Source organism: Myotis nattereri (genome assembly GCF_964212035.1).
Source record: "Myotis nattereri genome assembly, chromosome: 11".
Lineage (NCBI taxonomy): Eukaryota > Metazoa > Chordata > Mammalia > Chiroptera > Vespertilionidae > Myotis > Myotis nattereri.
Window position 1 is genome coordinate 42,424,328 of NC_138086.1, and position 72,089 is coordinate 42,496,416.

Genomic DNA, 72,089 nt, shown 5'->3' on the forward strand with positions numbered 1-72,089 from the left:
GCAACCTGGGCATGTGTCTACCAGGAATCGAATCGGTGACTTATCAGTTCATGGGATGTTGCTCAACCAACTGAGCCACACCAGCCAGGGCAATCCAGATACTTTAAGTAAAATGTACATTGTTTTATTCAGTAGTTCTTTAAGGTTCTTATACACTATTCAGTTCCCCCCACCCTTTTTTTAAATCCTCACCCAAGGATATAGTTTTATTGATTTTAGAGAGAGAAGAAGGGAGAGAAAGAGAGACATCAATGTTGAGAGAGAGACATCGATAGGTTACCTCGCATGTACCCCCCACTACTGGGGAGCAAATAACCATCTTTTGATGTACTGGACAATGCTCCAATCAACTGAGCTACCTGGCCAGGATATTCACTCACCTTTTGAATTGTAGTAATTTTGTTATTATAGACAAGAATACAGAAGCAATTTCATTGCTAAATGAAGATATTTATAATATAATAGAATTGTTGTTTGCATAGTCCTTATGACCAGAAAAATAGTATAGTGTTCATTGCTAGGGAAAAAAACAAACTTAAAGGTGGAATTGTCGACATAAGAAACATCCAAACCTATAGAGAATTTTAATGAGTTTATTTGAGCCAAATTGATGACAATTGCCGGGAAGCAAAATCTCAACAGTCTGAAAAAAATGCTCCCGAGAATGGCAGTTTTGCATCTTATTTCATACATTAGAATCAAAGGAAGAGGCCTAAGGGAGTTACATGGAATTCACTGGTGATAGATTAGGGAGGTGGGCGAAAGCAAAGCTGGGGGAAGGTGGGGGGATCTCTGGGATTGAATAAAAACCAAAAGGAATAGACACATACTTCTTTTATTTTTATTTTTTTATCTTTATTGTTGAAAGTATTACGAATGTCCTTGGTGGGTATATGATAGTTAACAGTTAACAATTAACAGGATAACAATAACAATGTGGGGTTCTGTGGTCTCCTGCTCTGGTGCAATAATTGTGCCCTAAGGGGTCTGGAAAAGGATGTTACTCTAACATTTCAAAGATATCTTGTCATAGATGCAAAAGACAACAGACAGTCTCAGTTAAGCTAAAGACTGACCTTTGTCGAGGAAGATACTGGCCTAGGAGGTGACTACTGCCATGATTTGCTTTTAGTTAGGAAGTTTTACTTTCACACCATCCTATGTGGGTACTTTACGTCTCTGAGTTGGTCAGGCCCACCATACAGGCCTCCCCTGAGTTTGTCAGGTTTAGTAAGTGGCCCCTTTTTCGTCCGCAAAATTGAGATCATAGTAATTGAAAGTCTAAATTCAAAGATGAAAAGCTTCAAAACTAAGCTATGTTTCTCTGCAAAGGTGGGTGAATTCTATAGACTTATTGGGCTAAGCTGTTCATATAATTTAGATGTAAGAGCCAGAGATATTTGAGACTTAGCAATATCAAACATTAAAATAGATGGTGATAAGAGAAATTCAAAGGAAATTACTGTGATCGGGCTATGACTTGTTTATCTTTCCAGAATGCTGTTTGTCATTTTTCTTACCCATATTTCTTACCCATATTTATTCTTCTGTAAGATGATAACCTTTTAACCGTTTAAAAAGGACAAGGTTCCTTTACATCCTTCAGTAAACTTAGTTCTCAGGAAAGCAGAGCCTGATGGCCCTTTTTTTTTTTCTTTTTAAATAATGTGTGACTTTTGACAAGTTTCTTGGCCTCTCTGTAGCTCAGTTCTTTATTTATAAAGTGGGAATAATAGGGTTGTTGTGTGGATTAAAATAACTAGTACAAGTAAAAGTCCTAGAACAAGGTCCTGCTTCTCAAATGTTTCTTAGACTTTTACTACTGAATTTTAAGAAAAGAATCTTCTGTACTTTTAAAAACATACATACTACACACTGAAGTGGACATTTTAGCTAGAAGGAGAATGCAAAAATCTGGCTGAGAAAATTGGAAACTGAAGAAATCAATTTTACTGCTAGCTCAGATCCAGGCTTGAGATATTCCAATACCCATTACTTTATTTGTTGCAATGATTCAGTGATTATGAAGAAGGAAAGATGTGTGTGTTTGTGTGTTTATGTGTATTCAGATATATGTATATATAATACATATGATACACATAAGCGTATATATATGAGAGAGAGACAGACAAAGAGGAGAGAGAGAGAGAGAGAGAGAGAGAGAGAGAGAGAGAGATAGAGAGAGAGAGAGAGAGAGAGAAGGAGAGAGAGGAAGAGGGAGAGGGAGAGAGAATCACAGAACCTGGAGAAAATATCCTCTTATTGGGCTAAGCTGTTCTAGAAAATTTATTCTTATGGCTTCTTGGCCTTTGGGCTAAGGCTAAGTGTAGAAAAGTGTTTCTTCACATAGACATGTCTTTGAGACCAGAATAGGGCTCTTCTGCTTGTCAGTGTAGTCATGATTATTTCTCCTCCATGTTGCCAGTCAGCTAAATTTCCCTTTATTTGCAGATTATATCAGGAAATCAATATTGTTAGTGAATTGAGTCTGAGAGAGTCTTAGGCTCAGAATTATCTTTTCTCCAATGAGCACATCGTTGTCAGATTTCCCCCTGGCCGGTGCTCAGGGAAGACATGAATTACACAGTGGCACCGTTATTCTATGCCACTCTGCTGGTCTCATGCATTTAATCAGCTCTTTTGTTCATTACACAATTAGCAATTCTCTAATTGTGAAGTGCTGCCAAGACTTTAATGATATTTTCCAACAATACAAAACACATCAAGAAGTTGGATATTTTGTTTTGTTTTGATTGTCTTTTTTCTCTACATATCAGCAACTACTTAATCTTTAAGACACAGGCAAGGGTGTCCTTATCTGGGAAACCTTCTTTGGTGGCCTCTGCTGTTTTTTCATATCTCTAGTTCTTCCTTTTAATGTAGCAAATTCTTTATTATAATTATGCTTTTAATTTTCTATACCCCAACTAGATTTTTCAGTAGGTCAAAATTTATTAGCCCTTGTCTCTGAATATTCAGTATCTGGTATATAAGTAGGGACACATAAATATTTGCCAAATGAATAAATCACTGGGAAAATTTCTACAAATCTTCACTTCTCTGACTGCATTAGGTTTCATTGTAAGAATTCACCAGATACACAAAGAAGATGAGCTATTCCCCGCAAAGCTCACAGCAGGACAAAGAGACAATAGGCTGAAGAGTATGGTGTGTTTTGGAGGTAGCAAAGGGTTAATTAAGTAGGGACATAGCACCATGTACCCTAGTAGTGACTAGAGAACTGTGGTTCCTTCTTAGAGACAGTACTCAAATAGTATCTCTACGGAAAAGACTTATCAAACCTTTTCCTTTTCCTTCACTCCATGCAGGATTGACTGCTTTTCGCCATTTACATTGTACACATTTCTGTTATACTAATTTAATTATCATTTAAAAATATTTTTATTGATTTTTTTTAGAGAGAGGAAGGGATAAAGAGCATCTAACAGCTGTCCCCTGCATAACGCCCATTAGGGATCAAGCCCGCAACCCAGGCATGTGCCCTGAGTAGGAATGGAATCGGTGATCTCTTGGTTCCTGGGGCAATGCTCAACCGCTGGGCCACAACAGCTGGGCCTAATTTAATTATGTTATAACAGATGTTTACTTGTCCATCTTCCCTGCTAAACTATTGGCAGCAGAGTGGAGAGAACTTGAAATCTGCAGTATGACAGATCTTGTTGAAATACTGACTTTGGTACGTAACTGGGTAATTGACACATAAACAGTAAGTTTTGTTGAACCTCCATTTCTTTATCAGTCAGATAGGGAAAATACTATCAACTTCATAGCAGTGTTGTAATTATACACTTGAGGTGCAAGGCAGAGGTTCAATAAATTATATTTCCTCTTTTCTTTCACCTCCTCTGAGGATAAGAGTCATGTTGTATTAATTTATTCCTAGAAACTAGTACTTTCCCTGACACCTAGGAGATGTTTAAAGTCTCCGGTTGAATGAATAAAGTGTTTATTTAAATGTCTAATGTGTGTGTGTATGAGTGTGTGTGAATGTGTATATGTAACAGTAGATATTTAGGATATTCATTCTAAACCTGTCAGTATTCTAAATTTAGTATATCAGGGTGACCGCTACAGTCATTTCCATATGGTTTAATCTATTTTCCTATCCATGCCAAATTTCAAGCTACCCTGACTTCATATGTGGAAGGTGGGAAGAACATTCTAGGCCTTCCACTTGCTCAGGAAAATAATTATGCACACCTAACACAGACTTCCAAGGGAGTAAAAATAATTTATCAAACTACCAGAATTTATGTCTTCCCTTCCCTGAAGAGGTGCACAGACAGTTAAATAAACTGAATTGGTGCTATTTGTTACTGGTCCATTATAAATCATTGCGTGAGTGAATATTATTAGCTAGGCTGCCTTAACATGCCATCCTTTATACATTCCTGAGCACAGTTGCTGATTAAAGATTGCTCCCAGGGAGGCTCAGTTTTGCCTTTTGGCAACATGTACACATAGGTATCTTAAGCCATTTCTATAAATATTAATCATCAGTGAGGCTGCATAATGTGCAAGGATGACTCAGTCCTTTTCAACATTTCATTTCACTCTGGGTGTCTGGACTTCATTGGGCTTCCTTTTTCTTTCCTCTTCCTTCTGTTCCTCTCTTCCTATTCTCCTCCTGCTCTCCTCACCTCACTTCCCAGTCTCCTTCTTCATTTTGTTGTTGTTGCTGTTGTTAATGCTCACCTGAGGATATTTTTTCCTCATTGATTTTTGAAAAGAGAGAGAGAGAGAGAGAGAGAGAGAGAGAGAGAGAGAGAGAGAGAGAGAGAAACATCGATGCGAGAGAGACACAATTGGTTGCCTCCCACATGTGCCCATATGGGGGCTGGGGAACAAACCTACAACCCAGGTACATGCCCTTGATCAGGAGTGGAACTGTGACCCTTTGGTGTGTGGGCTGACACTCTAACCACTTAGAAACACCGGCCAGGGTGTCCTCCCTTTTTTTTTAAGCTGGGTCAATGAGACAAACTGCATGCCTACGTGAGGGATGTGATTGAAGCAGATAAACTTTTCACCCTGGAAATCCCATTTTGGCTGATTACTACCTGTCAGTAGAGGTGGCTTCTCTACTTCTCATTTGAAGAGTCCAATTACTTTGAAAATCTTCAGTGCTTTAGTGAAAGAAAGTGGGGAAATGAGGTAGTGTGGATAAGAGGGGATGAATCTTCTACTAAATAATTGATCTGTTTTGCCAATTATGCTCTCAATATTCAATGATTACTTGAGGGATGTGTGGCCTAGTTGAATTTCCTAACTCTGTACATTTAAATTAGTAGAGTAGATTTTATTGCAGGAAACTGTTAATTCCAAGCTGAGTTTTATCTTATGTCATTTGATGCTATTCTTAAATTTTTAAGAAAATAAATGTCAAATGATTTACTGACAACAGAGAACTGATAAAATTAAGACCTTTTTACTTTTTAATAGATTCTTGGTGGATTATTAAATTTTAAAAAAATCTACCATTTAAAACCACCATCTTTACATTCATTTTCTTAGTTCGGCTTTGTGCCAAATTCTCTTTCCACATTAATAAACAGCCATCATGAGTTACATAGTCTGTGATCTCTCCTTATCCTTTAGGATACCTCAGCATTTGTTTTTACACATTTATCAGTACCTGGTACTCAATAGACTCAAGGTATCATTTAAAGAAAACTGTGCCTTAAAATATTAATATTCAATAAGTAATAGAAGAATCTGAAGGTTGAATTAAAGATACTTCAAACTGATTTAATACCTAATGATCAATAAATACCAACCATAGTTATAAGATTCACAGGATCATATTCATCTATTAAAATACTTTCTCTAGCTTTGCTGCAAAGCAGATGCATATTAAGAAAAAGCCAAGTGCTAAAAGTGTTCATGTTTTTCCGGGATTCTGAGTTTTTCTGGGCTCCTTGCCTTTCCCATTTTGGAAGGCAGGCTTTCCTTCAGCTGAGCTTGTCAAAGCTGATAGCCTGGCACTTTGCCCCTGGCATTGAACTTGATTCAGCATTTTAAGAAAAGCCTCAACATTCTGTGTTTACATGCTGCCAATTGTTGTACATAATAAAATTCCTTTTTGCTGTTTTTCTAGTATATTTAAGCGATGTATTTACACTGGTTTTTCTTTGCACTGTTCAACACAGTATAATTGAAATGCAGCTATGCCGTGTACTTTAGGAATTCATCTCAAAATCTTTGATATAGTTCTAAATGTGTTAATGCCAATATATTTTTTTCCACGTAAATACTAGATTAAATTAAAACATTACAAAATGGTTCCTTCTTTGCAGTAGAGAAATTATGTTCAATCTTTTTATGTTTTCTTATATTAGAAACAATTAAATTAACCAAAGGGAAACAAATGATCTACCTAACAATATTCAGAATTATTTTTATGAAGTGGCATTCTTCCACCTAAGTTAGTCTAAGAAATATATAAGCTCAAAAAAAAAGGAAAATGTAATTTTTCCGTTATGGACTGAAGTGTGTCTGCCGACCAAATTCATATATTGAAGTCCTGACTCCCAGTATCTCAGAATGTGAGTACATTTAGAGGCAGCAAAGAAGAAGATAGAAGAAAACATGGTGGAATGGTTCATAGGAGCAAAAGGGAAAAAGTAACAGTAAATGGTGCCAGAGTTTAAAATGCACCAGGATCTGCCCTGGCTGGTTTGGCTCAGTGGATGGAGCGGTGTGGCCTGTGGACTGAAGGATTCCGGGTTCGATTCCGGTCAAGGGCACATGCCCGGGTCGCAGGCTCGATCCCCAGTAGGGAGTGTGCAGGAGGCAGCTGATCAATGATTCTCTCTCATCATTGATGTTTCTCTCTTTCCTCCCTTCCTCTCTGTAATCAATAAAAAATATTTTTAAAGAGTAGCAGAGAATCATGTGAGGTTTTTGAAACTGTTATGAGCCAATCATATCTGTAGACAAAAGATATCAATATTTGCCATGTGATTTTTTAAATCAGAATTAATGTCGTTTCTAAAAAAGGTATTCGGCCGAAACCGGTTTGGCTCAGTGGATAGAGCGTCGGCCTGCGGACTGAAGGGTCCCAGGTTCGATTCCGGTCAGGGGCATGTATCTGGGTTGCGGGCATGTCCCCAGTGGGAGATGTGCAGGAGGCAGCTGATCGATGTTTCTAACTCTCTGTCTCTCTCCCTTCCTCTCTGTGAAAAATCAATAAAATATATTTAAAAAATAAATAAATAAATAAATAAAAAATAAAAAAGGTATTCAAGTTACTGAATGAGTTCAGAGACAGCCTAACATATCTAGGAAATAAAATAATTGTTCAACGAAACAGCTAATGAAGGGCTAATGAAGATAATGATATTAATTCATTGCTTAAAATGCCAAGTCTCTAAAGAAATTTTAATTCTGGATCAATCAGTAGAGTTTCTGCACATAAATATGATATCAAAGATGGGGAATAATACTTTTTTAAAAATATATAATAGAACATGAAAATGTTTAACAAAGCAAGACTAAAACAGTGAATTATTCTATTGTCATCATTAACACCACAATCACCGCTGACCTAGTAAACTTCATTCTTCACTCTGTACCTTCAATGGACTTGTATTACGGCACTCACCATCAATTCTATTACTGCTAGATTGTTGCTTTAAGCAAAAGTGTCTTTCTTGTTCCCATTCAGATACATAAGGAATGTTTACTAGATTTAATTTGTGCCAGCTATAACAGACTTGAAAAGACCAGGTCAATGCCTAAGATAGAAAATGTGAGAACCGCAGTTCCACTTTTCTGAGGGCTTTATTTCACCGAGAGAGAATATAGTGTATACAGTGTTTAAGCTTACCAGCTATGGTGAAAGAAAGACCTGGGTTCAAATCCCACCTGCCTTTTTCCTATATGTGTGACCTTGAAGAAATTATTTAATTTCAATAAACCCCAATGTCCTTATCTATAAAATAAGGCTAATAGGGTTAATGATCATACCTTTTTAGAAGCACTTTTATAATAGATTATATGAGTTAATACATGTATAGTGTTCAGCACAGATCCTGATGCTTTTTTTTTTTTATTTTTATTAGAGGCCCGGAGCATGAAATTTGTGCACTGGGGGAGCTGTCCCTCAGCCCAGCCTGCACCCTCTCCAATCTGGGACCCCTTAGGGGATGTCCGACTGACGATCGGCCCTAAACCATCAGTCGGACATCCCTCTCACAATCCACTGGACTGCTGGCTCCCAACTGCTCGCCTGCCTGCCTACCTGCCTGATTGCCCCTAACTGCTTCTGCCTTCCAGGCATGTGCCCTGACCAGAATCAAACCATGACCTCCTGGTTCTTAGGTTGATGCTCCACCACTGAGCCATGCTGGCCAGGCTCTACTACTCTTGCTATACGTTATCATCTTACTCCTTCCCTTCTTTTTATCACCAAAGTGTCCAACATCATGGTCTCTCCATCCTTCTAAATTGGTTCTAATCTAATTTCTGTTCCTACAGCTTTGCTATACCAGCCCCACCAGAGATCACCAGTGACTCCTATCTACCAGTCACATCACCAATTTTATCATTCTTCTCTTCTTTGATTGGTCTCTGCTTAACACAAGACCTTTACTCCAGGATTTCCTGACAGTGCATTTCCTTGTTTTCCCTTGTTCTCTGAAAGGCTCACAGGATCTTTCATGAACTCCTCTGCCGTTTTCTCCTTAGTGACAAGTTCTTTTCCTTTGAGGATTTTACTCATGTCTGGGACTTGAATTCTCAGACTTCAATGTTCATCTATGTTAGCTGCTTTTCTAAGATTGACTTCCAATGTTTATCTCTGTTTTTTACTCTTCTAAGCTTAAAATCCCTCATACTTTACTCTTCCATTTCTTACTGCCTCCCTTTCTTCCTTGATATCACACTGGTATCTGAAACCAAACATATCTCAAATGTTCTCTTAAGGACATCCCTATTGTCATTAAAAAAAAAAAAAGACAATTTTTTTCAGTCACCCAAGATTGAACCTTTTATCACAATTTTAAATCTTCCCTTTTCAACCATAATATCAGGTACCTCGTTCTGCCTGTGAACTTTATCCCATGAGATTTCTCAAGCCCATTAGGTAGGAAATTAAATGTTAGAGCCAGAATGCCAGGCTTGGATTCTATGTTCTCCAATGAAATTCTGTCATTTAGGCAATCACTTTATTTCTCTGTGTATATATTCCCTCTTTAGTAAAACGGGCTAATAGTAGCATCTACCCCACAGGGTTGCAATGACTAAATGTATTATCCTATATAACACATTTTAAATAGTGACTAGTACAATATTCCCTGTGCACATACATTTGCTATCATCATCATCATCATTTTTAATCTCCTTTCTATTTTCATATTCATTCTGTTTCAGGTGCTCATAATGTCTTGCTTAGTCCCTGATCTCTCTAAGTAGTTTAAAGGAGATTGAAAATAATGATGATGATGATGATGATGATGATGATGATGATGATGATGATAGCAGACTTATTATCTAGGATTGAAATTCCACTTACTAACCCAAATTCTCTTGCTGTCCACATACTACTAGTTTACAGGGCAATTGCCAATTCCCTACTTAGTGGAGAAAGAGCCATAGTAAAAGAAACAAGTTGGCCAAGTTTTATAGCAAACTAAGAACAAAGGCAGAAATAGATGTGGTAACAATGATATAGTTTCCTTTTCTACCCTAAGACATCTCTTTAGACCAGGGGTCCTCAAACTACAGCCCACGGGCCAGATGCGGCCCGCCAAAAACACTTATCCAGCCTGCCGGGTTTTTTTGCCGCCGCTGCCTGTTGCTTAGCAGCTGACTAGGTGTTTTTTTTAAACTATAGTCCGGCCTTCCAACGGTCTGAGGGAAAATGAACTGGCCCCCTGTTTAAAAAGTTTGAGGACCCCTGCTTTAGACCATGAGTAACTTTATCCCTGCTATTGTATTTTTAAAAAAATAAAATAATACATAAAGGTTTTGGCCTATGAAAGTATCATCTCAGTCACGTTCAAAATTGTATTATGTCTTAATCTCATACCATGTTAGATTACTGCACTTAAATTATTAGATAATAATGTGGTGACTCTTCTCTCAGTTTAGTTAGTGCATGCATTTGGCGATATGGGTTTCCTAATGAAATGTGGGAAATATAGTTGCTACATAAACATGAACTGTTCTCAAAGCCAAAAGCATTAACATGTTGTGAAGGTTCAAAGTTCAGCTTGCTTCTAAAGATCTTTAGTTCAGTTTATTATGTAAGCAATACTTCTCACTACTTTGCATGTGTTATGTTGAGCTGTGACCAGAAAAAAAAAACAAAAAACTTTCATTAGACAACCTTTTCCTTGGAATGCTTCAAATCCTTCCTAGAGTAGAGAACCTCTCTATGTTAAATGTCTCAAACATATGAAACTATATGATTCATAAATATTTATTAACTATGTCTTTTCCTGTTGCTTTTCAAAAGAAATGTTAGATATTCTAGATAGTTGATTAGAGGAAATTTCTTTGGCCCTACCCATCCTCCAAAGGAAAAACTGCGTTTTAAGCTTTCGTTTGAAGAGTTTTGTATTTCAACACTAATCTTTAAATAAGTGACTTGAAATCTGGAATTTCCCCTATAAATCTGTTTTTCATTTTTGCCCCATGCACAGAACTAATTTTTAACTTAAATATATGGACCAATAATCTATTCCTAAAATTTCCTTTATAAACTGGTCCTCGACCAGTAAATTTGTGTTCAGCAGAGAAATACACCTATTTAATAGAAATACACAGCAAAAGAAAGGTGGCAGTCCAGATGGCAGCAACCCATAAATCATACAATGTCAGCAATGCCATGTTATCAAGTTAAGTGGATGCGTGTTTATTCCCAATAGCTTAACCTTCATTCAGTACCTGGTATATTCAGTACCTGCTGCACTAAGAGTGCAGTGTAAGTACGCTGGGTGTCTGGTCAGTTTGTCTGATCATGTCACACCATCTATAACAGCCCTCCTTTTAACCCTTTTATGCAGCCATCTCATTCTCATATGATCTTTTACTTTTTCATGGCTATATTGTCACTTTCAATGCTTCAGTTAAATGGTTTCTTCCTCCTGTTTGGCTTTTAATTTCCTCTTCAGACCTCTTCATATTTTCAAAATCCTACTGCAAGATCATTTTTGCCAGGAAACTATCCCCCAAGTCATCTTATAAAGTCAGAGCTCAGACTGAGTGATATTCTCCAGCAGGTTCAACTATTTGGAATTTTTTGAGAGACATATTCACTCACTAATCACTCATTAAATATACAAAATATTCTGTGAATGGCGCGTTTCTGTGAGGAATATAAATATTCAAAGGTCTCTGCTTTTTAAACACTGCCATAATGAGTTGTGATAAATATTAGGAAAGAAGATAAGAAATGTGTATTTAGCTAGAAGAGTGAAAAAGGGGAGTCTTAGTGTAATATTTTATTTGGAGCTTACTCTCAGAGGCCTAAATATGGATAATGACAACCAGAATTACAAGGAGCAACACAGAAAAAGGAGTTCATTTCCATTAAGTAAATACTGAAGTTACTATTCACAAAGGAATGGGGAATTCTTAAAATTTTTTTTGTGTATTTCAGAATTTAAATTTATAATGCACGTCACTCCCAAGCCAATAAATTAATGACATGGGGGAAGGACTTGATTAAAATAATTGGTAAGATAAAGACATTGTGACAAGCTTTCAAAGATGCAAATGATCATTGAAATAATAAGATAGTTGTTTCCAGCTTTTAGGATTCTAAAGACATAAGAAATTTAAATATCTGGAAGATGGTAATGGATGTTAATAAATTTAAATAAAGCATTCTTTTTAGAAGAGGGCAGCTGAGGTGAGTTTTAAAAAAAGGTTTTTATTTTCTACTTTATTTCTACAAATTTGAAAAAGGTAAGAAAAATAACTTAAACAAGAATTTATATTTGGTTTTCTTTCCTAAACTTGGAACACTGAAGACTTTCCATTGGAAAGGTTGCGATTACTCGTTAGTGTTTTCATTATATTAGGGTTTACACTGCAGCGGCTTCCTTGCCAGTTTAGTAATCTTGCTGACTGGCCTCTGAAGTGAAAAGAAAATGAGCCAGAGTGCTTATTCAGAACTGTTAAAATTTCAAAATTTTAGTATTTTTACTTAATTTTCAGCCTGCCCAATTTAACTGCAGAAAAGCTAATAATCAGACAGCGCCATCATTTGGTGTGGTCTTTGAACAGGATTGTATCATATCTGAGAAACTGTTCTGTTGGAACCCCAATATTGCCAGCTTCTATTCAGAGAATGGAAGTGTTTTCATGAATATGAAATTATTTTGTTAAAGATATCAAGGTGAGTTCATGTTTCACCCTGAAAAGATTAAATGAAGCAAATAGGATTTTTTTCAGATAGTGTGTTGAACTATAATAAATTGCTCATGTTTGGCCATTTTGAGCTTACAAATGACAAATTTATGTGGTTCAACCTATTCGTAGCCAGGTTTTACTGAGGGCTTACTACTGCCGGACTCCGTTCTAAGCCTGTTCCATGTTTCAGTCACCTTTGTAACATCCCTTTAAGGTGGGTACTGTTACTGTTGTCCATTTCATAGATGAGGAGACTGAGGCACAGAGACGTTAAGCAACTCGACCAGTGTTCACAGTGATTAGGAGGGCAGACATGAAATCTGTGAAGAAAACGTTTGCACAAAATAAATAGACTGTTGATGGGATTTTAGAAAAGCCACTCTTGTTTTACATCCTAGCATCTGACAGCTGGGCCTCTCTACTCCTCAGCTTTCTTATTGATAATCGGAATCATATTAATCCCATCTCCTATGTGTTGTTGGGGAGCAAGTATTTATCAGCCCTGCTACTCCTTTCTAGGGCATATCCTTACACATCAGCACTATCAGCAATGAAGGTAGTACATATTTGGATCTCCCATCTACCTTAGTTTTGTATTTCAGTTGGCTCATAGTTTAGGCATGGGCAAAGATTTTTGTCTCCCTTCAAATCTTTGATAAATTAAGTAGCTAAGAGGGCTAAATAAGAAAAATGCAGATAGAAAGGTGATAACATAGACTTTGGTAAATATTAAACACTTATTATATTTACTGTTATTACTTAAATATAATCCCTCTAGCAGAGATATACTTTAAAATTTCTCTAAGTCTTTATGTTATAAACTGCCATTAAGAATAGTCAAAATGAATAAAGTAGTATTTTAAAAAAATGCTCTCCAATTAAGATCTTTTGCTTTTACTAATTTGAAATGGTGTTTATTATACTAAGAAATAGTGAGATTTAACTATATCATGTTTCATCTATTCCAAAATGCCAACAATTGTGGCATACACATTTATTTTATATGCCACTAAGAAAGAAAAAATTACTTCTAAGTAATTCTAAGATGCTATAGATTAAAGATACTGCTCAATTTCAGGGGTTAACTATGCAAAATGTCTAAAAAATTTTGAAATATAGTAATAAAATGATGAGTCTGATTTTTACTTTCACCATGAGTTGAAATAATTGAAGATTAAAACCAGAGAGGTAGCAGGAAAGACCATCCATATTTCTGAGCTGTATTGATTTCCCAGACCCTCTTGGCAGCACCAATAGGCTTTTGCTCCAAGTGGGCAAAACTTGGGAAATTAGAATAGATGGTACATTCCACAAACATGTCCCTTGATTATGGACATGAACTATATCCTAGAACTAAACAGGCATTAAGTTGCTGAAATTCAACCCACACCCAAATTCTGATGCATTTTTAAGGTACTAGGAAGTACAAACTTTTTTTGTTGGTTTAATATTCAAAACATGCACTCATGATTGTTTATGCATGATAGTTTACTGAATGCGCTTGAAACAGAACACACAGTTGACAAAAATTAATGCGATTAATGAATGCAAAGCTAAAACAGTAAAATAAGCTCTGCAAAGCACCTCAAATGTGTCACTACTTCTTTTGATTTGAGTCAGCATTTATAAGAATGAGAGGTTTAAACCAAAAGGAATATACACAATTATGTAAAATATCAAAAGGAATACTTACTATTTTAGTAATTTATTATATCTTCTGCTTCCAATTTTCAAAGCTATTACAGAAGGGAGGACTGCATATAAATTCCCCTAAACAGAGTGATTTTTTTTCAACAACTGTTTCCTTTTTTTTCAACCGTACTCTACTGCCACATGGGCTTGTTTATTCATGGGTCTCATTGATTCATGTGCTTCCCATAGTTGTTTATATAGGTTGCACAGTTGGTATTGTAAAATATGGATTTGTGGAGTGCGACTCTTGATTTGAAATAGCTGCCCCATAAAACTAAGCTATTCGATTAACAAGTCAGTGCATTAAAGCGAGGAATCAACATGAGGTTGATTTTCAGTCTGTTTATCACTTTCACACCAGATGAGAGAGAAGAGTGACTTGGCGTTTGCATAGTTCTTTAGCTTGTCTGGAAAGATCTGTGTACTTTACTAAGGTTGTGCTGGTAACAATTCAATCTTATAGTCTTCTGCCAGGTCCGTCCCATGTCCTTTAAATATTTAGTGGTCTGCTATCTGATGAGGCTCACCCAGAATGGCCGTAAACAAATATATATTTGCAGCAATCCACTGGTACCTTAGTTTCTTGGTAATTTCCCTCTTTCAAGGTCAATGACCAAGGTCCAGGATGTTTTCTGCTTCTGTATGCAAAATGTATTCTATACATGGTTTGGGTGAGGGTTATAGTTTTCTTGAACAATACAGATGACACAATATTTCAGGATACTTAGGACAATACAATACTAAGCCATTTTCAAAGAGTGTGGCTAATTTTTAAAGTATCTTTATTGTTGAAAGTATTACAGATGTTCTCTTTTTTTCCCTATTGACCCCTTCTACCCTGCACCTGACCCCCCATCCCAGGCCTTCACCATACTATTATTTGTGTTCATGGGTTATGCATATATGCATACAAGTTCTTTGATTAATCTCTTTCTACCCACTCACCCCCCCCCCCCAAGTGTGACTGATTTTTTAAAAGACATCTTTTGGTGGACTCTGTTGAATCTGGGATTTTTAAAAAATGTTACTGTTGAGTGCTAATGTGGAGAGCTTGGACTGGCTCAGTATTACCCCACCTCTTGGCAGTAACATGAACCAAGTACATATTTGTAACTTAACTCATTCTGTTATCTTTTAAGCTTTTAGAAGCCTTGATCCTTGGCGTAGCTTGTCTATTGGCAGAAAGGTATCAATGGCATTGATTTTTACTTTGTTTTTTGTTTTACACCCAATGTTAAAGAAACTCACTCCCCTGGTTATGAGATGTCCGTGAATCATTTGGAATGGGTTGAAACTCAAATTGTAAGTGGGAATTGCAGGCGTAGGCCCAGACACTCGTGGGTTCTGTTTGTGACAGACAGGACTTATTAGCAACCTTGCTATTTCTAAGGCATGTTTCTCAACTCCCCTCTGTGCCAACGATCGCAGAGTGTGTATGGTGTTAAAGTGGATGATAACCTCTCTGAGCACAGCTTAAGATCAGGCTATACTACTGTTCTTCCACTGCTCCTCCTCATTCAGGGACATTAGTTTTCACTTTTTAATGCATCACTTACTTACGTGCAACTGGCCTGCACAGAGCCAGCACTGAAGTTGCTGCTAACATATTTCTTTTAACTAAGCACTACTTCAGATGGAAGAAAAATGAATTTGAAACAAATGTTTTACCCTAATTCCCTTGTTAGGGAAACAAATATCTGGGTCAAATGCATAAATTCTTTGTATCCATTTCCTCAGCAAAAACAAAAGCAAACCAAAACAAAATCAACATAGAAAAAAATCACTAAGTCATAGAAAGACTCAATTTAAGTCCAAATAAGTGCTTTTTTTTGAAGTAATATTAAAGTACTCTCAACCATGCTATAAGGCGTTTAGCTCACTTGAATTATTCCATGTCTTTTTAAAAGATAGTACCTATTAGGCACATGTAAATTGCTCCCCAGATGGATTGCTTCTTGACTATTGGCTTTGGAATCATTCAAATGTGGATTTGAATCCCAGCTCTGTCATTTGTTAGATATGTGAACTTGGGTAAATTCCTTCCTACCTCTGAGCTTCAGGTCCCTCTTTTATAAAACTGGCATCATAATATCTCCTTGGAGAGCTGTTGTGAGGGAAGAGTAAGATTCTATTAAATACTTAGAGTTTGTTCCTGCATCATCACAGGTACACAGCTAAATCTCCTGCCCTGACTCCGTTAGGATGTATTCAAGGTCCTGGGACTTGCCTTGCTGAGGCTGTGTTTACATGGGACAGGTAGTTCTTAACTGTAATGTATAGTTAGACTCCCAAACATGTTTTTCGCATTATGTGTCATCCTGCTCTTTTTGTTCCCTGCCCTTTGTTAAGCAGCCATATTTAGCTTCACAGCCTTAATGGTCACATCTGTGTAGAAGACCCTGGATGGTCTGTCTTCAGCTCTGATCTTTCTCTAGAGCTCTAGGCCTTCACTTCTAATTGCCCAGGGACATCTCACTTTCAATACACTCAGCACTTCTATATTGGAGCACCAAATTGAATTGGAACCCTTTTCTTCCAGGCCTGGTCCACTTTCTCCTTGGTTTTATGTCATTTTAATCAACTACCCTGGGAAGTTTGGGATTATATTCAATTTTTCTGCCTACTCCTGTCCTTGATAATCCCTCACAAAGTCACATGACACCTACTGCCGGAAATGTCTCACCTTCACTCTATTCTCTCAGTTCCCTCTGTCCTCACCATGCCTCAGATCTTGTCTCCTTCTACCATAATTATAGGGGTGGCCTTTTTACTTTTTCCCTAACCTTCATTTCTCTTCCTTTTTCATTCCATTCTTCACTCAACTGTGAGAGTTTTCACAGTCTCGAGACGGTCTTTCTTTCTTAGCAAACCTTCACTGAGGGACTGTTATTTTAGACCCTGTCTAAAGCATTAGTGTGGTGTTCACGTCCATGTCCCAATTTGACCAGGACCTACTTTTTATTTTAAATAAATATTTTTAAAATTTAATATAAAACATTTCAAGCATGTAGGCAAAATGTGAAGATTATATAACAGAAACCAATGTACACACTGCTTAGAATTAGCATTTGTTAATATTTTCCACATACGTTTTATATTTTTGTTTATTTGCATATCTTCTGTCCTATCTAATAAAAGACAAAAAAGGTAATTAACCATACCTCCACTACGCTTCCCATTGGCTAATCAGGGTGATATGCAAATTAACTGCCAACAGAGATGGAGGCCAGCAGCCATGCAGCTGAAGCGAACATGAGGCTTGCTTGCTCCAGTGATGGAGGAAGCCAAGGTTCCCCGCCTGCCACGGCCTGCTCTAAGATCCGAAAGCAACAAAGTTTCAATTTTAGAAGCTAAACAAACCCCAGATACCTGCTTTCAGCCAGCCTCAGTCTCAGAGCTGGGAGCACCAGTGACAGCAACAGAGTTTCAATTATAGAAGGTAAATAAATCCCAGAATAAAAAAAAAGAAAACAAGGAGAGGCTGGGAGCTTCAGTCACAGGCCAGCCTGAAAACGGCCCTCAGCCCCTCATCCAGGCTGGCCAGGCACCCCAGTGGGGACCCCCACCCTGAAGGGGGCATGACCAGCTGCAAACAGCCATCAGCCCCTCACCCAGTCTGGCCAGGCACACAAGCGGGACACCCACCCTGATCCGGGACACCCTTCAGGGCAAACCAGCCGGCCCCCACCCGTGCACCAGGCCTCTATCCTATATAGTAAAAGGGTAATATGAAAACTGACCTTAACAGCAGAAAGACTGGGGATGACTGGTCACTATGACATACACTGACCACCAGGGGGCAGACGCTCAATGCAGGAGCTGCCCTCTGGTGGTCAGTGTGCTCCCACATGGGGGAGCTCTTCTCAGCCACAAGCCAGGCTGATGGCTGCCAGTACAGCGGTGGTGGTGGGAGCCTCTTCTGCCTCCTCAGCAGCCCTAAGGATGTCCGACTGCAGCTTAGGTCTGCTCCCCGCTGGCAAATGGACATCCCCCGAGGGCTGCCGGGCTGCCAGAGGGATGTCTGATTGCCAGCTTAGGCCCAATCCCCCAGGGAGCAGGCCTAAGCCAGCAGGTGGTCATCCCCCGAGGGGTCCCAGACTGCAAGAGGGCACAGACCAGGCTGAGGGGCTCCTCCTCACCCCCGAGTGCACAAATTTTTGTGCACCGGGCCTCTAGTATATATATAAAAGCCTAAGCTACCGTTCGACTGCTCAACTGGTAGCTATGACACACACTGACCATGAGGGGGCAGATGCTCCAACTGGTAGGTTAACTTGCTGCTGGGGTCTGGCTGATTGGGATTGGGCGAGATGGGCCAGACATGCCCTAGAGCCTTCCCACAGTCCCTCCCTGGCCCTGCTTATGCACCAGTGGGGTCCCTTGGCCTGGCCTGTGCCCTCTTGCAATCCGGGACCCCTCGGGGGATGTCTGTAGGCCGGGCTGAGGAACCTCACCAGTGCACAAATCTGTGTACTGGGCCTCTAGTTTTAAAATAAAACCTAAAGTCCCAGTTCCTCATCTCCTTCTCCTCTGTCCTTGGTTGCTATCAACCTTATTCCCCTGTCTTTCCTCAGATCCTGTGTTCTCAGTGGTTGTGAGATAAAAGGGGCGTGGCATTCGGGGATGACAGATCTCTCAGAGGAAAGTTTCTAAGGAGGTGATCTGAGTAGATGTAGGTCACCTCTCAGGACAAGACCTCCATGCTTCGACTGATGTGTGAGGAGTAGGCAATATAACAAAGTGCTTTCTTTTTCTTTTTAAAAATGTTCTGATATGTTTTGTATTCAATTTATACATCAATTAGGGGTGATATTTCCAATATTAAGTCCTAGCCAAGAAAATGCTTTCTATCTATTCTCTGATGTCCCTTGTATTTTTAATGAGCTATAAGTGACATGTAACATTATACTAGTTTTAAGTATTGAGCATGATTTAATATTTGTATATATTGTGAAATGATCCCCACAATAAGTCTAGTTATCATTCATTACCATACATAGTTTTAAAATTTTTTTTTCTTGTGATGGGACTTTTAAGATTTACTCTTTTGCAACTTTGAAATATGCAATACAGTATTATTAACTATAGTGGCCATTACATCCTCATGACATTATTTTATAACTAGAAGTTTGTACCTTTTAATTCCCTTCACCCATTTCATTCCCCTACCATCCCCCCTCTCCTCTGGCAGCCACCAATCTGTTCTCTGTAACTACGAGCTTGGTTTATTTGTTTGTTTTGTTTTGATTTGTTTGTTTTCTTAGATTCTACATGTAACTGAGATCATATGGTATTTGTCTTTCTCTGTCACACTTATTTCACTAGCATAATGATGAGAGAAGCCTGTTGTTTCTCTGGTGGCGGAGATGGCCTGCAGTTTTTGTATCTGAATATAGTGAGGAACTGAAGCCTGTGTCGTACTGTGGCAGTTGGAAATGAGACATTTTTCATATGCAGGAGGTCAGGTTCCTCTCAGCCGCTAACCATTTCAATACTTCCCCCCTCCCCCCCAGTCTAGTCCTAAGCTATTATCTCTGCTTTTAACTGGTGCAGTTAGGGGTACCTGTACATGTCTACCAGCAAAGTGTTGTATGAGGGCAGCTGATGGGTAAAGTGGGAATGCTATACAGAGTAAAATGTTCATACATGGCCTATGTCCCATCAAAAACATAGAGTGCAGGAAGCCACGGATCTTTTGCTGTCAGAACAGCTTAGCTGCTATAAGCTGGGTAACAAAAACCACAATAACCTTGCTTCGTCATGAGGCCAGAATCTCACTGTTATGGGGTTAATTGTGGCCCCCCTATTTCCTGTGCTGACATCCTAACTCCCAGTTCCTTAGTGAATTTGTTTGGAAATAGGATCGTTGCCAGTAGCTAAGGTGCTTCCTCACATAGGATCCCAGCGAGATAAATTGATCCAGTAGAAAGAAGACTTCACTATGCATCATACCTTTGGTTAACTATGGCAGAATTCTAAAGATGGAATCTTAGGAAGCAGGGTCTGTGAAAATTTTCTGTTATCCTGTCTTATTTTCCAAAACTTTGTTGGAATATAAGAAAGATAGAGACAGGAGCATAGCAAAGCCCCCAAGAGCTCATCTTACAAAATTAGACCCTAAAACAGGTGGGCAGCTGATTTTTGAATGCTCAGCATCTATTGCCTCTTATTTTGCTAACAACATGCCAATTGGCCCCTAGAAAAGCAGTCTTTACTCTTGGGGGGACAGGGAACAGTCAATGGAAGAGCCACAGCCCTTCTCTGGCCAGGGTTTGTGCATGTGAATGACGCTAAAAGAATCAGATTCTTTCTTGTGGACCTTGTCATAAGAACAGAAAATATTTGGAGTCAGTTCTTTCTGGTGGTGGCCTGAAGAAACACTCCTTTTGTTACAGGCTGGGTGAATCCCCCCTTCCCCTCCAAACTAGCCTTTCTTGTTTTCAGGAATTTAACTTTTCCTTAGGTTTCTGTGAGGTGCTCAGTATCCTTTCAGTGGATTTAATTGTCTTAAAGTTAATAGGGTTCTTTTCTGTTGCTTTCAATCAGAGATCCTTTACAGAGATTCAGCCTATTGTCTTTTTGTAGTGTTTTCCTTTTCTGAAACTGGTATTTCTGGGGATGACAACGCAGAAAATTTAAATCACTTATTAGATAATTATTGTTTTGGAGATAATATTTTTCTCTGAGGCATCTGAATAGTTACTTTAGCAAATGATCCCAAATCATTAAGTAGTCAAATTTTGCATCAGAATACAATAATCTTGAAAACCACCCAGGCTTTCAACTTTTGTGTATGTGGCTATTTTTGAATTTAAATGGCTTCTCAACAATGTATATTGTTCCCCAGTTCTTTTGTATACTGTCCTTGAAGAATAAGATCAAAACTAGAGGGGATGCTTTAAGTTCTCTGAAAATAGAAATGTTGGTGAGAAAAGGGAGGACATTCATGGTAGCCTACACAGCACAAGATAAATGATACTCAGTTAACACTTTTGAAAATATTTGTTATGACTCAAGAGAAAGATGAGTTTGTTTACATCTTATTCATCACAGTGAATGAGAGTAAGGAAAAGCATTCTGAATTTCAGCAACAAAAATGCAAGTTCTGAGATTATATAACAGAAGCACAAAAGCCCATTTTCATTTAAAATTCCCATATAACTCAGTTTAACCATCATAAACATAGAAAATATTTCTCAGTATTTTTTGTAATAATTCTAAAAATACATTTGACTTTGACAAGAATATATAATTATAAGATGTCTAATTACTGGAAAGTACCTGTGTTGCCAGTGGATGTGGGGTTCTTGCAGTGTCATGAGGAAAAACATTTCCAAGGACCCATAAAGGAGGAGGATTTATTTGAGAAGCAATATTACAGGAGTTCCCCAATGTCCCATCTCTGTCGGTATCACCATAGAAAATCAGAGCAAGAAACAGAGTCAATAACCAGGGGTTCTGTGCCATATTAAAGCTTAGTCCCAATCCAGCATCTGGCTAGCTTAGCTTGTGTTCCTGCTGCAATCCTTGCTTGGCTGCTGTACCCAGGCTTCTGCCTGGAGTCTGCGTGTGGGGTTGGTATGGCCATTAGCCATGCAGCTTCTAGGGCCACTTGTCTATGGAGAGAATGTCAGAACCCATGGGTGAGTGCAGGTTATGACAGGAGAGAGAGAGAGAGAGAGAGAGAGAGAGAGAGAGAGAGAGAGAGAGAGATTCTTTCTTTACCTGGAATTATATATATTATGTATTCTCAGGTTTGTCCAGAAGCTTTTTCAAAATAACCAATTAACTTCCCCAGATTTTGCAGGCTTCTGATGGGTCCACCCCTGATGAACGTTCCCTTTCCCGGGTTAGACTGACAGTCCTCTGTGGTCTGCACCTCCCCCTGTGCCATTTTGACTTTATTGCTCATGTCCTTATCTCACCCCTGCTATCTGCTCCCCACATACAGCCCAGAAGAAAGGGGTGTTAATCCCCTTGGAGGGACAATGCCCTGATTTATTAGGCTGTGAGGCTGTAACTTCCTGGTGAGGCAAACAGGCCTCTACTTCCCAGCTGAATATATTCAACAATTTCTGAGTCTTCTTTTGCTTTTTTTTTTCTTTTTTTTCTCTCATTAATATCCAGCTTACTTGGAAATCCATTTCATTTTCTAAGTTGTGTACCAAAAATTGGCCACATACTCAACCTGCCAAGCTCAGGGGAATCCTGCCTGGCAGGCTTTATAAACTCAGAGACCTAAAGTGACCATACAGGATGTTCTGAACATAACAATTCCTAATTAAAAACGAGTCATAGCAGGTAGTCACATCCAGGACCTCTAGCTTCCTTGACAAAGGTCAATCTTTGCCTTAAGTGAGCTTGTCTACTGTCTTTTTGCACCTAATATACCATACTTGTTAGATGTCAGAGTCATCTTTTCCAGACCCCTTAAGGCACCAGGGTAGCACCAGAGCATAAACCCACAATACCCCTCATTGTTTTCTTGTTCCTAGCACACCACCTCTTTGTGCCGTAAATGTTAATATTAACTATCCTGTACCCACTGATATAAAAGAAGTGTTTCCCTCTTTTGCCTTTTTATCTAATTCCAGAGATTTTCTGCTATGCTTCTCCTACCTGCGCCCCCCTCCACCCAATCTACCACAAATGGATTTCATGTAACCCTCATTATGTCTCCTCCTTTTATTTGAATGTATAAAAATAAGCTGTGTAACTGCCATTCTCCAGAGCATTTTGGCTCAAATAAACTCATAAAAATTTTCTATAGGTTGCACGTATCTTTTTTTCTAATTAAAGAGATAATTTAAAAAACTCAAAATAGTTGGTAAATGTAAACAATTCTAAAATTCTAGAAATTAGAACTATAAACAATTTTAGCTTTTAAAATAAATTTAAAACTTTTCACTAACAGCCGAAACCGGTCTGGCTCAGTGGATAGAGCGTCGGCTTGCGGACTGAAAGGTCCCAGGTTCGATTCCGGTCAAGGGCATGTACATGGGTTGCGGGCACATCCCCAGTAGGAGATGTGCAGGAGGCAGCTGATCGATGTTTCTCTCTCATCGATGTTTCTAACTCTCTATCTCTTTCCCTTCCTCTCTGTAAAAAATCAATAAAAAAATATAAAAAAAAATTAAAACAAACAAAAAAACAACAAAAAACAAAAAACTTTTCACTAACGAAGACTAAAACTGAACAATATAGTAGTATAATACTGGAATTTATTATTTTGATTACTTCAATTTTCTCCTACATTTTCTCTAAAATTATGTATACTGTGTATATATATACACACATATACATACATGTTCAATTAAGTTAATGTATTTAAAAATATTTTCCATTTCAAATTGATGTACAAATGCCCAACATCTACAGTCAGAAAATGTAGTGGTGAATTCCATTTCTGCTACTAGCTATTAACTAAGACAATCTCAAAAATGTCCATTAGTTTCTCTGCATCTGGGTTTTGCTATCTATCAAAGGTGTAGACCAAATTATTGTTTTGCCTACCTGTATCAATCAGATAGAATTAATTATTTTGTGCTAACAAATGATGGACAAAACTCAGTGGCTTTAATGAACCTTTTAAAAATTTTGCTAACTTAAGCAACATGTCCAAGAAAGATTGGCAGGAGGGGGTGGGATTGTTTTTGTCACTCAGGGACCAAGCTGACAGAGCATATTGAGTGATGCCTGTATCTATGCCAGAAGAAAAAGAGAGGCCTAACCAATCTCCCATTGCCAATTAAGTGCTCTAGTCTAGAGATGACGATATCACTTGCATATTCAACTCACTGGCTGCTCACATGGTTCTACTCAAACACTAGAGGGGAGAACAGGAAATTCAATCTACTAATATATATATATATATATATATATATATATATATATATATATATATATCTCCAAAAGACCATTACAACCGAATGACCAGAATAACTGGAACAACCAGTCGACCAGTTGCTATAATGCGCACTGGCCACCTGGCGGCAGATGCTCAATGCAGTAGCTGCTCCCTGGTGGTCAGTGTGCTCTCACAGCCAACCTCCCCTAGTCCCTTCCTCAGGCCAGCTGGCCCTCATCAGCCCCTGGTTCTAAAGCATTCATAGAGGCCTGCTTCTTGGTCGGGGTTTCATACATAAAAGGGCAGCTCCCTCGCTGTGATCTATTGAAAGTCAGCCCCTCTACACAGGACTTGTCTCGCTCCCATTCTTCCCCTTCCCCGGGGACCACCCACCCACTGAGGTGGTGGCACAGTGGTGAGGGAAGGAGGAGGAGTGGAGGCGGGGAACCACACAGTGGCTGGGAGCCAACAGTGGCATTGGCATCCGGTGTCTGTTCCTTCCATGCTCAGCCCGGTGACTGTCACCCCCTCTCTCAACCCCACCAGGCCCTTTGGGCCTGGGCTGGGAAGAGAACCAGCGGTGGGTGGTGGCAGATGCAGAGCCTTTCCCAGGGGAGCCGAGGGCCAGTTTCCTCCTGGGGGCCCACGGCCAACCTCCCATGGTCCCTGTGCTGGTCAACTTCCCATGAATTCATGCACCAGTCCCCCCCACCCATGTGCATAAATTTGTGCACCAGGCTTCTAGTTCTATTATAAGTATAGAGGAGAGATAGAAATGTTTTGCCAAAAGTGCTAATGGCTACCATATTACTTCATAGGATTCCTGGGCTATGTGCATAAAAATGCTTTCTAAAATGTGAAGAAAGATTTATATTCAATTTTATGACTCCAAACTCCTCTTCTTTTTATCATACCAGGTTGCTGTTAAACCTTATAATCATCCTTTTGTTATTTTATTTAATTAGCACATGTTTACTGAGTTTTTATAAAATGCTAATCACTGTGCTAAGGGTACAAATGTAACTGACAATCTTTGTTCTTAAGGCATCCAATATTCAGTACATAAAAGGACACAGAACTCTAAGACGATGAGATTAGTTCTATGCTTGCCAATAGGAGAGAGTGATTAATTCTGCTGGAGTAGACTGAAAATAGCATGTATGAAATAGGCTGTAGATCATAAGGCTTTTGGAATTCTAAAATCACTGAGTTTTTCTATTTCATCATCTTTGCCCAAATCCATGCAAAAGGATGACACCTGCAGCATACATTTAAAAACAAAACAAAAACAAACAAAAAAACTGAATTATTAGTTATCATTGAAACCAAGTTTGGATAATTTATTCTTAAGGTGATTTTTCCTACAAACAGATCTTTGCTTGAAATAAAGAAATCACTGTTCTTAGACATTCATTTAACAGTATTTGACTAAAAAATGTACACTTTTTATTCTGTTTCATCTCTGTATATTTTAAAAATTAGTCCTGATTTTTTTTTTTTTTTTTTTTACAAAAGAACCTGTTACTTTTTCTAAGTCATTTCAGCTGAAACAAGAGGGACCAGTAGGTAATAAAACTGAGAATAGTGTATTATAGGAAGATTAAGAGTGTGGAGGAAACTGCTTTGGTCAGTAGCATTTAATTCAGTTCAACAGATAGCTGATGATGGTCTATTATAGGTAAGCTCTCAAGAGATTTACTAACTGTGAGGGGATACAGACAAACAAAAGTGATTTATTATAGGTTAGAATGGAAATAAGTGCTATAAATAAGTGCAGTAAAAAAAAAATTAGCAGAGCCCTAACTGGTTTGGCTCAGTGGATAGAGCGTCAGCCTGCGGACTGAAGGGTCCTGGGTTCAATTCCAGTCAAGGGCACATGCCTGGGTTGTGGGCTCAATCCCCATTAGGGGGTGTGCAGGAGGCAACCAATCAATGATTCTCTCTCACCATTGATGTTTCTATCTCTCCCTCTTCGTTCCTCTCTGAAATCAATAAAAATATATTTTAAAAAAATTACCAGAGGCCCTGCACAGTTTTGCTCAGTGGATAGAGCGTCGGCCTGTGGACTGCAGGGTCCCAGGTTCGATTCCGGTCAAGGGCACATGCCTGGGTTGTGGGCTTGATCCCCGGTAGGGAGTGTGCAGGAGGCAGCCAATCAATGATTCTCTCTCATCATTAATGTTTCTATCTCTCCCTCTTCCTTCCTCTCTGAAATCAATAAAAAGTATATTTTAAAAAAACCAGCAGAGGAAGGAGTGGTAATTCTGACTGGGAGGCAAGATAATGCTTCACAGAACTCTAATAGAAGCTGGACCTAGAACAATGAGTAGAGTTTCAAAAGCAGGAGGGAGGAGGAAAGTGGAAGGGAGGGTTGGGGAAAGAGTATTTGAGATTGAAGTCAAAATATGAGAAATAGCATAATGAGAAGAAAATGCATTATCTACTTAAGCAATGGTAGTCCAGAATAATAGGACTGTGTGTGTGTGTGTGTGTGTGTGTGTAGCCAAATAATATATATATATATATATATATATATATATATATATATATATTCACTTCTTCTTTATCCAACCATCTATCAATGGATGCTTAGGTTGCTTCCATTTCTTGCCATTTGCAACAACATAGATGAACGTAGAAGGTATTATGTTAAGTGAAATAAGTCATACAAATACAAATACCATATGATTTCACTTATATGTAGAATCTAAAAAAACAAATTAATGAGCCAACGAAACAGAAACAAACTCATAGGTACAGAGAACATTTGGATGTTTGCCTGGTGGGAGGGGGTTAGGGGGCTGCGTGAAAAGGTGAAGGGATTAAGAAGTACAAATTAGCAGTTACAAAATAGACACAGGGAATATATTGTAAATATTATTGTAATGGTTATATATGATGTCATGTAGGTACTGGATTTATTGGGGGGGGGGGATCACTACGTGAGCTATATAAGTATCTAACCACTATGCTGTACACCTGAAACTAACATAATATTGAATGTCAGCTGCAATTGAAAAATACAATTATAGGGGGTAAGAGATCAACCGAAGGACTTGTATGCATGCATATAAGCATAACCAATGGACATAAGACACTGGGGGGTAGGGGAGGCCAGGGGACTGTCAAGGGCGGGGGGGAAAAAAGGACACATATGTAATACCCTTTGTAATACTTTAAGCAATAAAAAAAGAAAAAAAAGAAAAATACAATTATAAACGTAAAATTAAAAAGAATATAGCTCTTTTATTTTCTAACTAAAAATTGAATATATTTAAGGTGTACAACATGATGGTTGGATATGCATATACATAGCGAACTAATTACTACAGTCAAGCTAACTAAAATATTCATCTCACATAATTATATTTTTGTGTGTGATGACAGCATCTGAAATCTATTTTCTTAGCAAATTCACAGTACACAATACAATAACTTGAGCACTGGGGATGGAGAGAAGCAGCTGAAAAATACTGTGGACGTAGACTAGTTGAGGCTGGGTGGCTGCATACAGAGTGAGGGAGAGACAGGAGCTAGAGACACTGGGTGTTCTAACTTGGGTGAGGTCCGAATCTTCTTAGTGTTTTACACTCCCCTGCTCTAGGAGTTGCTCAATGACTCCCATAAGTACATGGCATTCCCCTGTTCTCTTCTTTATTTTTCCCCTATTGAGTTCATTCATATTGTTGGGTGGACTGGTGCCAGACCCTTCAATTTAAGTCTAGGTTTGCCCACACCTTTGGAGTCAATGTACATACAAGCACTGTAACTGTAATAAAAGGAAACCCATTAAAAGGACCGTGTCCCAGTGATCTTTCAATACTGCTCAGTAGGGACAGTATTCTCCCTACCTCTGGATACAAACTCAGGCCGACTTCACGTTTCCGTTCATCCTTAGGTTAGAGGAAGAAGTAGAGTTGCTTTAAATAACGTGTCTCAATTCAACAATGATAATGTACAGTCAAATAATAACATAACTCAGAATATAATTTAAAACCTTCTCCTACCACCCCTTGCCAAGCTGGGGCCTTCTTTGCAAAGGCTGCTGGCAGATTCACTCCTAACGCTTTTTTCCTTCCTTTAATATGTTAAACCAGTGGTGAGGGAAGAGAGAAAAGGGAGATAAAGTAGTTCTTACTTCTTTGCTGCCAGTATTACATGACTCTGCTCTCTTGCCACCTGACATGATTAAAGCTGATTCTCTTGTTGGCACTTTTGTGGGGTCCTTAGAGACCTTACATATCCAGGAGTTTCTCTCCAATAGTTTCCTCACTGCAGATGTTTCCCTATTTCAGCTGGCCACTTACTTCCTCTGACACTGTGAGCAATTCCTGGGCCCACCTTGAGAATTTGTCAGCTGAGGGCTCATCACAGGTAGCTGTGATAGTCTCTTAATACCACCAACCTGTTGACTGACCCTCATCTGGTCCACTGGCAGCACAAACACATTTCTAGGCCCAGTAGGGCTCTAGGAGAGCACATTTATCCTAACTCAGCAGCATATGCTGCTTCCAAAGCTCTTAGGAAGCCCACCTCAACCCTGTTTGAGTAAAGTCAAACAAGATGTCAGCCCAGCCGGCATGGCTCAGTGGTTGAGCATTGACCTATGAACCAGGCGGCCAGGGTTCGATTCCCAGTTAGGGCACATGCTTGGATTGTGGGCTCGATCCCCAGTGGGGGATATGCAGGAGGCATCCGATCAATGATTGTCTCTCATCACTGATGTTTCTGTCTCTCCCTTTCCCTTAATCTCTGAAATCAATAAAAATGTTAAAAAAATAAAGTATTTCAGGTGCTCTCATTATACACAAAAATGATAACTATGTGAGGAGCTGAATATGTTAGCTTGACTGTAGCAATCATTTCACTATGTATATGTATATCAAACCATCACATTGTACATCTTAAATATCTATAATTTTTATTAAAAATAAAAGAACCACATATTTTTAATTTTTACTTTTCAATTACAGTTGAAATGTAATATTGTGTTAGTTTCAGGTGTACAGGGGACACATCATTCTGATGATCCCTGGGAATTCCCTCTCACCAGTTTGAGACAAGGAGCAGGCATCTGCCGCCCTCCCATCTGCTCTTCCAAAGATGGGGCTGAGGTATAAATGCAGCAATCTGCTAAGATGCCTTTCACACCAAAATGCTATTTCTGCTCTCATGCCTTTTTTTAAAAAAATCCTCACCCAAGGATATGCTTTTATTGATTTTAGTGATGGGAATAAAGCAGTGTCTCAATTCAGCACTATTAACATTTGGGGCAGACAATTCCCTGTTGTGGGTGCTGCCCTGTGCCTTGTAGGATACTTCACAGCATCAGTGGCCCTACCCGCTAGATGCCAGTAGCAACTCCTTCCCTAGTTGTGACAACCAAAAATGTCTCTGGACATTGGCAAATGTCCCCTAGGGAGCAAAGTCTCCTGTAGTGGAGAACCCGTGGAATAGGAGAGGAACAACTTTGCACTGTGTTGTTTGTGGGAAAAGTAACAAGCTTGGTGCCGTATGCTATGAGGGGAGCTAGCAATATCTGCATTTGGAGTTACTTAGCCTTCTATTGGAAACTGAGGGTCCTGCGCTCATGAGCAAAGCGAAGGTTGGACTTGTGATGTGAGAGTGGTGTGTACATAGCTGATACCTGTGCCCTTGGGTGTGGAAGTTCTCATCCTGTGGGATGAATCGTAGAAGGGTGGAGGATAAATCACTGAAAAACCTTTGTTTAAGGAATGGCCAGTTGTAATTAAAGACAGAGGAGAACCAGAAGGGTGCAGTGGGACAATCAAAAGGGGAGAGGATGTCTCAAAAAGAAGAGGCTGGCAGCTGCTGCAAGGTGAAGGAATACCCGTGTGCTGAGCCACCGATGCCAGACTCCAGGAAGGGCACATGGATGTTCTGGGCCCATCTTTAGTTCCAACTGGACCTGTGGAAAGCCCACTATGGGGTCTAAGATGCTGAGAGTCTAACTAGTTTAAAGATAATTCATCATCCTGCATAACAGCAACATGGAAACTCTCAGACATACAGAAGTTCTTTCTTTCACAACAAAGCTCCCAGACGTCCATGATGGCACGGTGTGTTACAGATAAAGCATTGTTGTTCAGAACAGATCCCATGAATCTGTCTGTGAATAACACCATCTGATGTACCATTCGCTAAGATAGAATGATAGACAGAAACGAATTTGTCTGTTCAAAAGTAAGAATCAAAAGACTTTTTACTGTCTTAGATTTTTCAAGGTAAACAGATATCAAAAATGATAAGGGCCAATAAACTAAATACAAAGAATATTAAGAGTAAGAATAGAGTAGATTATACATGTTGTACATCTGTGGTTCCCCCCCTTTTTTTTTCTCAAAGCCCCTATTTACTCTAAAAAATTATTGAGGACTCCAAAGAACTTTAGTTTATGTGTAAGACATCCATCTATATTAGCTGTATTGGTGATTAAAACTGAGAAAATTAAATATTTATGTGTAATTTTAAGATAATACACCCATCACTGTTAACTTAAATAACTTATTTTTTAAATTAAAAAGTACTATAGTTTTCAAGACAAAAAATGGTGAGAATGGATGCAATTAAAGGAAAAACTCATTTGCATAGTGCCAGGAACAGAAGTTTTCTTTACCTGTTAATTTTGAAGCTGTAGTTATGAATTGTATAATGTTAGCTGATGGATCTAGGACTTAAAAATGATGTGTTTAGGCACATGTAAAATAATATATATAATATATTCTCTGCCCCTGGTTCTTGACACAGAGCTCCTAAAACCCGTGTAATTCCTCAGTGACAAGAGCACTAGGAACAACTTTTCTTCTAATATTTGATCTTTGAGCCCGACTTCTGACATTGATCTCCTAACTCCCTTGGAATTTCCTGAGTGATAGCAGTGGCTTTGTTGGAATAAGACCATTTAGGTGGGCTTCTGCCCAAGAAAAACCAAGCCATGATTAGAAGCTTGGGACTTTTAGCTTCCCATCCTCAAGAGAAGGGAGAGGGGTTGGAAGTGGAGTTAATGACTCATCAAGCCTACAATGAAGCTTCTATAAAATTCCCCAAAGTATGAAGTTTGGAAAACTTGTGAACACTTCTACATGTCAGGAGGTTGGTGTACCCCAACTCCATGGAGACAAAACTCCTGTGTAGGAATCCTTCTGGACCACACCCTATGTATCTCTTCATCTGGCTATTCATCTGTATCCTTTATCATGTCAGAAAAAAACCACTGAGCCATGCTGGCTGGGCTGATCCTAATGTTTTAACCACAAGGGCATTTTGACTACACTGGTTTCTATTGAGATGACATTCAGTCAACATCAAAGAAAATAAGAACTTGACATAAAGTAATTGCAAGTACATGAAAATATTGGTTTAGAAATTCCAATCACATAGTATGCATTCAGTGAATGTGCAGTCATTAAGTGCGTAATGTATTGGGTAACAAGTCAAATATACCTAAAAATTATCTAGTGACTGTTGAGGCACATTTTTAAAGGCTATGGCATTTTTATTAATTCCTTTGGATCAATAATGGTAAACAGATTATTTTAGCAAAGTATATTGCCTCTATAGAATGAAATGGCTACTCCTGAGGCAGAGGTGAAGTTATATATAAACAACTATTATTTCACAAGCCTTGATTAGATCCACTGTGTCTGGTGGCTGATTTCTTTTTCTCTTTATACTGCAGAGTTTGCATAATGCATTAACTTTTTATTCACACACGATATAGTTAACTTTCTCCTATGAATAAAAGAATTATTGCTAATTTCCTTTGCATTTTATATTTTAAGGAAAATTACTTCACTATATGTTTATAAATAAAATTTATTGTTTTATTGGTCAATTCACAGAATGTATTTTATGCTTAGTTCATAATTAGTGTTCTCTTGGCACATTGATATAATTGTCCATTATTGGAAATTGACAATTCTATGTACAATTCCCATTTGCAAATATAAATACTTCCTTAGCTTTCTCTTGGCATCACAAGGTAAATATATTCATGCTGGAGTGTTAAGGTTCAAGACAGGAAGTGTAGATGTACAGACAATATTATGAACTAGAGGCCTTGTGCATGAATTTGTTGCCTGGGGTGGAGGGGGGAGGGACTGCGGGAGGTTGGCCAGCTCGGGGGAGGGATGGGGGAGGGACCACGGGAGATTGGCTGCCAGCCCCGAGGAGGGAGCCCGCCCTCAGCTCCCCTGGGAAAGGGTCTGTGTCTGCCACCACCCACCCTGGTTCCCTATCCCAGCCCTGGCCTGAGGGCTTTGGCGGGGTTGGGAGAGGAAGTGATGGTTGCCAGGCCAGGTGTGGAAGTAACAGACCCTGGACGCCCATGCCCTGTCAGTGCCCTGCCACAGTGCAATTCCCTGCCTCCCCTCCCCCTCCTTCCCTCATCACCACACCACCACTGTTGAGGGCTGACTTTCAATAGATCTCAGGGAGGGAGCTGCTCTGCCCAGAAGCAGGTCTCTATAAATGGTTTAGCACCAGGGCCGATGGGGGCTGGCCGGCTTGGGGGAGGGGCCGTGGGAGGTTGGCTGTGGGAGCACACTGACCACCAGGGGGCAGCTCCTGCCTTGAGCGTCTGCCCCCTGGTGGTCAGTGTGTGTCATAGTGACTGGTTGACCAGTCATTCTGGTTGTTCGGTCGTAATGGTCACTTAGGCTTTTATATACAAGTGTGTAGATGATTTAAATAGGGTAGACAGATTGAGGTGCTATATGTAATTTTAGAGGATTTATATCTAGTAAGAATCAATCAACCCCCAGTGGTTCTCAACCTTCCTAATGCCGTGACCCTTTAATACAGTTCCTCATGTTGTGGTGACCACCAACCATAAAATTATTTTCGTTGCTACTTCATAACTGTAATTTTGCTACTGTTATGAATCGTCATGTAAACATCTGATATGCTATATGTGTTTTCTGATGGTTGTGACCCACAGATTGAGAACCGCTGCAAGGTGGTAAAGATAGGTTTCCGTGGCTTCGATTACTCCACCTCCAAACCTCAAAGTATTCAAAATTATGACAGAAGCCAAATGCAAATATTCCATTTATTAGAACCTTAGCTATTCTTCTGGTGAAATAATGGTGAACAAATTGGGACCAGATGGAGAGGATTGGGGTTTGTGAATTTGTTTTTAATGGGGAAAAGAGCCAGGTGTGTTTACAGGCTGTGTGGAAGAAGCAGGGAAAAAGGGGGCATTTTAATCTACAGAAGAGAGAGAACAAGAAATGGAACAAAGTCCTTGTTCCAGATGCAATGGGGCGGGCAGATGGGCTGAGGTCACTGTGGAGGCTCCGAAACAAGACAAAGGGACCCTTCAGCTTCTGAGACTTGAAAGGAGCGTGAATTGAGATCCTGATGTTTGTCACTCAGAGGGTCGGAAGTTGAAGGCTATCCTTTCTGACAGCTTCAATTTCTCTGTGAAACCAACAAGGTCATCCACAGGGAAGAAAGCCTGAGAGAGGGAGGGGGTGGGTTAGCCCTTGAGAAGGGTGAAGAACTCTGTGGCTCTTTCATAAAGATAGGGAGCAGGATCTGGCCAAGGAAGGACGAAAGGTTTTGCATCTGTCTCACTGGCGCAGTTGTGCCGTTTTCTCTGGCACCACTCAGCATTCTGAGCTGGAGCAGGAATTATTTTGAAAGGAGGAAAAAAAAACAAATCTGGTTAGACCTTCAGTCTTTTGGTGTGGATGGATGGTAAACAGAAATGCAGATCTGTTTTCTCTCTTCTTATGTACATTTTAACTATTTAGATACATTTTAATGACTGAGCATGAAGCATCTGCATCAGCTTATGTAGAAAAAAAACTTACTCTTTTTTAAAGAATTATTTAATTGCCATCTTATTTTATTATTTTTTAAATATATTTTATTGATTTTTTACAGAGAGGAAAGGAGAGGGATAGAGAGCTAGAAATATCGATCAGCTGCCTCCTGCACACCCCCTACTGGGGATATGCCCACAACCAAGGTACATGCCCTTGACTGGAATCGAATTTGAGACCTTTCAGTCCACAGGGTGATGCTCTATCCACTGAGCCAAACCAGTTAGGGCTTAATTGCCATTTTAGCTGAAGGAGAGAGCTGTAGCTAAGGCCTTGAATGACTGGTGCTATCTTTCTGACCTAATCTGCTTCTGTACGTTTCTGGTGCTTAAATGTAAGTGTCCTCTTGTTGCTCTCATTGCCTTATGAATGACATATTCCAACTAGTCAATTGGATAACAGAATATGTCCTCTTATTTTTACTACTTCCCTGCTCTTTACCTTGTTCATTTGTCACAACACCATGGCTTAAATGGCTCTACTTTCTCTATGTGATTTTATAAAAATACAAACAACACAGCACATTTGGGTGAATCTCACTCATTTTGGAATTCCATCTCCATTCTCTTTCAAATTCTCACTATTTGGAAGAAGACTTGCTAGAATGCTTTAGAGCAAGGGCCAGCAAACTATGGCCGGGATGCCAGTTCTGAGCTACTCCCTTGCTTCTGGATATATGGTTTGAGAGCTGAAGATTAATTCTGCATTGTTTAGGATAATATTTTATGATCTGTGAAAATTACATAAAATTCAAATTTTAGTGTTCATAAATAAAAATTAACTGTTACTTATCATATTAATTAATTTATGTATTATCTATGACTGCCTTCTTCTTACAATATCAGAATTGAGTGGTTGCTACAGAGATCTGTATTGTCTGAAAAGCCTAAAATATTTATTATTTGGCCTTTTACAGAAAAAGTTTCTGACTCCTGGCTTAGAGGTGGCTGCCGGATATATCATGTTACTATACGTTTAATCTTTTTCTTCTTGCTCATTAGTGGACCTAAGTTATTTAAAGAAGCAAAGTTTTGACACTATATAGTTAAGTTTTTTGAGAAACTAACATGTTTGCTTAAAGTATTTTATGGTTTAGATATTGCCTCCGTCATTGATGTATTCAGTTGATCTTTATTTAATTTTGTACTAGACTCTGTGCCAAATACTGTGAATATAATTCTGGGTAAGATGAATAAATATAGTATACTCTCATATAGTGTATTACTTGGCTCTGGAGTCAGACAGCCTCAGTTCAAATTTCCCCTCTTGCTGTGTAAAAATAGTCAGCTCTTTATCTGTAAAATGGAATATTATGCATCTCAGATCTCTCTTGTGTTAAAATGAAAAAAAAAAAGAAGACAATTTAGGTGATGAGAAGAAACTTTATTTAACACTTCATGAGGTGGGAAGTCTCTCTTCTGAAGGGTCCAGAGAACTGGGAAATGGGGCAGAAGGCAGGCAGCTCTGGTTGTTGTTGTTAATCTTTACCCAAGGATATTTTCCCATTGATTTTTAGAGAGAGTGGAAGGGATGGGGAGAGACACACAGAGAGAAATATTGATTGGTTTCCTCCTGCATGTGCCCCTTCCAGGGCCAGGAATCAAACCTGCAAGTAACTGAGTTACCTGGTCTTGGCTGAAATTGAACCCGGTGCTCTTCAGTCCACAGGCCAATGCTCTATCCACTGTGCAAAACAGGCTAGGACAAGGCAGGAAACTGATAGGAGAGAGAATAAGGAAGAGGGAAGAGAATAATAGGAAATGAATAAGGAGCAAGAAATTATATATAAGAACCCTAAATTGGCTTGGTGTTTGGGGATTGGCTGACTGGATATACTGCATTTCTGATCAAGTGGAGCAATTACAGGGACACAAAAATTATCTAAGTTTGAGTTTTCTTATGTGGCACCCCAGCAGGAGTGGCTCCACCTTGGGCCTAGAAATTTATTTCTGTACCTGTGACCTTCTAATGAGATAGTTCACGTAATGAAGAATCTGACGCATAGTAAGTAAGTACTCAATATTGTTATTGTTAGACTGTTTAATTTTTATAATGTGAGAAGTACCTGATTATGCTCAGTGAAATAAGTCAGAGAAAGACAAATACCATATGATTTAAGTTATATGTGGAATCTTAAGAACAAAATAAACAAACAAAATTAAAACAGTCTCGTAGATACAGTGGACTGGTGGTTGCCAGAGGGGAGTGACAGTTGGGGAACAAGAGAAAGAGGTAAAGGGATTAAAAAGTGAAAATTGGAAGTTACAAAATAATCAGGGGATACATACAAAGTACAGCAGAGGGAAATATAGTCAATACTATTCTAATAACTGTTTAGAGTGTCAGGTGGGTACTGGAAATATCATGGGGACCACTTCGTAAAGTATATGATTGTTTAACCACTATGCTGTACAGCTGAAACCAATGCAAAATAATATTGAAAGTAAACTGTAATTGAAAAACTAAAATTAAAAGCAAATGTGGGAAGAACCTGGTTCTATGGAAAACATGAGGGAAGTCCAGCTAAAACTTCTTGGGGCACTTCGACTTGCACTCATACATCTGGTTGGACACTCTATACTTCTTTGAACACTATCATAACACTGACTTCTGGCCACGGTCAGGGGTCCAGCCTTTTGGGCAGGTCACAGTTCTTCCTGCTTTGAACCTGGCTTTCCCCATTTGAGGCTTTCTCCATTCTTCCTGAGAAAGCCTTTGGAACTCAATGACAGTCATGTACCAATCTCTGTGGTAGATACACATGCTTTAGAAGAAGCACCTTTTTGCGGGTATAAATCGTTACTCTTGCTGATTAGTATCATCGGTAGGAACGGTGCCTTTAATTGATGGGCAAACAGATGAGATATGTCATACCAAACAAAATGCCCAATAGCCATATTCTATTACTCTTAATCGATAACCACACAGTGGGAAACAATTAGTCCCACTTCAAAAGTGCTTTATGAACTCAAATTCTTTGTTGCTGCTGCAAATGACTCTGCCTTCATAAATGTTAACTTTGGGAAGAAATAGGAGTGGGAAGTACAAAGGAAGGTGGCATGCAAATCAGAATTTACTTTCGACTCTGCCAAAGGAATTGTTTTACATGATACAGCTGACATGTCTTTTTAACAGTTTGACAAAGTATTAAGTGTCTTATAATAAACTATGTAGTATCCAGACAAACTTAGAAAAGTTATCTAGATTTTGCAGGGAATTAAATGAGATTTTTTACAGCCCATTTCATCTTTAAAACCTTGTGACTATATTTATTTCACCACTTTTAGTCCCTACTTTGTAAGTGGGGACTAAAATTTAAGAACCAGAGGTGATGATTTTCCATTCTTTCAACAGATTTCATTTTATATTTGAAAGCATAAATGAAAATTCATTCTAAATGTGAAATAGACATTCATATAATAATGTATGATTAATGGAGGAAGATTACCTTGGAAACTGGGCAATATGCCTAGACTAAAGAGTCCACTGTTTGACAGGAAAATAACAAAATTTTAACGAGCTCAAAGCTTTTTCATAAAACAGTCATCCCAACTGGAGTGATTCTCTAGGAAGTAATAAGCCAGTGAGTCAACAGCACGGTTACCAAAATGGTAGCTGCACAAAATACTTTTGGCTACCATTTAATTACAATTACTCAACTTAAAAAGGCTTTTTTTCATGAGATGCGTTTTTTTCTAATGGATTATTTTTCAATATACATCTTTCCTTTCTAAATAGGGTGACCATAAACTTTATAACACACAGGAACAACAGGAATAAACCAGGTTGTCCTGGGCAAACCACAGTGTCTGATGATCCTATCTCTCTTATGAAATAAGCAGTGAGAATAATACTACTCAGGGTTAACACACTAGGAAATGGGTGAAGTTTATTTCTGATGCCTTCCTTGTGTCCTTTCTATGGACTCTTCACCTTTTCCGCTGCTTCCTCTTTCATTGTGCTCTAGGCTCTATTGGTCCTCCATCCAGTCTGACATCTCTAGGTAAAGCTTTGCATGCTGACACTGTTCTCTTTTCAGGTGAAAACTGCATTGTCTTCTGTGCTCAGTTTTCAGCTACATATCCAGCAACTGATCCAAAAAAACCAAACAATTCACACTATGTATAAATCATAACTTAATGCAGAAGGAAAGTAAATTTCAAAAAACCCCACAGTTCTGTGTTTGATCTTTGGTCCACTACTCTGTAGCTATGTGGCTCTGGACAAGTTCATAAGCTCTATAAACTGTTTATTTCTCTATAAATTTCTGGATGATACCTATTTATGGGTTTACAGTAGTACATGCAGTTAGAATGGGTGAACTCTGTTGGGTACCCAAATGGAAGGGCTATGGATTTGAGAATCTACCCTCTCTCCCAGGTTTATGAGCTTAAGCCAAGAATACAACCCTTTATGCCTCTTCCTCCCCCCCACCTTTTTTTCATGGAATAACACTCTTCCCGTTTCTTTTGCTCATTTGCTTGGAGTCAAATGCAGTTCTGCAAGATCTGAGGTATATATAGCGGAGAGACAAATTGTGCAGATTGTGTGATTGTAAATCTTACATTTTTAAAGATTGATATTTGCCTTGATTACTTTCAAGTACCAAGATATTGAGGTCAATGTTGTAGACTGCTGTCTCACTGGAAGACAGAAAAGGATCTTCCTATATAAGATGAGAGAATGGATTATGATGGAAAGGTGAGAATGCTGTTTTCTTCTTTCTTAAATGAGTCTTAAGAATGTTTATTAGAGATACATTTTTTCTTTTTTTCTCTCCCATTTCCCCAAAGGCATCAATACATTAATGAAATCTATGGTGCTGTGTGAAATACTAATTTTTTTTTCTTTTAACTTACTATAGAACCTAAGGGGCCCCTGTTATTAAAAAATGATTTTGGCACCCAAAGCAATACCTAATCTAAAAAGTTCTCTCAAGAATTAAATTAGATAATGCCAGTACCAGGTGTATAAATAGCTTCTTAATCATAGTTCTTCTTCTTCTAGCAACTCACTGTTTTTTACTTCCTGTCTTTGTTAGCATTTCAAAAGAAAGATACTGAAAAAGAATCTATGACAGGGTTTTGGGGAGATACTTTTGGGTTCAGGAAGAAAAAAAATTGCCTTTTTTCTACCAAACTTTTTATTATGGAAAACTTTCAAACATACAGAAAAATTGAATGGATTGTACAGTGAAAACCCATAGTCACCACTTAGTTTCTATAATTAATATTTTGCTATATTTGCTTAATCACATATTTATCTGTCTTTTCTTATCTGTATACCCATTAATCTAAAATTATCTTGGTTTTTGAATGAATTTCAAAATGAGTTGCAGAGATCTGTACACTTTATGCTAGACACTTCAGTATGCATATAGTTAACTGTTTCTAGACTTGCTTAAGTTCCTGTTTTTAAGGTACTTAAGTATACCATTTGGTGAGTTTGAGAAATATATTCACATGTTTAATCCAAACTTCTATCAATATACTGAATATTACCATGAATCCAGAAAGTTCCCTTCAAAGTTAATACTAGCTTCTATTTCTCAGGATGTAAATATTATGGTGATGTCTTTTGCCATTGATTAGTTTTGTTTTTTGGTAAACTACATATAAGTGAATTCATATTATATATACTCCTTTGTATCTGGCTTCTTTCAACCAGTATAATGTGTCTGAATTCATTCATGCTGTTGTGAACATGAGCAGCTCTGTGTTTACTGCCAGGAGTAAAGAATTACCTTTTAGGAGCTCCTTTACACCTCATGACAATTTCTCTTTCTGCTCAAGGGCAAAGCCAACTTACAGCATTTTTTAAACAAAATGAGAAAAATGTTACAGCAGTTTTTAACTGAGTTTCCATGTATTAGGATCTGCTATTTCAGGGTGTATTTTTTTCTTAGTTGTCCCTTAGAAACCTAGCTCTGTTTCTTTTTACTACAGTAGGAATTTGCTCCTAAGGTAAAGAACTTGATTATTTCATGGCTTTGAAAATGAACAGCCTTCTCAACTTCTTGTTTTTCTTTGCTCCCTGAACATGCTTATTATTACAAAGAGCTATGGCAATACACAGGGTGGAGAAGAGAAGAAAACTAAACACACATTTGTTTCCTTCTGTTGTAAAGTGGATGTGATAGTGATGGAAGTATATTCTTTTGATTGCAATATTTTTTTGATGAGTTCTAATTCTAAACCACTGAAAGGCTATGAAAGGGAAGCTGGACCAAATCCATGTTTTGTAACTGACTCTCAATGAGTATAGATATATTTATGGCAGGAGTGAAAAAGAGAGATAAGCAATGAATTACCTACTGTAATACCAAGGTTATGAAATCTGCTCCAGTTAGGCATAAAGCTATTATTAAAAATATGTGCATATGTAAAAAATTAAAGGAAAGTCATTGGGATGACTAATAAATGAAATAAAGTGAATAAATCTGATTTGTTGAAGGCCACGGAAGCAATATATTTGACCCAATCAAATCAATGCTAAAGCAAACTGCATACACTTGAAAGTAAAATGGGAAGTTGGGGGAGGAAATTTAATCCTCCAAGGAGTTGACTGAATCTCTGTAGTAGAATTTTTATCAGGACTTTCCACTTATAAATACAAAAAAAAAAACAAACCTCTCTTTCCCCACAGCTACTCCTTCTGTTTGCTTGTTTTAGTTTTTTTGTTTTCTATCTTTAGTGAAGGAGTGTTTTGTTTATAATTTTCTACATGTCTCAAAGAGATACCTTTGTAAAATTAAACAATAATAAATTACTAGAAAAAATGAAATATAAAAATAAAAATCTAAGCACAAAGTTTTTATTAGATTAAAGAGTTATAACATTACTCTATCAAATAGTTACAAAAGTTTAGAAATACATCTCATGGGCAATAGTGTGAGAAGTGCTGACTTACATAAAGACAAGTGTTTTGAAGGTTAATAGAACAGGAGAAGGAGAGAAGTCTGAACACACCCATTCTTTTTTTTTTTTAATTTTTTTATTGATTAAGATATTACATATGTGTACCCTCTACCCCCCCCCCCCATCCCCTCACCCCCCCGTTGTCCGTGTCCATTGGTTAGGCCTATATGCTTGCATATAAGTCCTTTGGTTGATCCTTCCCCCTTGCCCCCACCCTCCCCTACCTTCCCTCCAAGGCCCGACAGTCCAATCAAAGCCTCTCCGTCTCTGGATCAGTCCTTGTTCATCAGTTTATGTTGTTCATTATATTCCACAAATAAGTGAGATCTTGTGGTATTTATCCGCTCTCCAGTTCCATCGATGCTGTGGCAAATGGTAAGAGTTCCTTTTTCTTCTTCCTCTTCTTAAAGAATACCTTTCAGCATTTCATATAATGCTGGTTTGGTGGTGATGAACTCCTTTAGCTTTTTCTTATCCGTGAAGCTCTTTATCTGACCTTCCATTCTGAATGATAGCTTTGCTGGATAAAGTAATCTTGGTTGCAGGTTCTTGCTATTCATCTCTTTGAATATTTCTTGCCACTCTCTTCTGGCCTGCATGGTTTCTGTTGAGAAATCAGCTGACAGTCGGATGGGTACTCCCTTGTAGGTAACTGACTGTCTTTCTCTTGCTGCTTTTAAGATTCTCTCTTTATCTTTTGCTCTTGGCATTTTAATTATGATGTGTCTTGGTGTGGTCCTCTTTGGATTCCTTTTGTTTGGGGTTCTCTGTGCTTCCTGGACTTGTAAGTCCATTTCTTTCACCAGGTGGGGGAAGTTTTCTGTCATTATTTCTTCAAAAAGGTTTTCAATATCTTGCCCTCTCTCTCCTTCTGGTACCCCTATAATTCTGATGTTGGTACGCTTGAAGTTGTCCCAGAGGTTCCTTACACTATCTTCATATTTTTTGAATCTCTTTTCTTTTTTCTTTTTCGGTTGGGTATTTTTTGTTTCTTTGTATTTCAAATCTTTGACTTGATTCTTGGGATCCTCTTGTCTGCTGTTGGATCTCTGTAGATTATTCTTTATTTCAGTCAGTGTATGCTTAATTTCTAGTTGGTCCTTTTTCATGTCCTCCATGGTCTCACTATACTCCTTGAGGGATTCATTAAATTTATTGGCGGTTTCCATAAAATTCTTGACAAACCTTATAAACGTGGCCTTGAACTCTATATCCAGTCGTCTGCCCTCCTCCGTTTCTGCCAATTGTGACCTGTTTCTTTGTCTCCGCATTTTGGCTGCTTCCCTGTGTTGATAGAGTGGCCCTGCGCGCCAGGTGTCCTGTAGGGCCCAGTGGCTCAGCCTCCCCAGTTACCTGGGGTGGACACTCTTGGTGCACTCTTGGTGCCTTGGTTGTTGTAGAATCACTGGGAGGAATTGACCTCCAGGCCAATTGGCTGTGGGAAGCAGCTGTGTCTGAAGTGGGAGAATGGTCCCCCTCTGACCACTGGGTACAGTGGCTCCTGGATCTAAGGAGGTGCTAATTTAGCCCCTGCCTGAGGCCACACAGCCGGAGCCAGAAGAGGCTCAGCTGTGAAGCAATGCAAGCCTCTGCGGGGCCTTGGGCCTTCTCTTGGAAGTTCTGGGTCTGCTTGGCTTTGCTGTAGTTAGGTACATTCACATGCAAAAGCCTCTGCTGCAGCCTGGGTGGGGCGGGGTCTCAGGGAGTCAAAAGGGCGGAGAAAGAAGCTATGGCTGATTCTCCGCGCCGGGAGTTGCGTGTCTCAGTGTCCCGGTAACGGCTGCAAGCACCTCTGAGGGAAATCCGCCCTCAAGTTCGTCCGCTGCCACCTGACAGAGCAGCCTCTCCCCATATGAGTCCTGGGTCCCCAGAGACTTCCCAGAACCAGAGTTCAGAGCAGTCGGGAGCTTGTGATTCAAAAAGACAGCCGCGTCCTCAGGTGCCACCCCCTTTCCGCGTGCGCACGAGCCGCCGTACCTGTGCACTTCACCTCCGCAGCTCCTCTGGCTCTCAGCGTGCTTTTCTTTCCTTCTAGTTGTAGAATTTACACTCAGCCAGCCTTCCTGTTGTTCTGGACGATGTTTGCTCCGTCCTTTGGGATATTTTTCAATTGTTGTGGGAGGCGACTATTTCCCGGTGTTTATCTATGCCGCCATCTTAGTTTCTCCTCCACATCCATTCTTTAGAATGACATTTACCTTTCCATTTCCAACTCTTAAGTAGTTTGCTGGTCATTAGTACTTCTCTATTAAAATTCAATAAAGTGTTTAATTTCAGAGTCAGGGTAAATTTACGTTTAACATTTAATAACAAGTCAATATTTTTAATGAAGGAGAGTTATTAATGCAGAGTTATAATCTGAAAATGTACTACCCTTCACAATAGAACTATAAAAAGTACCATAATCAGTGAATTTGTTAGACATTCTCTTCTAGATATGTTAGTTGGATTTTTCTAAATCTGTAGTCCAATTGGGAAAAGACGAAAAGATGGAGTATTATGTGGCCCTTCTGCCTACCACCTGCTCTACTCTCTGTTGCTCTATGAACTCTGTCCAGCTCTCCCTCTTTTCAGCTTCAAGTGCCAGGTATACATCATGACTTTGATAAAATACTAAAGCAGTTGAAGGCCCTCATCACATTTTTACTATAAGAGAGAAATAAATCCCTTTATTGTTCTTAAAAGACACTTATCAAAAAGATAATGTTAAAACACAATGTTAACTTATCTCTAAATTGGCAAAGAGTTATCTTCACACTAGAAGTATTAACACAGACAGAAACTCCATCACTTCAAAAAGACCCAATTTAGAAATTTAGCTTTTTAGTTCAAAGCTTAGACCAGTCATACCCACCAATATCACAGTGCCCAGTAAAATTTCAAAACTTTCTGTTCTAATAAAGATGTTTCTAAATTGTTACTTTTTTTTAACATCTTGAGTGTTTGATTTATTGTATTTAAGTAGCTATGAAATGAGATTTTTGCATGAAGATTGATTCATTTATCACTAGGTCAAACTGCCTAATAAAGAGAGAAAATACTAAGACTTGAATTACCAGTTATAGTTGAACAGTGAAATAACGGAGGAAACAGCTCCTGTGTTTATTATAGTGTTGTCAGTCTGTGTTTATGGTTATATTGGATGACATCATAAATATTTCATAAATAATGTATATTCCCAGCTTATTTCTTCTTGAAATATAGTAAACAATGGTCCTTATTCAATCACTACACCTCTGCATGGTTAATGGACCTTGCTGAGGTAGTAGTGTTTTTAGCAGAAACTCATTAAATTGCAGGCATTCCTGGAATTAAACGTAGAAGCAAAGAAAAACCCTGTAGCAGAGATACCAAGCAAGAAGGAATAGTAGCAGAGAAAATTACTAGAAATAAGATCCTAACTAATCGGAAGTCAGTGGACACCATCATCTTTGAGGCCTCAAGGAACATATATGGCTGGAGTAGCCTGTTGCAGAGCCAGAATGGCTTATCTATTTAGTTTGTTTATTGTGTCTTTTCCCATCAGAGTTTAAATGCCATGAGGACATATATTTTTGTCTTTTTATTTACCACCAAATACCCAGTGTTTGGTACCTAGAACTTGTTCAGTAAATATTTGTTGATTGAATGGATGAATGAATAAATGCCTTGTCACTCTAATGGGTGGGTGGGAGGGACATCTCTTCTGTATCAGAGACCATGAAATACTGAACATGAAGTGGACATGGCTATGGTAGCTTGTTATATCTTCTCTTCAAATTTAGGAGCTTAAACATTCTTAGTTAACGTAAGAAATATCTTTCAATCAAGAGAGATTATTAGTAAGGGCTTAAGTAACCAGTGGATCTATTTGACTCTATATCTTGAGGGGGAAACTTTTAGTTGAATAACACTCTAGTCTTTTTGTTGTTTATTTGATTTTTTAAAAATATATTTTATTGATTTTTTACAGAGAGGAAGGGAGAGAGATAGAGAGTCAGAAACATCGATGAGAGAGAAACATCGACCAGCCGCCTCTTGCACATCCCCCACCGGGGATGTGCCCGCAACCCAGGTACATGCCCTTGACCGGAATCGAACCTGGGACCTCTCAGTCCGCAGGCCGACGCTCCATCCACTGAGCCAAACCGGTTTCGGCTGTTTATTTGATTTTTTAAAGAATCCACTCCTCACTTCACTATGATAAAATGAATGATGAGAGCACATTGGTGTGTTCTTGAGAGAACATGGGGACTGAGCACGGTGGGGTAGAGCACAGGGTTATTTAGATTCCCTAAATGGTTCTAGACAAGCAGTCAATGTGTGAGGATTTAGAGCAGTGGTTCTCAACCTGTGGGTCGCCACCCCTTTGGGGGTCGAACGAACACTTTCACACCTAAGACCATCGGAAAACACATACAGTGGGCCCTTGACTTACGAGTTTAATTCGTTCCGAGACCAAGCTCGTTAAGGAGCTCGTTAACTCAAATTACTCTATCAACTCAATGCAAAAAATCGGCGGAGAGACAGCTGGTATCTCAAAAAACTCGTTAGTCGGGACACTCATAAGTCAAGGCCCCACTGTATATAATTACATATTGTTTTTGTGATTAATCACTATGCTTTAATTATGTTCAATTTGTAATAATAAAAACACATCCTGCATATCAGGTATTTACATTATAATTCATAACAGTAGCAAAATTACAGTTATGAAGTAGCAATGAAAATAATTTTATGGTTGGGGGTCACCACAACATGAGGAACTGTATTAAAGGGTCACAGCATTAGGAAGGTTGAGAACCACTGATTTAGAGAGTAGGAAAAGCCCTGAGGATAGTCACAGTGATATCAGGCTGGACTCCAGGTATTCATATGGTTACACAGGGATTTTACATTCTGATATTTTCCAATCACAGCAGTTGCTAAAAGGGAGCTGCTAGGAGCAGGAGAGTAAATGAAAATCTTGTTTGGACATCCTCCGTATTTACCAGCAATTTGATAATTATTCCCTAATTGTTTTCAATTTTATTTTTGCTTTAATTCTTCATCCTCATTAAATCTCCACCAGTAATAGCATTGTGTCTAGGGTATGAGCTGATAATTAGATTTGAGGTTCTTCAATGTTGAAATTTAACAATCTTGGGCTCTATTTTATCATCTGGCCAAACCTCAAATAACAGAACAAGGTAGCACAAAAACCCCCCACAAAAACAAACAAACAAACAAACAAACAAACAAACAAAACCACCCAACTAAGAATAAATCTAACTTTCTAGTTTCTGAATGAGATGGAAGATACAACGGAATTTGTTTATGAATAAGAGTCTATATTTAATGATCGACAGGTTAGACAATAAGCTAACATTTAGATTTTCTTAGTGGGATTTCAGGTTTAAAAGATTAACACCTCTTGGGGCAGAAATATGCATGTCACGACACTACCATGACTTTATATATATATTTTTCTGTTTCATGTTTAATATCAAGTATGCATGTTAATCTAAATATTTATGATTCTATATATATCTGTTTGTAGGCCAATTTAAAATCATTTCCAGAATACACACACACACACACACACACACACAGAGGGCAGGAAGGAGAGAGAAAGAGAGAGAGAGACCTCAAAAAGTTAAATAGGCTCAATCAAATTAATAAAATTGAATTCACACACTAAATTCCTATCGATAATAATAAAAGTATAATATGCTAATTAGACTGGACAGCCAAACAATCTTCTGGATGTCCTTCTGGATGACCTTCCAGACGAAGCTGGGGCTGCAAGGGCCGAGGCAAGCTGCCGCAGCTGTGAGGGCTGAGCCCCTTGCACAAATTTTGTGCATTGGGCCTCTATTAGTTTAATAAGGTGCTTGGTTACTTCAGTCTACAGGCCGACAGCTCTATCCACTGAGCCAAACCAGTTAGGGCTCTGGTTACTTATCTTAATCCAAATTCATCCTGGATTATAGGTAAAGTAGAAAAGAGCTGCTTTAAAACAGTCTATCTAAAATGAATGAACGGATAATGAATTCTTTCCTTCCTTCCTTTCTCCCTCCCTTCCTGCCTTCCTTCCTTCCTCCTCACCTCCTTTTCTCCCTCCTCCCACCCTCTCTCTTTCTTTATGTCATCATTCTGTTCTTTTTTAAAACATCCGAATTAGTGTTTGTAGTTTTCTTCACAGGGTCTATATTTTGTTTTTGTTGTTTAAGTGATTGACATCTTATAAGTTGTTTTTTTTGTAGTTTCTCTTTAAATTATTTTTGCACGAGGAAGATGTTGATTTTTTGCATAAATGTCTTGTGCCTCATCACTTTTTGGATATCTCCCATGAATTCTCATTATTTTTAATATATGCTCTTGGAATTCTTATATTAAAAATCTTATTATAATAATTTTTACTAATTTCTGATGCTAAGTCATTTTCCTTTGCCTCATGGTTTTTGAGTTGTAGGCATGAGATTTAGCCATGGCTGTATTCCTAGCTGGGAATGTAAATCTTGTGGAAGTAAAGCAAAGGGAAAAGCCAGGGAGAGATTGCATTTTCTGTAGCTGCAGAGCACTTGAGAGCCCAGCGGTGTAATGATGAATGTGTGATGACCTCAGGGGCCTCCTGAACAGACCATTCCTATGGAAGGATCTGACTTTCTCTCCTCTTTAATTTCCTTGCAAACACAGTCCTCCAGCTTTCCAGTTGATTCTGTGAACTCTCTAATATTTTTACTTCCTTTCTATGTAAATTCACCAAATTTAGTTTCCGTTGTCTGCAACAAAGAATCCTGACTGGGCTGGAGATTGGGGTGGAGGATGAAGATGCAATAAGGTTAGAATTTAGAAAATAATGATAAAATTTGGGGCAGCAAAGGATGTTTGGATTAGCTCAGTAGATGGGAAAAGATTAGAATGATTTGTCAGAGAAGATTAGAAGGGGCTTTAGATTAAGAATCTTAGACTAAGAAAGTAGCCAATGGGCTTTATGAGCATATGGTGATTTTTTAATAAAACTAGTTGGAAAAAACTAGTTTTAATAACATAAAGTTTGAACATAATTTAAACATAATTTCAGTGGAAATTGAGACTATTTTAATAGGGGTCAAATACCTAGGTTGCATCCTGCAGGACTACCTATGGAAAGCGTGCTGGCAGATGGATCATTTTTTCAGAACTGCAGTCTGTCATTTAAATCACAGTATTCCATAACTTTAAGCTTATTTTCTGGAGATTTTTTATTTTCTTTCTGACATCCCTTGTTACCTTGGTTGTTCATTGTGCTTGATGGATTATTTTTCTGCCTGGGCATTTATGGGAGTGAAATCTTCTTTTTTTATTTTTTTTAAAGTATTTGACTTTTAACTGTTTAGCAGGTTGATAAGTAAAGAGTTTCTTTTGTTTTCTAGTAAGTGGGGCAGATGCACAAGTCTTTGTTTTCTTTTACCTGCACTACTGGGGCTTCTGGGATCTCTGTAGGGGGGCATTGCCTTGGCTATGGAAAACATCCTGTGTTCCCTCGAGGAGGTGGGCACCCTCTTTATGACTCAGTTACCTCCGTTTCAGGGCACCAACCCTGTGGTAGGATGTATCAGGCCAAGAGTCTCCTGGCCTGTGCGGTCTGGGTGCCACTGTCCTGCAGCCAGAAGCTGCCAGCTGCACTGCTCTGTCTCAGGCGCCCTACCTGCCTCTATCAGGCTTCACAGTGATGGGTGAGGGCGGAGTGCAGAGGAGATGCGAGGTCACACGTCTGTGGCTTGTTCTTTCCAATGGATTCAGCAACAACCAGTACAGATCACTTAGGATGGAAAGCTGTTTACGCTCTCTTGAGACCCGCAGAGTAAGGGTTTTGCTGCTGGGTGGGCCGCAGGAAAATGGGGCCATGGTTTCCATGTCTGTGGCTTCCTTTGCCTGGTGATGGTGGTTTGTGGAATGTTGTCATACCACGTGTACCCCTTCTCTGCCCCTGTCCCTGGGCTCAACCTCATTGTGTACTGGCTATCCAGGCTCAGTGGTCTCCTCTGCTCCTCTGGTCTGCCCAGTGGGTGTTGCACCCTGACCCTTTACGGTCATGAGCACCAGACTGTGTCTGTGGGTCCCCGTCTCTTTCCTTCTCCTGTTCCATCTCCTTTGTTCACCCTGATTCACCCACCCTCGGATGTCTCAATGTGAGTAAAGATATACACATTTTCATATACATATATGAAAGATATATACTTTTTCACATATGTATTTCAGTATATACTACAATATATCTTCTGTGTTTGTGTGTTGAGCTGGGAATTCTTTGTTGAATTATAGCTGTCCAACTTGTAACTTCCAGTGGAGAGACCTGGAGTTTGCCATGCTGCTGATGCTATGATGATAATATTTTTTAAAAACCATGCATGTACCATTCAAATGAACAACTTTTATTATTTACTATATTAACCTAGTTAAAAACATCAATATTGAACCCTTCTGTGTACCTACTATATCCCTACTCATCTCTCCCATCCCAAATGTAATCATATAATCACCATCTTGAATAAGATTTGGAGCTTATCATTCTCTCATATGCTTTTATATTTTTCCATATCAAGTATTCATCCATATAAAATTTATAGAATTGTGTTGAAAATTATTAAAGTTATAAAATAATATTGTATTATAGATATCTTTCTGCCTTATTTTAATGCTATTTTTGAGATCTATGCATGCTGCTAATTGCAATAGCAATGTTGATGGTATCATAATTCATTCCCCTATTAACGATATATAGGTGACTTCCTTTCTTTTTGTATTACTTTTATTTGGGTACACAATACTACAATAATTAAAATTGTATATGTTCCCCAATGCTCATGTGCAAACAATTCTCTAGTCTAGACTATATGCCTAATAGGGATTGTAGGGCACATTTGTCTTTATCTTTCTTACCTAGTATCAAATTGTTTTTCAAAGTGGCTGTTCTGATTTACAATCCCACCAGCAGTGAATAACCATTCCCTTTGTTTGAAAATCTTGACAAGACTAACATTTTACCAACGGATAAGTATGAAATGTTATTGTTAATTTGCATTTTCCTGATTATTGAATAAGGTATTGTTTCATGAGTTTATTGGTCATTTGACTTCTATTCTCTGAATTGCCTAAAGTCATGGAATATCTATATATATTCTGGATTCAAATCCTTTGTCATTTATATTTATTGAAATATTTTTCTTGGGTTGTTTTTCTAATCTTTGTGGTACCTATTTTATAAAGAATATTTTTATATTGATGCAGTATTCAAATATATTAACCTTTTACTCTTTGTCTTATGCTTTCTCTGTCTCAATAAATAAATCTTTATCTACTTCAATGTTAAAACAATTTCACCAAATACCTATATTCTCTTCTTTATTGCTTTTTGTCCACTTTGTCTTTTGATCACTTATTTATTTATTTATTTTTGGAATAGCATGAGATAGAGATCTAAATTTTTTTCCATGTGGGCCCAGGTGGCATGGCTCAATGGTTGAGAATTGACCTATGAACCAGATCACAGTTCAGTTCTGGTCAGGGCACATGCCGGGGTTGCAGGCTTGACCCTCAGTAGGGGGCGTGCAGGAGGCAGCTGATCCATGATTCTCTCTCATCGATGTTTCTATCTCTCTCTCCCTCTCCCTTCCTCTCTGAAGTCAATAAAAATATATTTAAAAAAATAAATTTTTTTCCATGTGGATGAAAAAATCATCAGGGTCAACTTCTTAAATATTCTATTTTGCCACAGATTTATATTGTCAACATTAACACATACTGTTTCTATATACAGGGATAGGCAAAAGTAGGTTTATAGTTGTCAACACACGAAGCACAATTTATTCTTGTGTTATTATTTATTTATTAATTATTGTATTATGAATTATTATTAACCTACTTTTGTCGACCCCTATGTATGTAGACAATCTCTATTCTTTTTTTATTGCTTTATCTTTTATGGGTCAGTAACATGATGTTTCTTTACTTTAGTGTTAAGAAGAGTTCTGATATCTAGTAAGGAAATAGTCACATTTTATTCTATTTTTCCATCAAAATTCTCTTGACTATTCTTGCCACTTTTACCTTTCATTTAAATTTCAGAATCAGTCTGTTAAATTCCATGTACAACCATTTTGGGATTTCATTGTTGTATTAATTTTGGAGATTTTGTTATAGATCATTGATATTTTCAAGATATTTTTATTTGGTAGGTAATTTCCCTTTGCATTAAGTGTCCTGAGGTCAAGTTCACTAAGCACTGCTTGTTTTACTTCCTATGTATTTCTCAAATTTGTACTCTCTTCTACATCTCGACTGTTTCTGCCTAATTTACACTATTACAAATGATTCCTAATTTGCCTACTATTTTCATCTCTTCCTTCAAAAATTTATCTACTTTCTATTGCAGATCTGACGATTGTTTTTCACCATTAACCCCAGCTAAAGTTCTAGCTCTTTATCCGGCATAAAAGTTTCCATGGTCTGATCTGTTCCCATCTGTAGTCTCATCCTTTGCCCTTTCAAATCGTCTTCGTTCCCCATATCCCTCATGCCCTTCCTTCTACCTGTAATTCTGGTCGCCATTTCCTTTTCCTGCCCAATTTTACAAATCCTTCAAGGTCAATCTCAGATATTGTTCCTTAAACTTCACATTGGACTAAGAGCTCTGCCTGTCCTATGCACCATTGCAGCTTGTGAATCCTTTTAGTAAATGATTTAGTGCTAGAATTGAGTTGGTCTCTTTGTTATTGCATTTTCCTAATTATGCTCTATCTATTTTAAGATAAGAATCTTGTCTTATTCATTTTTAAATTTGAATTAATGTTAGATTCACAGAAAAATTGCGAAGATACTACAGAGAACTACTATAAGACCACTGCCGATGTTAATGTCCCTAATGCTATTGTCTTACACTGCCATGGTGTAGTTGTCAAATCTAAGAGAGCAACACTGGGACAGTACTCTTTTTTTTTTTTATAATTAAATCTTTATTGTTCAGATTATTACATTTGTTCCTCTTTTTTCCCCCCCATAACTCCCCTCCACCCAGTTCCCACCCCACCCTCCACCCTCACTCCCCACCCACTGTCCTCATCCATAGGTGCACGATTTTTGTCCAGTCTCTTCCCGCATCTCCCACACCCCTTCCCCCGCCCAAGAATAGTCAGTCCATTGGGACAGTACTCTTTTTTTTTTTTTTTAAAGAACTCTTTTTTTTTTCTTTTTTTTTTATTATTAGTTAAGGTATTACAAATGTGTCCTCATCCCCCCCATTTACCCCCAACCTCCCCCCCACACACAAACTCATGCTCCCATCCCCCTGTTTGGGACAGTACTCTTAACTAAACTTCAAACTTCGTTCAGATTTCACCAGTTTTCCCATTAATGTCCTTCTGCTTCAGAATCCATTCCAGGATACCACATTGCACTTAGTTGTCATGTCTCCTGAGTCTCTGAAGATCAGTGACAATATATCAGGCTTTTCTTGCTCTTTTTTATTCAATTTTGTAACCCAGCAACTAAATGAACTAAACTGATAACTTAGAAAACAGACTTTGAAAATTCTGTTGTTGATAGTTCTGCTCTCACATTTTGCTATTTTCCCAGCTTTATCTGTTAACAAGTGTTATACATTTGCTGCTTTGCACTGCAAACAGATATCTGGCCACTAGTCCCGGCTGGCTTTACCTTTGACTTTTATGCTAGCTACTGTGGGCTCTTTTGGACTCTCCTTATTTTTTGGATCCACACAAATTCCTTGGGTGGCTAAGATGCAAAGGTTTCAGACATATGGTTAAAGGTTACAGAACTGAGAAGCTAAAGTATATTATATTCACTGATGGCTCAAGACAACAGCATTAAGGGGACACTGTGAGATTCCAAAATTCTATGGAGCTCTGGCATTGTATATGCAACAGACTTCATGTCCATAGGATGTCAAACCCTTCTCATTATTTTGTACCATTAGTTCTGTGTTGGCCTCAGAATGGGACAGCAGTGCCAAGGAACATCTGTTACCCAAGACAAACCTCTTCTTGGATGAAACACTGATGTATGGACTGCGGTGTTGGTTGGATCAAGCAGCAGTGAGATGTGCCACAGTGGTATGCATATGATACTGGGACCAATAATTCACTCCTGGATCTGAGGGATCAACATAGAGTGGGCAAGAGGAAAATTTCTGGAAATATCAGTGTGCAGTTTTGTAGTTTTAGGCTTACCAGTGGTTCTCAACCTGTGGGTCGCGACCATCGGAAAACACATATAGCATATCAGATATTTACATTACGATTCATAACAGTAGCAAAATTACAGTTATGAAGCAGCAACGAAAATAATTTTATGGTTGGGGGTCATCACAACATGAAGAACTGTATTAAAGGGTCGGGACATTAGGAAGGTTGAGAACCACTGGCTTAGGCTGTTCACTTATATAAGGGCTATCCTTGAGCCTCATACATGATAACTTTGTCCTAACAGACATGCTTTTAGACAAAGAATCTTTAATTTGGGTGTTTAATTTTTATCCCCTTGAAATCATCAATGATACAAAAGGCTGCCCTGAATGCAATGAGTAAAAAAATTTACTTGGTTTAACTAGATACAGAAAGTAATTTTATAAATTTACTAACAATATCCCAAAAGTATTTTCACATTATCCCTGTTACAGCCCTCTGACAAAAATACAATTTAGATAAATCACAGCTTTGGAAGTACCTATAGCTGAGAATACAATAACAAAGATTACAGGGCTTTTCATGAATGTCATCCCCAAAGAGTTACAGCCAAATTATTTGGAACCTATGGGGAACAATAAAACTCAGGGTTGCATTTACTAGTATATGTAATTTTATTCATATGGAAGCCAACCTCATTAGGCTTATGTGCAGGACAAAGCTTTTGCTCAACACAGATGTTGGATTTTTGGGCTATACCTGTCAAACAATAATTGGTACATAAATAATACCCTAACAATTATATGTTATAATCACATAAAACACAACTTAGAAGCCAAATCTAGAAACCTTGGGCATCAACACTGGACCAATAATTCATTACTGGCTCTGAAAGGTAATGATTTGATTATTGCTAAATGCGTATGGAAGTCCCTATCTGTCAGCACCTGTGCATGGAACTCCCTGTACCTTAGTAACTAGCCTAGAGTCTTGTACAGAGTAAGTTGATGAAAAAAATATACTTGTTGGTTGAATACATGATGGTGAATCCAATTAATATGATGACATTTATGGTATATTTCTCTACTTTCCTTGATTCTAAGTATTTTCTTAAACTTGAGACTGCGCTTGAGGGAAAAATGATTATGCCTCATAAAACTACATTGGACAGTCCTAGCTGGTTTGACTCAGTGGATAGAGTGTTGGCCTGCAGACTGAAGGGTCCTGGGTTCAATTCCAGTCAAGGGCACATGCCCAAGTTGTGAGCTTGATCCCTAATAGGGAGTGTGCTGGAGGCGGCCAATCAATGATTCTCTCTCATCATTGATGTTTCTATATTTCTCTCCCTCTCCCTTCCTCTCTGAAATCAATAAAAATATATTTTTAGCCCTAACTGGTTTGGCTCAGTGGATAGAACGTTGTCCTGTGGACTCAAGGGTCCCAGTCAAGGGCATGTACCTTGGCTGCAGGCACATACCCAGTAGGGAATGTGCAGGAGGCAGCTGATCAATGTTTCTCTCTCATCGATGTTTCTAACTCTCTATCTCTCTCCCTTCCTCTCTGTGAAAAATAAATAAAATATATTTAAAAAAAAAAACAAAAAAACACATCCTCACCAACTCTTGTGAGATGATATTTCACTGTGGTTTTGATTTGCATTTCCCTGATGATTAGTGATGTTAAGCATCATTTAATGTACCTGATGGCATTTGTATGTCTTCTGCGGAGAAATGTCTATTCAAGTCCCATGCTCAATTTTTATTCATGTTATTTATTTACTTCTTTACTTATTTGCTATTGAGCTGTATGAATTCCTCATATACAGCATTTTAGATATTAACCCCATATCAGACAGACTGTTTGCAAATATTTTCTCTCATCCCATAGGTTGACTTTTCACTCTTGCTTATATCCTATATGTACATAAGTCTTTTATTTTGATGTAATCCCAGTTGCCTGTTTTTGCTTTTGTTGGCTGTGCATTTGGCATCATATCAAAAAAATTATTGCCAAGACCATATTATGAAGATTTCTCCCTATGTTTCCTTCTGAGCATTTTGATAGTTTTAGGTCTTACATTTAAGTCTTCAGTCCATTTTGAGTTGATTTTTGTGTATGATAAGGATTTAATTTCTTTTTATTTTTTTGTTTTGTTTTGCATGTGGATATTAAATTTTCAACATTATTTCTTTAAGAGACTACTTTTCCCTCATGTGTAGTCTTGGAAACCTTGCTGAAGATAATCTAACCATTTATGTGTGTGCTTATTTCTAGACTCTCTGGTGCATGTTTATTCTATTGATCTATATGTCTGTCGTTATGTCAATACCATACTGTTTTGATTATTAAAGGTTTATAATATGTTTTAAAGTCAAGATGTGTGAGGCCTCTAGCTTTGTTCTTGTCCAAGATTATTTTGGCTATTCAGGGTTCTTGTAGTTTCATATACTTTTCAGGATTGATTTTTCTTTTTTGTAGAACATGCTATTGGGATTTTGAGAAGCATTGCATTGACTTTGTAGCTTTCTTTCAGTGATATAGACATTTAAAAAACATTATCTCTTCTGATCCATAAACATGGATGTCCTTACATTTATTTATGTCTTTCTAATTACTTTCAGCAATGTTTTGCAGTTTTTACTATACAAGGCTTTAAACTAGTTGGTTAACTTTATACCTGAATATTTTTACTCTTTAGAATCTATTGTAAATGGGAATGTTTCCTAATTTCCATTTCAGATTGTTCATTGTGTATAAAAATGGAACTCATTTTTGTATATTCATTTTATGTCCTGTAACTTTGCTGGATTTGTTTATTAGTTTAAAACTCCTTATAAATTATAAGAAAGAGACCAAATAAAATCATCAAGAGGGAAGACCTTTTTCTTGCTTGGGACCTCGAGAAAACATGAAATGTGAGAATCTGTGTAGGGACATTGAACAATATAATAGGAGGTGTCTTCAGTAGCAGTTTTATCGAAGCTACAGGATTTCCTCATAGAGCTCACTATTTTATCAGCCCTCCATAAGAGCTGAGGACATAATGCCAAATCATAGTGCTGTGAAGAGATTTCCACAGTTGACTGATTTCCAATTATGGCATGAACCGGAGAAAACTGTGACAGTGTGACTTCCATGTGTCAGGACTGATTAGGCTTATTTCTGAGGTGTAATCTGCAGGGCAAGGAAAATCAGAAAAAAAAATGCCTTTTAAGTTTTAAAAGTACAGTTAAATATTAAAGTTAAGTGCTTTTCCTGTTTCTATTATATAATATTCATAATTACTTTTATATTAACCAAAAGTAAGAAATGTTTGATTCACTTATATGGATTTATGAGAAACGTTTTGTTTTAAATGTACAAGTCCATCTCAGTTAAAGGAGAAGCTCACAATCTTAAAAATCTTAGTTTTAACCACAAGGAAGCAAAAATCTTTAAACTATTCACCACTTTGTAAACTCTAGCAACTTAAATAGTGAAACTCTCTGTTTCTACTTTATATTATTTTAAAAGGATACTTGATTAGGAATCTTTATATAAAGCACTTTAGAGAAAAATTCTTAAATGAGATGTAAACTGAAAAGTAAACTGGGAGGTAAACTATCACTTCAATAAGGGAACAAAGTGAAATGTGTGCTAACGTGTTAATAAGAATACAATAGGCTGCTACAACTACACTCAGGAGAGAGATCGGGGCTCATTTATAGTCTCTATTGATTAAATAAATGAAGAGGGGAATAGAATAGGATAATCAAAATGGCTGGGACACAGTTTTTTAAAAATAGGTTTTCAATTTGCACAACTGAAGGAGTAACGTTATTTTCTCTCAAGGCTCATGAGGAAACACAAGTAATGAAGCAGCAGGCAAAACAAAATAGAAAATGTGAATGAAACTGGATGGCTTGTGTTTGGGGTACTGAAATAAACTAGCTTGACTTAATAAATTACTTTTGGGAAGCCAAATAGAACTTGAAAGCAACAGTATTATTTTTTTAAAATTATGTATTTTTTTAACCAACAAAATCAAATATTTAGGTCGCAAATTCTACCTGTTTACTGGCCAAATCTTATTAAAATAAAATGAAAGAGAAGAGATGCTAGTGCTTTTTATGGGAAAATTAAAAATGGTAATGATTACTGGCAATTATTTGTCCCAGTTTTCAACGTCTCTCATGATCATGATCTTGTGTGATCACATGCCCATAGGTGGCTTGCAAAATCTAAAATATTTACCAGCTGAGCCTTTATGGAAAAAGTTTTCTCACTCTCAGAGTGACAGCATTTGAATGATCTTCTTTTTAGTTGTTCCATCTGCAAGAGATGGAATAAAAACCATAAAGGAAATGATTGCTAAGTATTTGACAATATCTAAGTCCAAAATGAATTTGTCATGACAATGATCAGCTTAATAGTAGGAAAAGGCCTTCTCACCTGGTTGGTTGCTGAGTGTACATTCCTCTTGTTTTATTGTTTGAGTTTCAAAGTTCAATGTAGAGTAATAGTTTTTTATTCTTCTCCTTTCCCAATGATCTCAAAATCATTTTCAAGCTTTAACTAAGCCTTATGGCAAATGTTACCCCATTTTATAAATGCAAAAATTGGAGCAGTGAGAACTCAAATTACTTCTAGTGGTAAAATGATAGTGGATTTGGAAATAAAACTATTCTCATGAGTGTCAGTGTATTATCCCTTTGATTATTCTCCAGCTCCAACGTGCAGTCAAAATGCTTTTAGAATTGTTTCCATTTCTTTCCTTTTTTTCTCTCTCTCACCTCTTGGGATAGAGTAGGAAGAATATTCACTTGGGAAGTTGTGACTATTTCAGCCATTACAATCAATAAAACTTATCTGCAGAAGAAAAACTTTGCAAACATCACATTTATATTCTTAATCATCCTCAGAATGTTAGAGTCAGGTTTGTTAAAATTAAAACAAAGAGTTTCAGAGGAAACAGAAATTATTTGAAATGGAAAAAGGAGTATAATACTGTGTTAAAACTGCTCTTGCATTCCTTTCTGAAATGTCAGGAACTGGTTGAAGCCGAGAAAACATCAATGTATATTGAGTTATTGGGCAAGGAGATGTGGTTTTATAATTTTCATTCTACTCTGCAAGAGATGCGTGAGGCCAGCAAATCAGGAAAAGGAGAGATGGAAGAGCCTGAAGGATTATGCCTCCTCTTGGGACTGAAGCACCTTCTCTCTCAATATCGGAAATTCTGCTCCTTTGTCAGAGCACAGTTCAAAGGCCGAGTCCTCCATGAAGTTCACTTGTACTTTGGAAGGCTTATTACACCTTCCTCTGTGCTCTCTTAGGATTCGATTGGACCTCTGTCGCAGTGGTTCTGATGTGGTCCCAGGAGCAGCAACATTAGTATCACCTGAAAACTTGTTAGAAATGCAAATTCTCAGACTCAGACTTTCTGCGTCAGACACTCAGGGGGTGGGGCCCAGTGATCAGTGTGTTAGCAGGTTCTCCAGGTGATTCTAATGCCCACTGAAGTTCGAGAACCGTGGCTCTTGCAACTTACATTTCATTTGCCGTTTGTTGTACTTTGCAAAGATTCTTCCAGGTGCTCTCCAAAGCTGCAGGTATGTTTATTCTTTTTGTGTTTTTTAAATCCTGAATTCCTTACATTGTTAAGACCATAGAGTTCCCAGTATTTTGCACTTGATACCAACTCAAGGAATGTTTGCTGTTAAACTGAAATTGAGACAGAAAATAGTTAGATAGGGGTGGGACCATGGGAGGAGGAAGTGAAACCAGGAACCCAGCCAGGAGGAGTTACTAAGACACCCCAACTCGGGTGGGAAGGAAGGGTATGTGCTAGAGGCATGAACTTTAAAATGTATGGGTATTACTAAGACAGGCAGCGTGCACATAACCAATCACAAGGCAGTGAGGCAAGCATGTATACAAAAATAGTGCATGCTCCCTCCCCTTTCCTCCCCGCACAGCTCACAATGGATACCTCACATTCCTGTTCCCTGTGCCCATGTGGCTTATGGCCATGGGGGTCTCCACACATGAACTATTAGGCTTTAATTAGCTTGGATACTAAACTACTCCCCACTGTAACATGGGAAGGAAGCCCTGGACACTGGGCTGCTCCCGGAACCCCAGCTGCACCTTTTCCAGGACTGGCTTCTCCCAATTAACTTTGGTTCCATTAATCGTTTTTTGTCGGAGACTTTGTTGTTTGTTTTTGAGAGACAAGAACTTGGACTCAAAATACCCACATTTTTTGTTTCAAGTCACCCTTGAATTTGTCCTGTTGTGTTTGTAAAATATATACATTTGATAGGTTTGCTGGGAAAATAGTGTAGTGCTTGAGACAATAATATTGTATAGTTTCTCTTGATCAGATGAACCCTAATAAACCAATGCAGGTTTTCATAGTTTGGTTTTTCTTACACCAACCTCAGAGACGGTTCCTTACTGATGCTGCTCTATGCTCGTCTGGGTGCAAATGTAATGACTGAGTGCGAGCTTTGAAACCAGGCTGACAGACATTGTAGCCCAGGTCTGCCACTCTTTCTCTAGGCCGGTTCAAGCTTTTTAACCTTTTTTATGCTGTTTATATCCCGAACCTAAGTTAGAAAGCTTACTTTGTTAAGTTCTGAGGTTTAAAAATAAAGGCTATCACATGTGACACAATCAATAAATGTTTGCTGTTCTTAAATTTTGGTTTTATTATTATTGACGTCAGGAAAATATATATAAATTTGCTACTGTGAATATTAGCATGCTCAACTGATTATTCTGAAAACACCACATTGCTCTACTATGAAAGAACATAACATTTCGACACTAGAAAAATTACCTGGACAACAGTTTATTTTCTAAATTGTCCAATTGATGAAGTTACTTTTCCCTAAAGAACTGAGTTCTTACAAAGACTCTTTAAAAGAGCCAACATATTGCCCAAGAATGAATTTAGACTTGAAATCAGAAAGGTTAGGGATCTAGTTCAGTTCTGTTCATGATTAGGATTTGCGTTTAGGTGATAAGTCAAGGTGCAACTTACTTAGCAAATCTGAACTTCAGTTTTCCACTTCTGTAAATTAAAGCAATAATACTTTGTAAATTAGTTAATTTCATAGAGTTGTTAAAAGAAACAAAGAAAGAAACATGAATGTGCCTTGGAAATGTAAAGTGTTACATAAATAAAATGTGTTTTGTTGCTGTTGCTATTAATATAATTGTACAATTGAATTAGACTGTTACTCATCATTTGCTAGTCTGTTCACTTGTGTTTATCATTGGAGGTTCCAAGTGAGAACAAATTGAGTGTTCCCGTCGATGTAGTCACATCCCCTAAATATTGTCAGAATGTTGAAACATTTCACACGGGCTAATAGAATGCTGTTGGGCACACATGACTTCTGCTCTGACAACTGACCCTGCATGGATTTACATTGGTGTACGAGAGTCATCGGGCACTGACTGTATCATACAGGGCCACCGGGTGCTCTCGCTTTGAAGAGAAAACGTATTTTCTAGCTTACTGTCACTACAGTCCCGGCTAATCACTTCCAGGTGTTTTTTTTTTTATGACGACAGGCTGTGCAGTAGTTCTTTAGTGAAACTACATTCTCACAGGGCTTTTGATTTTACTTGAAGTTTTCATGCTTTTGCTGGAGTTTTCTATTTCTTGATATTTATGAAAGAGACCACAAACTCAATGACAGTTTTAGAGTTAACCAAGAAATCTCCCGGGATCTCTGATCTGACTTCTTTTCTAAAAGAAAAACTGGCATCAACCCCGTTCCCTTTGATTACTCTGGAGATGAAATGAACAGAATGATAAGACACGTGTCTGAAGTTCGGAGATTCTCTTGCTTTTCTGACTGAGGGTTAGTGATATGTCCAGTGTAGTCTTTGGATACTTGATGTGGTGCATACATCAAGGGAGGTTTCTCTAGAAAGAGGGCTGAATCGTATTCATAGTGCCTTAAAGGATGAGATAAAATCATCCTTTAAGGAAAGAGTGATCTTAGGCATTGAGAAGCCCGCTCAGGGTTGAAGTAAATTCTGAAACCCAGTAGGGATGGAGTGTCCCGACCTGGATACTAAGGAATGAAGAGAACATAGGCTATGCTCACAGGGATGATTCAGTAAGTGAAATACAGAAAAGCCCAAGAGAAAAAATAAAATAATATTAATGTAACTATCTATAATAATAAAAGCATAATGTGCTAATTAGACCGGACAGCCAGATGTCCTACTGGACAAAGCTGGGGTGGCCGAGGGCAGGCAGCCAAGGTGGCCAGTGGCGTCGGCGGCAGCAGCAGTGGCAGTGGCGGGATGATGGAGGCAGCACCTTGCCCTTATCGCCTGGTCTCCTCCTGCAGAGGGAGGCCAGACTGCGGCTTAGGCCCGCTCCCTGCATGAGTAAGACAGAGAAGGCGTGCACTGAGAGGGGACACATGGAGAAAAATGATATTTCTGTCTCAGAGAAGGAAAACTGGCACCCCATTGGACTCTATGGTGTTCCCTTTAGATTAGGGCTGGTGGGTGGCCCGGCCTCTCAGCTTTTCCTTTTCAACTGCAGAGAATGCCCTTGTGCAGCTGCCACAGGAAAGCACATTTTACTAGAAGAAATCAAATCCTTAACAATAGACAGGAAGAGTCCCATCCCCAGCAGTTGAGGGTAGGATAATGTGTGACTGATTTCACAACATGGTTGCCATCAGGCAAAATGTGCCCACTGTTCTGAAAAGACATGTAATAAACCAGCTGCAAGAATAGATTTTTGAACACCACCTTGTCAGGTGAGACAGGAAGCTGGCAAGGGAGACTGCCAGGGCCATGAGAAGGCTGCTCAGCTGAGCTGTCACTAGGCGTGGCTGAGGCGGGACATGTGCTTGATGTTAGTGGTCTGAACTGTTTAAGGGCTGTCCCAGTTGACTCAGTTCTCTTTAGATGCCTTTGATTTTCTTCTTGCCTGGCATCCCATTGTGCATAAAGATTCTAACATTTTAGAAGTGCCTTTTATCCCTCATAGCCAAACCTTACATCCTCTTAGCGTCTGCCTGAAGCTTTGGCAAGTGTACCAGCTCTTTAAGACACTAAGGAGACAGTTAGTTGATTAGCATTGTGGAGGTGGAGTGAAACAGCCATAAGTACATGTCCACCAAAGGAGGTAGGGTTTTAGTTCTCTCTAAAGAGGCCAGGGTTGTGAACAATTTTCACATTTGTATGGCATTTGTGCTGGACAACTGAGATGGTCCAGTTGGGGTAGGTCAGTCTTCCATTTGCCCAGGGCCACACCGTGAAATGGCATGGCCTGAAGGCAGCAGGAAAACCGTCCGCACCGAGGAGGCAGCAAACAGCAAGCAGAGAGGGAGCCCTAGGGGATCTCCCTCTGGCTGCCGTGTTCAAGTGAAGTGTAAAAGCCTGATTTGGAGCCACGCTGTTTTGAATGTAAAGACAAGGCCCAAACGTTCTTAATTCACTCCCAGGGAGCACTTAGTCGAGCCGACTGTAACATAAGGAATTTAATAAAGTAAAAACATGTTATCTAGTCAGACCTCCTGCTGCTTTTTTATAATATCGGAATGAAAATAGGCTTAATTTGGTGTCATTGTAATCAAATTCATTATAATCTCCAAACATGTCTTATGTTTTTTTCCCCCTTGGATATTATATCGCCACTGATTGTAAGGGTGGGAAGGGGATAAAATTGCTCACTTGTTGAATGCAGATTAATTCTCGACACTGAGGAATTGTTCTGGAAAAAAAGAATATAAATAGAGCCACTTTAAAATGGAGCCCACGCGGCCATCCCAGAGGAACTGCCTTGCATGTCATGCTTTAAAATGTTGCAGTGTTAAAACAGGGTCACATAACTTTTGGACTAGGCCTAAAGCAACATTGTGTTCCTAAGAACTGCTTGCAAAGAATAAAAGAAAGCAGATATCATGACTACTTACCTGACTGATGACTATTAGACTGAAAATTAAAAGCATTGTTTAGAATTAGCATCAGAATGTTAGTTTATCTGCACATATAGTGATGTTTGTCTCCCCAGACAGAGTGGCTCAGTTGGTTGAGAGTCCTCCTGTGCACCACAAGGTTGCTGGTTCCATCTCTGGTTGGGGCAACCTGTTGCTGTTTTGCTCTCTCACTCCCTTCCGCTCTCTAAGCAAGTCTTCAGGTGAAGTGTAAAAATTAAAAAAAATAATAATAAAAGAAATGCGTTCCTCCTGTTGATGTAATGGTTCTCCTTCTCTTTCTCATAAATACCCCTTGCTTTGTCTCCTAATCAGAACACCATTCGGGTGTCTGCCTGAATCAGTGTTTCCAGAATAGAGATTCTCTTTTATCTCAAATAAATGTTTGTTGCCTCTCACTTTGAACGGCTTTGTTTTTTTTAGGTTAACAGTTCACCAGATATCAGAGGCAGCAATTTATAAAATTATCTTCAAGTGAAAATATAATGATTAAACTGAGTTATTTTATTACTTATTTAATAAACAGAGGTTACTAGATAATTTTGTATGACCTTGTTATAAGTTCAACATAAGAAGTGGCTTATCCGTGAGCTATTACAATGGTTAAATTCATAATCCTGTATAATAAAAGCCTAATATGCAAGTTGACCCAATCGACCGGCCAGTGGAACTGACCACCAGGGGGCAGACGCTCAATGCAGGAGCTGCCCCCAGCCCACAGGATCCAGGCCAGCCAAGGTGGGTGCCAGTGGGGGTCCCCTCGATCACCCCACCAGTTGTCCCACAGAGGGAGTGACTGGCAGTGGTGGTGGGGGGCGGGGCCAGCAAGTGAGTGGTGCCAGCGGGGGCCCTCCTGATCACCCTGCAGATCAGCCCTGGTCATTGGCCAGGCCTAGGGACCCTACCCGTGGCTGAATTTCATGCACCAGGCCTCTAGTTACTAAATAACTACTATGTGTGCTGGTCTGCTGGTTGCTATGTGGGCTTACCCAGATGAAAGATCTGTGCTCGCTGTCCAGGAAGCTGGTAAGTGAGACAAAATAAGCACACAGGGAGCTAAGCCTTGAGATTTATCCTATCTCTCATTTTTTCTTTTTGAAGATTGTGATCAGCTAGGTTTCAAAAATGGGTGGAGGATAATTAACTCAGGATAATTGGGCTGGCTCAATCAGGCTGTACTAGAGATACCAAGCTGAGGTAGAATCATGAGTACAATATACCATGAGGAATGGGAAGTGATACACATATACCATCTTCTAAACTGCCCAAATGATGACAGAACAGGGTGTTGTCTAACGTATGAAGCATGAAGTGGCTGTTGATATATTGCCAGAGAGAAAATTGCTTGTAATACATAATAAAAACCATCAATCAAGTCAAGGAAGACTCACACTGCTGAGAAAATGGCTGAGAGATACTCATAGACAGATGGGTAAGGCACACCATCTGTCTATAGAGTGACATTGATGGCCCGGATTCCTGACTTGATATTGTTTGTAACAGGTGACGACCAACTGAGGGAAGAGCAACTCCAAAATGTAACAGAGATGCAGACTACTGCTAGTTTGAATTCTGTGAGGAGAGTTCTTTACTTCTCTGGTGACCTGTCTAGGAGCCATAGGTTGATGATTGCTTGGATTTTCCATATTGTGTGTGTGTGTTTGGGGTTAAGATGGGATATCTCTCCTTTGAGCCAGTAATTTGAAAAAAAATCATATACCATCTTCCTTTCCCTCCTTATGAAACCAGACAACAAGTGAGTCTGGGCTATCTGTCATTACTTGAGCCAGTTAAGCAGGAACAAGGTTGAATAATGTATGAGTGTTTATGCCAATAATGCTGGCAGTATGGGAGAGTGGCAGGTCATCCACAAAAACCTGCTCTGCACCTCCCATAAGCCAGCTGCTTATATTGGGTAGAAGGACAAAGATTACATGAAGAAGTGGGCAAAAAGGAATAAAAATGAGTAAAATGGTTACAGATTGCAGGCAATGCAGGCTGGGGGTTGCAAAGGGTGGGCGCCTCTGGGATTCCATTGTTTTGGCAACTAGCTTGTTAATCTTTCCATGACGACAGGCAGTTCTTGGATAAGAAGAATGGACCCCAGCCCAAGGTCCTGGGTGTACAACTCCCAGCCAGTTTAGAATGTGCTTTCTCTAATCAGAACAGAACAATCACGGTTAACAGAGCATGATTAATATTTCATATTACTATAGCTAGCAATCACAGTTAACAGAAAATGATTAACAATTCTGCCCCTAACACAGATAGCCCTTTATTTTGTGTTCAGGTGTTGTTATTCTCTCAGTCAATAAAGTATGGTATATTCCTTTCAGAGGAACCTTGCTTTTGTTCTTCATTCTTAAGTTGTCTTGCAATAAAATATTGCTAGTTATTTACCCACTAGAGGTGAAGTGCACGAATTCGTGCATGGGGGCGAGGGGGTGGGGTCCCTCAGCTTGGCCTGCACCCTCTCACAATCCGGGACCCCTTGGGGGATTTCCAACTACTGGTTTAGGCCTGATGTAGGATTGGGCCTAAACCGACAGTTGGACATCCCTCTCACAATCCAGGATTGCTGGCTCCTATCCACTCACCTGCCTGCCTGCCTGATCACCCCTAACTGCTCACCTGTTTGACTGATCACCCCTAACCACTCTGCCTGCCTGCCTGATTGCCCCTCCCCGCCTCTGCCTCGCCCCCTCCCCCCTCCCCCCATGGCAGCTTCGTCGGGAAGGACGGCCAGAATGACATCTGGAAGGTCATTCGGGTGTCTGGTCTAATTAGCATGTTACGCTTTTGTTATTATAGATAATAGAATTTTCAAAATTCAGAATCAACACAGAATTTTAGGATTTGTATTCATGAAAAAGAAAGTGGTCACAGAGTTGATCCTGATGAGGAGAATAGAATAGTGCCTGCCTGTCAAGATAAAGTGTGGTCATGTTATCAGCAACCCATAGAAGATTTGAGTATGAAATAGGAATATGTCTCCTAATTTTCCCTCAGAGCACTGCTCTCCAGATGCAAGATAGCACACTGATGGAAGGGATTGCTAGCAGAGCAGCCTCAAAAACTATATGGGAACATTTACTCAGTAGCCAATAATAATAATAGTTCCTTATATCTCAATGTAACTTTAAAATTTAAAGTGAGCTTCACATGTTATTTTATTTGATCATCAATGCAGCTCCTGAACTTTGAGGTAATTATATATGGTAGGAAAAGTACTCCCACTATTCCCTTGGCTACCTAAAACAGATCATAATCTGTATAAGACAACATCAGCTCATATTATATTGGAAATCAATAACTCATCCAGTGCCTTTGTAAATTAATATCAGTATCTATGGGACTGTATTTTATTAGATTAGAAAGGCTACATACATGCTCTTCTAAAAACCAAGACTGAAGATAGAAATTAAATGACACAGGACCACAAAGCAATTAGAGAGTGAGCTAAAATTAAAACTCAAAAATCTTACTTTAGCTAATGCTGATAACAAAGATCATCTCTGTTAAACATATATAACATAGATGAAGTTGGAGCTTCTATATATATATGTGGTAGCCACATCCTTCTCAATTCAATATTTAGCTACACATTAGCATGTGATACTTAATTTAAAATTATCATTAACTTCCCAGTCAGTATGTAGCAATCTTCTTCCTAACGTTAAGCCATTTCATTCTGAGAGGATAAAGAAGACCAGAGGCAGCAGCACGATTTGACAAGAAATATTTTCAAGTCAATGATGCATTCAATTTTAACATTTTTGTCTTGTAATCAAAACTCTGTACTAGCACTTTAAATGTAAAGATATTAGATGAATGACATAGAAAAGATAAATTGTCCTCAGGTGCCCTATCTGGCATTGCAAAGGAGTTATTTTTGAAGGAACTTTTTAAAAGAGCTAGTTCAGGGAAACATTTGGTATTTACAAGAACTAGTATTTCTAAAACTGCAAAGCCCACATTCTATTAAAAAAAATTCTCACTTCTCAGACATTTAAAAAACTCATAGAATGCTAAATGCACAGCTATTTTAATAAATGAAACAGACCAGCAGGGACCAAAAGCGGTAGTAGGATTCAGCTGAAAGCAGTGGTCACAAGCTCTGGCCTTATCACTGCCTAGTTGTGTGACCTTGAGAATGAAATCACATCTCTAGGCCTCAGTTCCCTCACCTGACATCCAAGAGGTTGTAGTACATAACATTAAACATCATTTAGGCTTTAAGAAACTATGGTGTAAAGCCCACATTTTATAGTACTATTTGGATAGGACTTCCTCACTAGCCTCACCAAATATGTTTTTTAGCATTTCTACCCAGATTTCACTGAACATATTTCTACTACTTTTTCCCATCACATGACAGCCCTTTGAAAAGTTCACCTATGTATTTCGGGAGGTTTCTGGGGGTGTGCGTGTGTTGCATGTGCTTATGAACAAATCTCAGTCTGCCAAGCTCCACCATAGCCACCAAAGCGTTGCTGTTCCTTCATTTGCCACCCTGTCCATCTACAGTCTCCTGGAACTCCCCAGCTGTAGTAGACCTTTGAGATGCAAAACTGTGCCATCAGAGCCAGATTAGAACTAGCTTTTCCTCCTAATGCTTCCAACCAATGGGACTGACCTGAGGATAAAGCCCGAGAATTCTTCATTTTCCTGTTTCTCTTCTCTCATCACAGAAACCTCCTGCATAACTTCCCCTTTTTCTTTTCTTTTCTTATTTTTTTAAAAAATATTTTTATTGATTTCAGAGAGGAAGGGAGAGGGGGAGAGAGATAGAAACATCAATGATGAGAGAGAATCATTGATCGGCTGCCTCCTGCAGGCCCCCTACCAGGGATCGAGCCCGCAACCAAGGCATATGCCTTGGATGGGAATTGAACCCCGGGACCCTTCAGTCCACAGGCCAATGCTCTATCCACTGAGCCAAACCAGCTAGGGCTCCCCTTTTTCTTTTTAAGTAAATTGTTAAAGTGTCTAGATTCATGAGAGGTTGTTGGCCCACAAAAGCAATCTCAATATTGGTCACGTGAAGACTTCTCTTTTATTATGCCTTTGTATGATGATTACTCATACTTCCTTGTAGGAATTGCTATTTTATAAGTGCATGACACTCCTGAAACAATTAGTTTCAGTCCTGAAAGGAGAGACAGTTAACATGAGGAAGCATGCTCTTAGATTAGAAGTGTCTTGTTCTTCTAGCACACTGATTTGCCTATTGGAGGTTAGATTTACCCTTGGGTCACTCTAAATTTTCTAACCATAATCTGTGTGATACGGGGTTGCCGCCCTCAAGTAGATGTTTATAAAAGCGACTTCTACTTAAAAGAGAGGCCACAAGCTTCTCAGGAAGGCAGAGTAGAAAGAGGTGGTGATTTGTAGACACATTGGATCAAATATTGGCTCCAAAACTCGCTGTATTGTAGAGAAAATTATTTACAGTGTGAACCAATTTTCTTTTCTATTAACTGGAGATGATCATGCATAACCTGTAGAGTTGCTCTGAGGATTAAATGAGGCAACACATGTAAAGTGCTTGGTAAGCAAGCCTTAACAAATGTGATGTACCAGAAGGGATTCTTTGCCCTGTGATTACCACCTCTTATTACACAGGAAGTGCAAACTGTTACTATGTGATCCGGATAAAGTAAATTCACCTCTCTGGTCGTTAGTTATCTCAATGGAAAAATGGGAAGGTTGGCTTAAAATGATTTTTAGAGTCTCCATGAGCTCTAAAATTAGTGATTCTATAGTTTTTCAATGTTTAATTCATTAAGTAAGTGATATTACCTTTTCTCTTTGATACCTGTCAACTTGACTTTAAAAACCATTATCAAATTTCATTTGTTATCTGACAAATTCCTGACAAAATGAATTAAACGTTCAAGGATTCCACTGAGTTTTGTTAACTTAAGCCTACATAATGCTGAGTATGTCTGAAGAAGTAAAATCTTTTATGATGATTATCATATATGTTATTTAATGAGGGATAATCTGAAGTTTTCTTCATATGATACGGTTCTACTTTTTTTATTGGAAGGAAACAATTAGCTTTATTATGCCTATCAGGCATAATAAGTCTAATTATATATTATTTCTTCACTTATTCTCATTGCTCTGTATACACAGAAATCAACTGAAACTAAAATCAATCGTTTTCTATGTATACCAGTTGGGTTTACTTTGAGAATGACAGTAACAAGATAGCTTTGACAATATAAGTTTAATAGATAGACATTTTTGTGGAATAGAACCATCACTCAGACCCTTTGGAAATCTCTACTTGTTGGAAAACTAGCTAATAAAATGATCTGCCATTCCATTTGAAAAGGATTATTATATGAGTAAACAATTTTGGGTATCTTATCCTTTCTACTTTCCAAAATAAAGTTTAAGTTTTATTTTGGACATTTTTCAACTTGTTATTCTCTTTTGAAAAGAGTCATTATGCCTTTATAGATTCTTGGTTTTTGTCCCAGAATTGATCATTTTCCATAATTTTTCTCATTATTTTTTCTGAACTTGATGTTTTTTGATTTTTCTGTTCAGAAACCAAGACTCATGGACTCTCTTAAAAATGATACTTTTCGCCGAAACTGGTTTGGCTCAGTGGATAGAGCATCAGCCTGCGGACTGAAAGGTCCCAGGTTCGATTCCGGTCAAGGACATGTACCTGGGTTGCGGGCATATCCCCAGTAGGAGATGTGCAGGAGGCAGCTGATCGATGTTTCTCTCTCATCGATGTTTCTAACTCTCTATCTCTCTCCCTTCCTCTCTGTAAAAAATCAATAAAATATATTTTAAAAAAATGATACTTTTCATTCTTAGTAAACCCAGAAAAACTCAAGAGTGAGAAATTGATAATCTTAATGATTTTTAAAAGTTAATCATGAACCCAGCTGATTGAGAGAGGCAATCTATGAATCAGGAGGTCAAGGTTTGATTCCCATTCAGGGTACATGCTGGGTTGTGGGTTCAATCCGTAGTAGGGGGAGTTAAGGAGTCAGCCAATCAATGATTCTCTCTCATCATTGATGTTTCTATCTATCTTTCCCTCTCCCTTCCTCTCTGAAACCAATACAAATATATATTTTTTAAAAAGTGAATCATGATTGCCATATTAACTATTTATAGCCTGTATGAGTAAAATGAATGGGGTGGCAGTCATAAACACAGTGTATATCTGAACTGCTGAGATTTAATATTTTGGCCATGTAATTATCACCTTTACACATTTGCAAAAGGCACTGACTTTTCACTTGAATATTCTCCATGTTTATTATTATTATTTTTCTATCACTAGTGCAAGTATCTGCTGTATGTTTTATAGTGTTTTTGTGTATGTAGTCACAATAGAAATCAACACGAAGATCTGTGCTAACATTCTAATTGTAAACTCCAAATACCTTGTAATGTTTATAGAAGTTGTACAGTGATTATGTATTTGCTTTTCACCATCTAAATGCAAGAGATTATTGTTTAAAACACATTTTCAGTTTTCATTAAGCAAGTAAATGAAACTTCAATAATGAATAAGAACAATAACAAAAATGAAATAGCTTTAACTAAGAAAATGAGAAAAATAAAGTAGGAAAAGTCATTCATAGCTTTATGTCTCTAATGTAGTCATTATTAGTATTTACATGTGAGTAATGTGGTTTGTTGTTTTTTGTATAGTTAGTAAGGTGCTTTCTTTTCTCTTATTTTAAAAGTAAATTTTTTTTAAAGCATTACATATGCTCTTTTGCCATTCCTGAGTAACAAATCTTTAGGCAGGAAAGAATTAGCCTTAATCTAAATATCATGTGTGACTCTGAAACTGAATAGCATTCACTGGAATTTAAAATGATTGACAACAATGTAATAGAATTTTATCTTGTAGAAGTAATATAAAAGAAAAAGTATTGTAGTAGATAGAGCTTGACACACATGAAAATATTCTGACATTTGGGAGACATTCAAATCCCAGAATTTTATAACTCTTTCAGAGATGCATGTTGACCTATTCAGAAGAAAAGGTATCCTGATTCACAACCCAAACATCATAAATTCCCTTTCCATGTCATCAAGCCTGAAAGAGCAATGTTCATGGAAATACAGTTTCTTTGCCATCTTTCAAAACTCCTGGACCTTAATTATACAAGACAAAAATTATTTTGCTTGTCTGTTTACTTACCCCTAGTATGGAACAGAAAGAAGGGGTAATAATTAGTGTAAGAATAGAGAATAGGAGGTATATAAAGAAAACAAATTAGAGAGTAGTTATTTGCTTCACAAAAGCGTTCATTAAAAAGTCATTAACAAAAGTCTTCCCTTATTTTCTTTTAAAAGCATCCTTGAATTTAATCACAAAACTTTTTAAAAATGAGATGATATAAAATGAGGTATATTGGATTTGGAATTAGAGTGCATTTTCTTTATAATCTACCTGGTAGGTTTATTTAGGTTTTTATTTGATAAATATTTATTGAGTGCATTTTTTATAATAGAATTTTAAGCAAATAAACTTGCTTTGTTTGGAAAGGTGTTATTTACTAGTAACCATATCAATATTACTGACAAGGCGCTGTGGTAAGGTTTTCAATGAGGCTAGATTTAAGAATTGTTCCAGAATTGTTTTCTTATGGTATGGGATTAAGCACTGAGGCAGGAACCGAATGGATGCCAACTTTATGCTATTTTTCAGAAGTTATTATGAGAAATTATCTAGGAAAATAATAGTCTCTAATATGTGCAAGGAAAATAATATAACTTTCTAGTCCCTGGCTGGGCAGCTCAGTAGGTTAGCATGTCATCCCGATAAGCGTGTATGCCAAGGTTGCAGGTTTGATCCTTGGTCATGGTACGTACAGGAATCAACCAATGAATGTGTAAACAAGTGGAACAACAAAATCAATATCTCTCTTCCTCTCTCTGTTTCTCAAATCAATCAATAAAATAAATAAAAATAGGAAAATATTATTACTTCCTGATTTTTTATTATCTGATTTTGTGGATATGAAAGTAAAGTTGACAAATGGTTGTTTGTATGAGGGGTCCCTTTCTGAAGTTTTCTCATCACTGAAAAAGATTGAAAAAAAAATGTTTAAATAGTAAGTATATTTTGATTCAAAAATGTGTTCAAAACTAAAGATTACATTATCCTACTTCAAAAAATCCCTGTTGGAAGAATGTACTCATTTATTAAACTGGCCTCTCAAAATCACTGACAAGGGAGTCTACTTGAGAAATGAATTGTACTTTTATGTACAAGAGGTCAGAGGCATTCTTATAAAAGTTGGCGGCCTTTA

At 38.4% G+C, this 72,089-nt stretch overlaps 1 long non-coding RNA gene across 1 annotated transcript; it reads right to left on the reverse strand.

The window, feature by feature from the left end:
• Positions 1-33,259: 33,259 nt before the first annotated feature.
• On the reverse strand, positions 33,260-57,123 carry LOC308527219. Its single transcript, XR_013996603.1, has 3 exons — positions 57,065-57,123; positions 35,394-35,484; positions 33,260-33,562 (listed from the first exon to the last, which is right to left on the reverse strand). It is a non-coding gene; the product is annotated as an uncharacterized lncRNA (long non-coding RNA).
• Between the last annotated feature and the right edge of the window lie 14,966 nt (positions 57,124-72,089).